The sequence below is a fragment of the Heptranchias perlo genome, chromosome 6, assembly GCF_035084215.1.
Source record: "Heptranchias perlo isolate sHepPer1 chromosome 6, sHepPer1.hap1, whole genome shotgun sequence".
NCBI classification, from domain to species: Eukaryota; Metazoa; Chordata; class Chondrichthyes; order Hexanchiformes; family Hexanchidae; genus Heptranchias; species Heptranchias perlo.
In genome coordinates, this window is record NC_090330.1 from 66,736,404 (window position 1) to 66,808,492 (window position 72,089).

The 72,089-nt window shown below is 49.3% G+C and overlaps 1 protein-coding gene across 1 annotated transcript; it reads left to right on the forward strand.

Moving 5' to 3' along the window:
- Positions 1 to 37,120: 37,120 nt before the first annotated feature.
- LOC137323197 (hornerin-like) lies at positions 37,121 to 48,463 on the forward strand. The gene is made up of 2 exons (XM_067986706.1): positions 37,121 to 37,240; positions 42,359 to 48,463. The coding sequence occupies exons 1-2, from the start codon at positions 37,121 to 37,123 to the stop codon at positions 48,461 to 48,463; spliced, it is 6,225 nt and encodes a 2,074-aa protein (XP_067842807.1).
- The last annotated feature ends 23,626 nt before the right edge of the window (positions 48,464 to 72,089 follow it).

Below are 72,089 nucleotides of genomic sequence, written 5' to 3' on the forward strand. Positions count from 1 at the left end.
ACTACATCTGGTTCCTCATTTCGGATTATTGCCTCCAGTTTCCCTGTTTTATTTCGGACGCTGTGTACATTGCTGTACAGAGAGTTTAAATAATCTTTAGAAGTTGTTCCTTTTACTTTTACACTTTTTACCTTATCATTTTGCTTATTTATCACTCCCGTTGTGTTTATTTCTGTTATTTTATTGTTTCCCAGACCTGGACTATTTATGGTTTCTATAACATTGGCCTGGACTTTACTCTGGTCCTTTTTTCTCACTCTTGTTTTATCTTTTTTACTGATATTTTTGCCTGAACATTCCTGCTCCCCTTTATCAGTTTAGAGTCTTATTAACCACCCTATTTATCCTTTTTGCTAGGGCCATCGTCCCACCTTGGTTCAGGTGCGGTCCATTCCAATGGTACAGATCCTTCCTGTCTCAGTACTGGTACCAGTGTCCCATGATATGGAACCCCTCTTTCCCACACTAATCCTTCAGCCACATGTTTACTTTCCTGACCTATTTACCCCTATGCCAATTCACACGTGGCTCAGGCAATAATCCTGAGATTGCTACCCTGGAGGTCCTGCTTTTCAATTTAGTTCCTAACTCCTGATACTCCTTTAGCAGGACCTCCTCCTTATTCCTTCCTATGTCGTTGGTACTGATGTGGATCACAACAACTGGACCCTCCCCCTCCCTTTCCAGATTCTTTTCCAGCCGTTTCGATATGTCCCTTACCCTGGCACCAGGTAGACAATACACCCTTCGGGACTCTCGATACTGACTGCAAAGAATCATATGTATCTAGCTAATTATTAAATCTCCTATAATTACCATCTTTCTACATTGCACCTCCTCCCCTTGGTCAGCCTCCTGCTCCAGGGTGCCTTGGACAGTATTCCGGCTGTCCTTCCCACAGTCTTTTTCTTTATCCTTACAAGTATCAACATCATGAACTCCCTACCAGTTGTGCTCCAATCCTAGCATTGGATCAGGTGATGTGAATCGCCTTTGAGCTCCTTGAGCCTGTTCCACCATTCAATTAGATCTTAACTCCATCTACCCACCTTGGTTCTGTAACCCTTAATATCCTTGCCTAAGAATTTCAATCTCAGTTTTGAAATTTTCAATTGACCTAGCCTCAAAAGCTTTTTGGGGGAGACAATTCCATATTTCCACTAGCCGTTGGGAGAAAAAGTACTTCCTGACTTCACCCCTGAATGGCCTAGCTCTAATTTTAAGGTCATACCCCCTTGTTCATTACTCCCCCACCAGAGGAAATAGTTTCTCTCTCTCTACCCTATCGAATCCTTTAATCATCTTAAACACCTCGATTAGATTACCCCTTAATCTTCTATACTTGTGCTCTCATACAAAGTATCAAAAAGACCAAAACAGAAAAAGAAAATGAAAGAGATCAATATTTGACCTGACTTTTGAAAATATTCAAATGGGTTTTGAACTGAAAATTGTGCACTCAGTATTCCACAGGCTGAACAGTATTTTTCCATTATGGAAATAACTGTGTGTCTCTTTTATCTAAATGCTTGCTTTCACAAATCAAAATTTTACTGGCATCTGCCACAATAAAAAAAATGACTGGAAATATCCTGTGGATCTGTCAAGAAAACAACACCTCTTTTCCTATAACTAGGACTTTGAAATAAAGCCCCAATTCTCCAGAAAGTCTCCAGGCAAAACATGTCATTCCTTACGAAAACAAGTACCATCTGTGTCAGTAGCTATTTAACTCACGGAAAATTGTTTCAGCCGTTCAAACTACCTTCAAAATTGTTTTCTACAGACAAAGGCACCAATAAATGTTCATATGTGGATATTAGGACAATTGGAGCTTTCAAGACTGAGATCGATAGATTTTTGTTAGGTAAGTGTATCAAAGGATAAGGAGCAAAGGCTGGTAAATGGAATGGAGGTGCATGATCTAATTGAATGGCAGAACAAGCCCGAGGGGTTGAATGGCCTGCTCCTGTTCCGAATGTTCCCATGCTTTTATGTTCCTATATTTTTCTGTATTTTATGAGAGATTGAGTGTAATTTTGCAGTATATTTAGAATGTTATTTGCTTCATTTTGCAATCAACAATTTTTTTTTATTCGTTCGTGGGATGTGGGCGTCGCTGGCGAGGCCAGCATTTATTGCCCATCCCTAATTGGCCTTAAGAAGGTGGTGGTGAGCTGCCTTCTTGAACCGTAGCAGTCAGTGTGGTGAAGGTTCTCCCACAGTGCTCTTAGGTGGGGAGTTAGGATTTAGGTAGGATTTTGAACCAGCGACGAAGGAACGGCGATATGTTTCCAAGTCGGGATGGTGTGTGACTTGGAGGGGAACGTGCAGGTGGTGTTGTTCCCATGTGCCTTCTGCCCGTGTCCTTCGAGATGGTAGAGGTCGCAGGTTTGGGAGGTGCTGTCGAAGAAGCCTTGGCGATTGGTGCAGTGCATCCTGTGGATGGTACACACTTCAGACACGGTGCGCCGGTGGTGAAGGGAGTGAATGTTTAGGGTGGTGGATGGGGTGCCAATCAAGCGGGCTGCTTTGTCCTGGATGGTGTTGAGCTTCTTGAGTGTTGTTGGAGCTGCACTCATCCAGGCAAGTGGAGAGTATTCCATCACACTCCTGACTTGTTCCTTGTAAATGGTGTAAAGGCTTTAGGGAGTCAGGAGGTGAGTCACTCGCCGCAGAATACCCAGCCTCCGACCTGCTCTTGTAGCCACAGTATTTATGTGGCTGGTCCAGTTAAGTTTCTGGTCAATGGTGACCCCCAGGATGTTGATGGTGGAGGATTCGGCGATGGTAATGCCGTTGAATGTCAAGGGGAGGTGGTTAGACTCTCTCTTGTTGGAGATGGTCATTGCCTGACACTTGTCTGGTGCGAATGTTACTTGCCACTTATCAGCCCAAGCCTGGGTGTTGTCCAGGTCTTGCTGCATGCGGGCTCGGACTGCTTCATTATCTGAGGGGTTGCGAATGGAACTGAACAATGTGCAATCGTCAGCGAACATCCCCATTTCTGATGTTATGATGGAGGGAAGGTCACTGATGAAGCAGCTGAAGATGGTTGGGCCGAGGACACTGCCCTGAGGAACTCCTGCAGCAGTGTCCTGGGGCTGAGATGATTGGCCTCCAACCACCACTACCATCTTCCTTTGTGCTCGGTATGACTCCAGCCACTGGAGAGTTTTCCCCCTGATTCCCATTGACTTCAATTTTACTAGGGCTCCTTGGTGCCACACTTGGTCAAATGCTGCCTTGATGTCAAGGGCAGTCACTCTCACTTCACTGGAATTCAACTCTTTTGTCCATGTTTGAATCAAGGCTGTAATGAGGTCTGGAGCCGAGTGGTCCTGGCGGAATCCAAACTGAGCATCGGGCAGGTTTTTCGTCAGTAATTGCCGCTTGATAGCATTGTCGACAACACCTTCCATCACTTTGCTGATGATTGAGAGTGGACTGATGGGGCGGTAATTAGCTGGATTGGATTTGTCCTGTTTTTTGTCGACAGGACATACCTGGGCAATTTTCCACATTGTCGGGTAGATGCCAGTGTTGTAGCTGTACTGGAACAGTTTGGCTAGAGGTGCGGCTAGCTCTGGAGCTCAAGTCTTCAGCACTGCAGCCAGGATGTTGTCGGGGCCCATATCCTTTGTTGTATCCAGTGCACTCAGCCGTTTCTTGATATCATGTGGAGTGAATCGAATTTGCTGAAGACTGGCTTCAGCGATGGTGGGGATATCGGGAGGAGGCCGAGATGGATCATCTACTCGGCACTTCTGGCTGAAGATGGTTGCAAACGCTTCAGCCTTGTCTTTTGCACTCACATGCTGGACTCTGCCATCATTGAGGATGAGGATGTTTGCAGAGCCTCCTCCTCCCGTTAGTTGTTTAATTGTCCACCACCATTCACGACTGGATGTGGGAGGATTGCAGAGCTTCGATCTGATCCGTTGGTTGTGGAATCGCTTAGCTCTGTCTATAGCATGTTGCTTCCGCTGTTTAGCATGCATGTAGTCCTGAGTTGTCGCTTCACCAGGTTGGCACCTCATTTTTAGGTACGCCTGGTGCTGCTCCTGGCATGCTCTTCTACACTCCTCATTGAACCAGGGTTGATCCCCTGGCTTGTTGGTAATGGTAGAGTGAGGAATATGCCGGGCCATGAGGTTACAGATTGTGCTGGGATACAAATCTGCTGCTGCTGCTGATGGCCCACAGCGCCTCATGGATGCTCAGTTTTGAGCTGCTAGATCTGTTCTGAATCTATCCCATTTAGCACGGTGGTAGCGCCACACAACACGTTGGATGGTGTCCTCAGTGTGAAGATGAGACTTCGTCTCCACAAGGGCTGTGCGGTGGTTATTCCTACCAATACTGTCATGGACAGATGCATCTGCAACAGGTAGATTGGTGAGGACAAGGTCAAGTAGGTTTTTCCCTCGTGTTGGTTCACTCACCACCTGCAGCTGGCAGCTATGTCCTTCAGGACATGCACCCCAATGGTTCAGAACTCAATGCTCCTCTTTGGACTGCTATGGAATTTCACTACTATATTTCCTTTGTTGTCATGTAAGCAAATGACATGTCCGAGCTTTAAAACATCAGCCACATATTTTAGTGGAATGCACAGGACTGGAAAAGACTTACACTCCACTGTCCAAATTATGTTGTGGGATTCATGTAGTGTATTATAATGTCGAAGCAGCCCTATTTTGCTGCACAGTCAAGTGCCCAAAAAAAAATCAATGGCCCTGAATTTAACTCCCCCCGTCTGGCAGAAACTGGGTAGTGGGGCAATTAAAACGAGGGCAGTCACTTACCCGCTCTGATCCCACTACCTTCCTGCCGTGATCCGATCTCAACCTCTCTTATGACATCATCGGACCCGATCTGCATATTTCGGGAAGAGGCCCAGGCAGGTAAGTAATTCCATTTAATTTTAGGTTTCCTTGTGAGCCAGGAGGACCATTGCTCCTCCCGTCTCACAAGGAAGCCTTGGGCCTCCCTTGCCCCATGCTTCCACCCCCTGCCCCGATTGAGTCCAGATTCTCCCTCACCACTTACCTGGGTCCCAGGCTGTGGCTGCCTGCCGCTGAATTCCTGCTTCCGCCCCCCAGCCAGGTAATGAATCTGGCCGGGTTCATGCAGGTCAGTGAGAGAATTTATGGTAATGAGGCCTGGCTGTTAAGATCGTCCCGGCCTCATTTAACATTACAATATTTATATTTAACAGTATAATATAAACAATATAATGCTTGGATTTCATTTGAGAATTATTGCAAGGAGGTTTTTTTTGCAATGGCTTTTCAAAAACAAAGTGCATTTGAGCAAACATTGAGTGGAAATATCCTAATGTTTTAACGTTGCTTTAGTGGTCAGGTGAAAATTGTTTTTGTGCATTATTACCTCTGTCATATTTAGTATTGCGAATTAGTCACAGATGTTAAGCATTGCTGCTCAAGCAGAAAATTAGCAATTGAACTAATAATTAAGGGCCAGAACAGACTAAACTAAGCCCAGTTAATGTTTTTGCATAATTTTGAGACATTTGCATGTATAATTAAGGACTATTTGAAATCAGGTTTAGTTTCTCCCCTCTGCAAGAGAAATGCTTAGTTACAAATCTGCCATTATATACTGCATATGAAAGTGCTGTGATTAATTGCAGCAAGACCTGGACAACATCTAGGCTTGGGCTGATAAGTGGCAAGTAACATTTGCACCAGACAAGTGCCAGGCAATGACCATCTCCAACAAGAGAGAGTCTAACCACCTCCCCTTGACATTCAACAGCATTTCCATCGCCGAATCCTCCACCATCAACATCCTGGGGGTCACCATTGACCAGAAATTTAACTGGACCAGCCATATAAATACTGTGGCTACAAGAGCAGGTCAGAGGCTGGGTATTCTGCAGCAAGTGACTCACCTCCTGACTCCCCAAAGTCTTTCCACCATCTACAAGGCACAAGTCAGGAGTGTGATGGAATACTCTCCACTTGCCTGGATGAGTGCAGCTCCAACAACACTCAAGAAGCTCGACACCATCCAGGACAAAGCAGCCCGCTTGATTGGCATCCCATCCACCACCCTAAACATTCACTCCCTTCACCGCTGGCGCACAGTGGCTGCAGTGTGTACCATCCACAGGATGCACTGCAGCAACTCGCTAAGGCTTCTTCGACAGCACCTCCCAAACCTGCGACCTCTACCACCTCGAAGGACAAGGGCAGTAGGCACATGGGAATAACACCACCTGCACGTTCCCCTCCAAGTCAGACACCATCCCGACTTGGAAATATATCGCCGTTCCTTCATCGTCGCTGGGTCAAAATCCTGGAACTCCCTACCTAACAGCACTGTGGGAGAACCTTCACCACACGGACTGCAGCGGTTCAAGAAGGCGGCTCACCACCACCTTCTCAAGGGCAATTCGGGATGGGCAATAAATGCCGGCCTTGCCAGCGATGCCCACATCCCATGAACGAATTTTTAAAAAAGGACAACTAATTAAACCCAATCGAGAACATCAAAAATTAAGGTGGCAGAGATGAATACTTCGGCAGGTGGAAGTTGAATTTCTCAGCTGGAGCTACAGGCCCTGAAAATCGTTGTTCGTGCTGCAGTAATGTTGGTGCGGCAGGGCTTTTGCCGCTGGTGAATTGCCCAGCTGACCTGTCAGAATTGGTGGGGTAGCTCATGGGAGGGGATTTAATAGCCTCCAGCAACATAAGGCTACAGATTCCTGGAGGCACAGCAGGTAAGTGGGCTGTGTTGTCTCCTTCAGCTTTTGACAGAATGTTCGAATGTGCAGTAATTTCTTACCAAAGGATTCCTTTGCGATTTCTTAAGACTTAAACCATGGCTTCAACTTCACGCACTGGTGGTTCACAAGGAAAGAAAGAACTTGCATTTATATAGAGCCTTTCACACCCTCAGGACATCCCAAAGTGCTTTACAGCCAATGAAGTACTTCTGAAGTGCAGTCACTTTTTGAAAAGGAGTGGAGGCAGAAAGCAACATCTGATAAAAAGAGGGGGACCCCCCCCCCCCGCCACCAGCAGTTTAAAAGGAGCGGGGGCAGAGAGTGGGACCCCCCCCCCAACTGCCCCCAGCACCAGCAGTTTAAAAGGAGCGGAGGCAGAGAGCGGGACCCCCACCCCGCCCCCATCACCAGCAGTTTAAAAGGAGCGGGGACATAGAGTGGGACCCCCCCCCCACCCCGCCCCCAGCACCAGCAGTTTAAAAGGAGCGGAGGCAGAGAGCGGGACCCCCACCCCGCCCCCATCACCAGCAGTTTAAAAGGAGCGGGGACATAGAGTGGGACCCCCCCCACCCCGCCCCCAGCACCAGCAGTTTAAAAGGAGCGCAGGCAGAGAGCGGGACCCCCACCCCCCACCCCCAGCACCAGCAGTTTAAAAGGAGCGGGGACAGAGAGTGGGACCCCCCCCACCCCACCCCCAGCACCAGCACTTTAAAAGGAGCGGAGGCAGAGAGCGGGACCCCCCCCCCCCCTGCCCCCATCACCAGCAGTTTAAAAGGAGCGGAGGCAGAGAGCGGGACCCCCACCCCGCCCCCAGCACCAGCAGTTTAAAAGGAGCGGGGACAGAGAGTGGGACCCCCACCCCGCCCCCAGCACCAGCAGTTTAAAAGGAGCGAAGGCAGATAGGGATATGTCCAAAATCAAAGGTAATGACAATGAAATGGCAGAAATATTGAATAATTGTTTCGCCTCAGTATTTACTAGGGAGACTAAAAAGGTGGGCATGACATTAGAAGAGGAGATCAAAAACGATATAAAGACATTTAAGTTAGAAAGGGAGAGATAATTGATAAACTTATCAAATTTGGAGAGGATAAAACCCCTGGCCCGAATGGATTGCATCCACACATATTAAAAGTAGTTAGGGAAGAGATAGCAGAGGTACTATTACATATATATAAAAATTCATTAGAAAAGGGAATAGAGGACTGGCGGACAGCTAATGTGATTCTTATATTTGAAAAGGGAGAAAGAACAAGAGCAGGGACATATCAATTCGTTAGCTTGACATTGTCACATTTTTACATTGAGTCTACAGCACAGAAACCGGCCATTGAGCCCAACTGGTCTACGCCGGCGTTTATACTCCAGACAAGTCTCCTCCCTCCTTACTTCATCTATCCCAATCAGCATACCCTTCTATTCCTTTCCCCTTCATGTAGCTTCCCCTTAAATGCATTTATGCTATTTGCCTCAACTACTTCTTGTGGTAGTGTGTTCACATTCTTACCACTCTTTGGGTAAAGAAGTTTCTTGTGAATTCCCTATTGGATTTATTAGTGACTATCTTATATTGATGACCTCTAGTTTTAGACTTCTCCACAAGCGGAAACATTTTCTCTACATCTACCCTATCCAACCCTTTCATTATCTTAATGACCCCTATCAGGTCACCCCTCAGCCTTCTCTTTCCTGATAAGTATATCCTCTCAGTTCTGGTATCATCTTTGTAAATCTTTTCTGCTCCTTCTCCGATGCCTCTATATCCTTTCTATAATATGGAGACCAGAACTGTGCACAGTACTCCAAGGTTGGTCCAACCAAGGTTCTATACAAGTTTAACGTAACTTCTCTGCTTTTCAATTCTATCCCTCTAGAAATGAACCTCAGTGCTTGGTTTGCCTTTTTATGGCCTTATTAACCTACTTTACGGATTTGTCTATCTGTACCCCAAGATCCCTATGCTCCTCTACCCTATTTAGTCTCTCATTATCCAAGCAGTATGTGGCCTCTTTATTCTTCTACCAAAATGCACCACTTCACAACACTTATCTATATTGAAATTCATTTGCCAATTACACGCCCATTCTGCAAGTTTATTAATGCCTTCTTTCATTTTGACACAATCTTCCTTTGTATTAACTATACTCCCCAATTTGATGTTGTCCATAAATTTTGAAATAGTACTTCCAACTCCTAAGTCCAAATCATTGATGTATGTTGTGAACAACAGTGATCCCAGTACCAATCCCTGTGGAACACCACTTTGCATCTTTTGCCAGTCTAAGTAGTTACCTTTAATCCCTACTCTCTGTTTTCTGTTTTGTAGTCAGCTTGGTGTACATTCTGCTACCTGTCCCCTGACTCCACATGCTCTGTCCTTAATTGTGAGACTACTTTGCGGTACCGTATCAAAAGCCTTTTGAAAATCCAAATATTTTATATCTACTACATTACCCCTGTCTACTCTTTCTGTTACTACTTCAAAGAATTCAACAATAAGCTTGGTCAAGCATGACTTTCCCTTCTGAAATCCCTGCTGACTATTCTTTATCATATTTTTGCTTTCTAGATGTTTTTCTATTATCTCTTTGAATAAAGATTCCATTATCTTTCCGACCACCGCCCGAATGGGGGTGGTAATCGTGAGGGGGACACGATCGGGAGAAGAGGGGAGGCAACCTTTTCGTTTTGACTCAAAGGCAGCACCATGACAGTGCTATTCTGTTCTGTCATGTTGCTGGATTCCCTAGAGTTCATGTGCAATAGATGCCACCCACATTAAACTGCGTTGTTCATAGAATCATAGAAAGGTTACAGCATGGAAGGAGGCCATTCGGATCAGCGACTCCCCACCGGCTCTATGCAAGAGCAATCCAGCTAGTCCCACTCCCCTGCCCTATCCCTGTAGCCTTGCAAATTTTTTCCTTTCAAGTACTTATCCAGTTCCCTTTTGAAGGCCATGATTGAATCTGCCTCCACCACCCCCTCGGGCAGTGCATTCCAGATCATAACTATTCGCTGCGTAAAAAAGTTTTTCCTCATGTCACCTTTGGTACTTTTGCCAATAACCTTAAATCCATGTCCTCTGGTTCTTGACCCTTCCACCAATGGGAACAGTTTCTCTCTATCTACTCTGCCTAGACCCTTCATGATTTTGAATACCTCTATAAAATCTCCTTACAACCATCTCTGTTCCAAGGAGAACAACTCCAGCTTCTCCAGTCTATTCATGTAACCAAAGTGCCTCATCCCTGAAATCATTCAGGTAAATCTCTTCTGTACCCTCTCTAAGGTCTTCACATCTTTCCTAAAGTGTGGTGCCCAGAACTGGACACAATACTCCAGCTGAAGCCGAATCAGTGTTTTATAAAAGTTCGTCATGACTTCCATACTTTTGTACTCTATGCCTCTATTTATAAAGCCCAGGATCCCGTATGCTTTTTTAACCGCTTTCTCAACCTGCCATGCCACCTTCAAAGATTTGTGCAAGTATACCCCCAGATCTCTCTGTTCCCGTACTCCTTTTAGAGTTGTGCCCTCGAGTTTATATTTCCTCTCCTCATTCTTCCTACCGAAATGTATCACTTCGCATTTTTCTGCGTTAAATTTCATCGGCCATGTGTCCACCCATGCCACCAACCTGACTATATCCTCTTGAAGTCTATCACTATCTTCCTCACTATTTACTACCCTTCCAAGTTTTGTGTCATCTGCAAATTTTGAAATTATGCCCTGTACACCCAAGTCCAAGTCATTAATACATATCACGAAAAGCAGTGGTCCCAGCACCGACCCCTGAGGAACACCACTGTACACCTCCCTCCAGTCTGAAAAACAACCATTCACCTCTACTCTCTGTTTCCTGTTACTTAGCCAATTCCGTATCCAGGTTGCTACTGCCCCCTTTGTGCCATGGGCCGCAATCTTGATGATAAGTCTACCATGCGGCACTTTATCAAATGCCTTTTGAAAGTCCATATACACCACATGAACTATCCTCTCTGTTTCTTCATCAAAAAACTCTATCAGGTTAATTAAACACGATTTGTCTTTAACAAATCCGTGCTGGCTTTCCCTAATCAATCCACACTCATCTAAGTGACTGTTAATTCTGTCCCGGATTATCATTTCTAAAAGCTTCCCCACCACTGAGGTTAAACTGATTGGCCTATCGTTGCTGGGTTTATCCTGACACCCTTTTTTGAACAAAGGTGTAAAATTTGCTATTCTCCAGTCCTCTGGCACTACCCCCTTATCTACAGATGTTTGGAAGATTATGGCCAGTACCTCTACAATTTCCACCCTTACTTCCCTCAGCAACCTAGGATGCATTCCATCCAGACCGGGTGACTTATCTACTTTAAGGACTTTCAAGTACCTCTTCTTTATCAATTTTTAGCCCATCCAGTATCTCAACTATATCTTCCTTTACTGAGACTCTGGCAGCATCTTCATCCTTGGTAAAGACAGATGCAAAGTACTCATTTAGTAGCTCGGCCATCCCCTCTGCCTCCATGAGTAGGTCTCCTTTATGGTCCCTAATTGACCCCTCCTCTTACTACCCGTTTACTATTTACATGCCTGTAGAATACTTTTGGATTCCCTTTTATATTGGCGGCCAGTCTATTCTCATACTCTCTCTTTGCCCCTTTTATTTGCTTTTTCACTTCCCCTCTGCACTTTCTATATTCTGCCTGGTTCTCACTTGTGTTATCAACCCGACATCTGTCATAAGCCCCTTTTTTCTGTTTCATCTTACTCACTATCTCTTTTGTCATCCAGGGAGTTCTAGCTTTAGTTGCCCTACCTTTCTGCCTCATGGGAATGAGCCAAGACTGTACCCGAACCATCTCCTCCTTAAAGGCTGTCCATTGTTCAATTACAGTTTTGCCTGCCAATTTTTGATTCCAATTTACCCGGGCCAGATCTGTTCTCATCCCATTGAAATTGTCCCCCCTCCAATTGAGTATTTTTACTGTGGAGGCATTGAATTTCCATTCAGTTACAATGAATCCTGCAAGCCAATGCCAAATTTGAAGGGAGTTGTCATGAAACATTCATCTTGAGGAACTCCAGCCTCCCAGACAGTGAAATATAGGGATGGCTTCTGGGAGACACCTTTTTGGATTTACCTTTTTGGTGGCGGCCTCCAGCGGTCCCTTTAAGGACTGCGGGTTAGGTTGAATGTAGACCATGTTTTCCTGAAAGTAGCTGGCCCAGCGCCCTATTTGTATATGCAAAGGACCTAACGCCTGTTTCAGGCCTGGGCCCTGGACACCTCTTTTTCTGCCTTTACCAATATGGCGAGTGGCACACCTTTGGCATGGAATGAGCATGCACGCCCACCATAATGGATGCTTAGGCACCTGTAAAACAGGCACAGCACCATTGAATTTCTAGGCCAATTTATTCAGACAAGTTTAAAAAAAAAGTCAGGATGACAGATAGTTAAAATGCTGATGAGTTAGCTTTGATCTTGTTTCCCCAAAGGTTGAAAATAAACAATTTGTTAGTCTATCTTGGCAATTGAAAAATACCTCACCTCCATTGGAAGGTCTTTGGAGATATGAGATAGAGGAGGCTGGGACATAAACTGGCAGAGAGGGTTTTTAAAACAAGATGGTACGCAGGCAGTGAGGTTTTTTAAGAGAATAAATATCTTGCCAAAAATAAGTGATCAGTAACGTTGGAGGAACAGTTACAAATCACCTTGTTTAAGTTATATTGGAAGCACAGACTGCATCCCCGGAGGACCTGAGAGAGAGGCTTGAGAAAGCCCTGCATTCCAACCTCCAGGTGCTTGAGTCTAGGTTACAGGTGACACTCTCTTGGAGCTTTCAGGATCTGATCAAACTATCATTTGCCACCCAATACCAGTGGCATGGTTGGAACTGAACAACAAGATGCTGCTGTTTTTCAGGACAGCAGCACGTGTCAGGTCTCCGGCTAGTCCCTCAAAGGCCTACTCAAAGAGCATAGACGGGGCAGGGCTGGCCTACACAGGTAGCCGCACAAGAAATATAGCCTACAGTGGATCCTTCCCAGGACTCAGCTGTCATGGAACAAGGGCCACCTCAGTCCCAAGAGCATCCTATGCCCAGGCACCAGCCCTCCCTCTTGCAACACTAGCCCTCAGGTGGCACTTCGCTGCAGCACCAGGATAGGTCTTAGAAAAGTGCATCTAGGCACTTAGTGGATGCACAATGATAAGAAATTGGCTCAATCACTGTTACTTGTTAAATAAATATGATGTTTCACTTTGAATTGACTTTGTTTTTCGATGAGATCATGGGGGGAATTTTAACCCCAAGGATAGGTGGGTTGGGGTCGGCTGGGAAGGTTAAAATTGTAAAATTCTCAAACCCGATGCCAACCCGCCTTTTTAACGGGAGGCGTTTTTGACTGCGTGGATCTTACCAGCTTGCCAGAGGCGGGTCGATCATTAACACATACGGGTGGATGATTATCACATGCTATTGAGGCGCTATTGAAGAGATTTCAACAGGGATTTGAACTTAATGTCTCCAGCATGGGTTTCCCGGGGCTCGGGAAACTCACCAGTGAGGCGAGATTGAACGGCACTTCAAGGGGGTGTTTAAAGTTCTGATTGCCCGATATGAATAAAAGCTCAGTGCTTACAGCTGCATTCTCAGTTCCCTCTGACGTTTTGCAGAGAGTTCTTGTGATCGTCGACGTATTTCAGAAGTTTGGAGGCTTTCAAACAGACTACATCAGGATGTTTTCGATAGGACATTGGACGAGGAAGACAATCACCATCCACGGCAGTAACGTCCTGCTGTGGTGGGATCTGCAGGTGCACAAGAGAGAGGTACACAACACAAATCTTGAGAGCAGAGTGGAGAACAGCAGAGAGGAGAGCAACAGAGGGGCCGAGGTCACAGGAGACAACACCCACGCGAGAGGGTCTACAGACAGAGGCTCAGTTTCCTTGACGTATGTGAAGAGCAGTGCTTCTGCAGGCTCAGATTGACACGGCAGGTGGTTGCCGACATCTGCAGCCTTCTTCAAGAAGAGCTGCTCCCTGCTGGACCTGTTGGCCATGCGTTGTCTGTCGACTAATGTGAACTTCTCCCGTGATGACAATAGTCAGAATGAACGGGCAGTCGGTTTTGCCTCTCAGGCTGGCTTCCCACAGGTCCAAGGTGCCATCAATTGCACACACGTGGTAATCCGAGGACCACCACATGAACCAAGAGTTTTATCAACTGCAAAGGATTTCACTCCATCAATGCACAGCTGCTGTGCAATCACAAGAAGAGGTTCACGCAGGGGTGCGCTAGATTCCCTGGAAGCTGTCATGATGTCTTTATACTGTGACAGTGCAACATTCCATTATTCCTACCAGGAAACAGATTTAAGGGCTGGCTCTTAGGAGACAAGGGATACTCCCTTCAAACTTGGTTCATGGTACCTGTGAGGAACCCCAACAATAAGGTGCAAGAGCAATACAACCAGAGCCACACAACCACTAGCTGTGTCATCGGCATGTTGAAGATGCGCTTCAAATGTCTGGATAGGTCTGGAGGCGCCCTTCAGTACTCGCCGGTGAGGCTGCCCAGAATCATAGTGGTGTGCTACGTCCTGCACAAATAGCACAGCAGAGACGATTAGAGGTGGTGGACGACCAAGTTGCTCATCAATCATCTTCTGATGACGGGAACAATGAAGAAGAAGAATAAGAGGAGGACAAGGAAGAGGAGCAATATGAAGGTGGGGCACCCATCGCCAAACCAGCAGTGTACATTACTGCCCAGGATGTCAGAGATGCCCTAATAGCTCGAAAGTTCATCTAGTGACTGACATTGGAAAAAACACCACCAGCTGCAGCACCCCTCCCCCTGCCCTTTGCACAAAACAGTCCTTCAACCACATATACACCCATTGCACAACCCCCAATAGGTCCCATCATGTTTTAACATTCATGATGAAGCAACTGAAAGGGCGAGTTGGCACTCAGGATGTAATAATGGGAAGATGTGGAAGTGGTGGAAATCATTAAATTTTATGTGTCGTTATAAAAAGGAAACTTAACAACATAATATTTTGTCAAAAACCCATGTGCATACACTTGGTGAATTACAACAGCTTTCTCTTACATTTTCTGGCTTCTACATGATGCATTGCCTGTGGCTTCAGCAGAGGTAGAGGCAGGTTGCCCAGATCCCTGCCCTGACTGCTGAGGATGCTCTTGGTCTATGATCTCTGGGTTTTGGAGGCACATGGGGAGATGAGGCAACATGTTGGGTACTGGCTGAGGCGGGGGGGGGCAATGGGTGAGAAGTGCGAGCACTTTGAGTGGTGTTCCCACTTCCATGTCCCCTTTTTCACCATCATCAGTCTCCTGAACCAGCACTACATCGCACCTACCACTCTGCTGGGGAGCAACTCAGTGCAGATCAGCGACATGTTGTAAGGCCACGGATAAAGTATCTGTCATTCTGTTTAAGGTGACAGACATCTCCTACACGGCTGTGGTTATGGTCTGCATAGACTCATTTGAGAGCTGTGCTTGAAGCTCCATGGAGGCGGCCAATCTCCCTATGACAGACATTCTTGAAATTACCTGCGACTCTAATCCACTACTGTTGGAGCTGGACTCCTTTTTTCTCTCTGCTATTGTAGAGAGTGTGCGTGGCATGTTTGCCTGTACCTCGCAAAATTGTAGCTGTACCTCTATCATTCTCCTTCTCAACGATGGCCCCCGGGGTTCAGCATCTATGTCCAGCTGGGCAGAGCTTGGAGAGGGAATGTGCCCCCCGACGTGGACTCTCCACAGCTGTCCCTGCCACCACTTTATACTCGTGCTCACTTGTGAATTGTGAATCACTAGGTGAAAACCCAACTAACTGTTCAACTGGACCCACCGAAGTGATAGTATTTCCACTGGTGCATGGCTGTACGTCCTGTGACAGTCCATCCTCAGAAGGAATGAGGTCCTCTGAGGAATCTTCATCAGGAATGTCCACAGACTGTTGCTCTACGCGTGAAGGCCCTGGAAGACAAAGGAAACAACTATGAATTAGTCCTGGCAAAGTAACAATCTTGACAATCATCATACTCAGGCTTCTCATTGTTCAGTCATTGATGAAATAGAGTCAGCATTTGTATCAGTGATACCTTCAATTCTATCACCAGGCATCTGCAAATTCCCAGTCTCTCCATCTCTGGTTGACAGGGACGTAGATGTGCCACTCATCCCCATGGCATCCTCCTCTGCATCTGTGAGCTGCACAATTTGTGGCTGACCATCTCCAGTCCTCTCCCTCTCCCTTGCATTTTGCATGCTCTTCTCCTACAACGGGCAAAAGAACAGATCTGCGAGTGACTGAAGGTCATGTATTCACCCGATGGATGCAATGCATTCGATGAGGGTGACTATCAAACAGATGTATCACACTGCATAAGGGTTGAGGGTGAGTGGCAACGGTGGATGGGTAAATGGGGAGGTGAGGAAGTGCATCGAAAGAGATGGATGGGTGCTGTTAAAACTTAAGTGGGTGTGAGGAGTGATTTGATGGAGAGGGTTTGGCAAGTCAGAGTTGGGGAGGGGGGGTGCGGGGGGTTGTACACTACAGGATGTAGGTAAATCAGCAACTGTACTCACTTTTCCTGACCTAGTTAGGTCATTAAATCGCTTTCTGCACTCCATCCAAGACTGGGACACAATGTTTCTGCTGCTCACCTCCTCAGCCACCACCAACCACACCTTCTTGGTGAGAGCAGCAGGTTTGTTTCTCCCATTGCTGGCGAAAACTATCTCCCTCCTGCTCCTGACTGAACCGAGCAGTAAGTCAAGGGAAGTATCGTTAAATCTGGGTGCTGGCCCTGCTCATCCTGAATCCATGTTGACTAACTCACCATCTCCTTCCAAAACCTCCTGACTCTTCCAACTTCCATTTGGCCCTTTAAATAGTCGATTTGAGATCACCCACTGTCGTAACTTGGAAACGCAAAACCTGGAAGGAAAAAGTTAATTCGCCAATCAAGATAAAATTTTCTTCTGGGGTTTCGCGCACGCAATTCCACCCCCCCACTTTCGCACCCCACTGGGAACCTGCCTTTGAGCTAACATCGGGGCCCATGAATCTCACAGGGTCTGGTAGGGGTGATGTGCCAGTTCCGTTGATGGTGGCCAGATAGCCAGATGTTTAAATATGGAATAATTGAATTTGGCTGGAAAGCCAGGGAGATGTTATGGTGAAATATTGCTATGAGATCCACTTTAATATGAAAAGAGTGTTCTAGTGATCTTCCTTCAAATATACTTGGCAGCTGACATGGAAAAGTCCTCTGAATACTGATCTGCTGGGATCTTGAGTTCTATATTCCACGGCATTCCCAGATTAGGGGCCGACCTCCTTCTGCCATTCCATGTCCAGTCCTTTCTGAATTATGAAGCACACCAAATAACCATAATGTGAAAGACACTATGGGGAGTATGTAGCACTGTCCCTCCAGATTAATCAATGCAGCAAAACTTTGCCTTCAGAACCCCTATAGTCCTCTCAATGACCATTCTGCTGGATGAATGGGTCTCGTTGCAGTGATGTTCCACTGGTGAGTTTGGAAGTTGAAGAGGGGTTACGTGCGATGGGAGCAAGGGGTGCACCTTGTCTCCCAGAAGCCATCCCTACATTTCACTATCTGGGAGGCTGGAGTTCTGAGACCCTCCCAAACCTGTGACCTCCACCGCCTAGAAGGACAAGGGCAGCAGGTGCATGGGAACACTATCACCTCCAAGGTTCCCTCCAAGTCACAAACCATCCAAACTTGGACATATATCTCTATTCCTTCATCGTCATTTTATCAAAATCCTGCAACTCACTATCTAACGACTCTGTGGGAGTCCCTTCATCGCACGGACTGCAGCAGTTCAAGAGGAAGGCCCACCACCACCTTCTCCAGGGCAACTAGGCATACGAAATAAATGTGGCCTTGCCAGCGGTGCCCACATCCTGAAAATGAATTTTAAAAATGTAAATTGAATGGAACCCCTTCTCATTCATAAAATCGATAGCACTGATGGAAAGAGTCCACATGGCCACATATAGTTCCAGCGATGAAGCCTCTTGGGAGCCATTGACTGAGTCAGTCAATTCCTTCTGCACCCTATTGATGGTTCTCCTGGGATCAGGCACAGCAATGGCAAGCTGCATCACCTCCACCTACACATAGGCTCAGTGTGCCTTTGTTGTATAACCTACTAACCCAAATATTTGTTGCTGGATAATTGGGACTTCATTGGCATCTACAGATACAATACGGCCAGAAAAATATGCTTTACTGATGTCATTTTTCCTGTCTTTCTACTCTCAGTCACAGCTGCTTCTATTACAATGATTGGGTCCACAACTGGTAGGGAACTCATGGTGTTAATAATATTACTGGGACGTTAAGCACTCTATGTACAAATGTTATCAATTATAGAATGAGTCAGGGGCTCCTGTGATGGATTAGTGGTTAAATGCATCATCCTGGGGTGACACTGAGCCATAGAGACCAGGATGGTCTAAGGTTCAGTGTCTATTCTACACTGAGTTTGTTGATCTTAGATGTGGTAGCAACTAGAGTGCTACAATGATAAGGCACTTCATACATTCCTAACAGCTAGGGTTGCCAACCCTCCAGAAGTGTCCAGGAGTCTCCAGGACACTGCTTCTAGCAACCCAGGAGAAAAATCATAGGGGCACTAAACAAAATTGTGTTTTGTTTTCGTTTTCTTTGAACATTTTCATTTATTAGTTATAAAAATATTGGAGATGGGGAAAAAAGGTTATTTCACTAACAGTCAAGATTAATCCAATTGGGTAACAAAGAGTCTGTTCCCTTCCCAATTGGCGTGGGAAGGCAGTGCGCCTGGAGGATGGACCAATGGCGGGAGTGTGGGGGCGGGACGGTTTGCGGCGCGAGGTCATGTGATGATGCACCCAAGGAGAGTTGGCAATCCTACTAACAGCCCCCACGTGATTAGTGTGTTTTTTTGAGTGGTACAGGAGCTGTCTCTCAGGGGGCTTGAGCCCTAAATTATTTGCCTTATTTAGAGGCCTTGCTGGCAACAACATCAGAAGCAGAAGAATTAGCTCTTACCGTGGTCTGTGATGTGAAGGGATCACCTGTGGGCTTAATAGCTTAGAAGAAAAAGTACATTGTCAAATTTTGAAACAGGTGATACTGTATTGTGAACAGCAGCTGGTGAAGGTCATGGAGATGTTTTGCAGACCAATAACTTGCACATTAATTTTCCCTTCCTTACTGAGGATAATTGCCCAGCCCCTCTCCCCCCAAAAAACATGACAGGCAAGATCAGCAATTTGAAAAGTGGGGAAATTATGTACAGAAAAGCCTAATTCTGATATTCTCCACCACTGCTTAAAATTGGGCATTTTCAAAAGCTTCGTCCTAGTGGATATGAGCACTCACGGAAAATTGTATAGCCCTACCATGAAGATTACACGCCATTTTTGCACTCAAATTACAAATCATTTGGAAAATTAAGCCCCATGTGCCTCTGGTTAGCATTTGTATTTCTGTGGAATCTATCTCTAAAATGCTGCTGTTATTGAAAAATCCTTTACTGAGATCTTGAGCAGCATTTTGCATCATCAAAATGTGGCAGGATTGGTCATTTTAATTTTATTCAGTAATAAAACTGGAACACAAATGCATCTGGTAATTTTCATTTATGCTGTTCATGAATATTGAACTTTCTCACTTCGAAGACATCAGATGATAGAGAACGCTAAATGAAGTTCATTGTTAATGGGCAGTTTTACTCAGCTCCATAGTGAACATACAGGTATAAGTGTCAAAACTATGTGTTCGGTCATTACCACAGTTTTTGTCTTCAATATTTCCAGGCTCAGTTTTTTTAATACCTTTCTTACAGAAAAGCTAGTCTCATCACCTGAACTAATGTTAAGAGTGGAACACAAATATTCCACAACTGGTAGGGAGCTCATGGTGTTATAACATAGGAAAATAGGAACAGAAGTAGGCCATTCAGCCCCTCGAGCCTGTTTTGCCATTCAAAACTGAGATTGATAGATTTTTGTTAGGTAAGGGTATTAATTGATAGGGAACAAAAGGCAGGTAAATGGAATTGAGATACAGTTCAGCCACAATCTCATTGAGTTGCGGAACAGGCTGAAAGGCCTACTCCTGTTCCTATGTTATTAATATTACTCAGACGTTAAGTGCTGTATGTATAAATGTTATCAATTATAGAACGAATCAAGGACTCCTGTGATGTATTAGTGGTTACGTGCATCATCCTGGGGTGACACTGAGTGATAGAGACCAGGAAGATTTGAAGTTCAGTGTTTAATCTATGCTGAATTTGTTGGTCTCAGCCGTTGTAGTAACTAGGGTGCTACAATTGACCTCAGTGCCCCTAGGCTAAGGAGGGAGAAAAAAATCAAACTAGGTTCCTGAACTTGATCTTGTGTGTGTAAAATAGACTGTGGACGCTGAAGGGTAGATTATCCTCTCATGTTGAGCCAGCAAATCAGCATTCCTGGGCAGGCAAGGTGAGGAGAAATTGGGCAGGGAGCTGTTCTTCCAGCTCCCCACCTCTCAACATCACTGTACACATAATATACATCTGATCAAATAAAAACAGGCATCTTAGAATAAGACACAAAAGGTGTATTTCCCATTATTTGTGACTTAGTAACACTGGGCGTAAGGAATGTCTGTGCATTCCTGGCATCCAATATTACTAAGCACTATGGGAGGTGGGGAGTAAGGGTTAAATATCAAAGAGGTTCTTTCATTGAGGCAATCGATCACAGACTGATCAATTCCAAGAGCAAAAACAAGAAGTTCGACACCATCCAGGACAAAGAAGCCCGCTTGATTGGAACCCCACCCACCACCCTAAACATTCACTCCCTTCACCATCGGCGCACCGTGGCTGCAGAGTGTACCATCTACAAGATGCAATGCAGCAACTCACCAAGGCTTCTTCGACAGCACCTCCTAAACCCACGACCTCTACCACCTAGAAGGACAGGGGCAGCAGGCATATGGGAACAACACTACCTGCATGTTCCCCTCCAAGTCACACACCATCCCGACTTGGAAATATATCGCCGTTCCTTCATCATCGCTGGGTCAAAATCCTGGAACTCTCTACCTAAGAGCACTGTGGAAGTACCTTCATCACACGGACTGCAGCGGTTCAAGAAGGCGGCTCACCACCACCTTCTTAAGGGCAATTAGGGATGAGCAATAAATGCTGGCCTTGCCAGCGACGCCCACACCCCATGAACGAATAAAAAAAAAATCTAAAAACGTCAGCTTTCAAGAATACCCTTATCTTCAGGTGGCATTCCCAGCCCTGTTCTGCTGTGGCACATTGCTGCAGTAATTCCCCTTCCCACTCATGGCATTGCCAATGGCCCCATGCCTGCCCTAAATGGCTCTGGCCACAGGAAATGGGCCAGAGCAAGGGGCATAGGCAAGGGCAGCTGGAAGTGCCAAAGATCTGCTGTCATTGTGGCATTGCCCCTCACTGTTCAGACTCATACATGTAAAATGGCCACCAGGAATAGGCCTCCCAGTGCCCATTCAATCAAAGCTTTCCTTCTTCTAACCCTATCTTTCCCTTGTTGGTTGCGTTTCTACCCATTTTCTATATTCTTTTAAAATGTATTTTTCAATCTTCATTCTTTCATCTATTTCTTTCTTTTAGTCTGTCATTTTCAGCTTTTCCTCTGATTTTCTGGTTGCTTCAACCTTATGCATCAGGGTTAAATACATCTACTGCAAATTTACTTCTTATTAAATTTAAAATATTTACAGGATGCTGTTAGAAAGACTGTCTCCTGTGCATTTGGTTTAACATAATCTTTAGTTCCTGTGCATGATACAAAATTAAACAAATAAATGACCTCTCAGTTTAGTACAAAGTTCTGCCCTTGAACATTTTCTCTCTCCACTTGACGAATGCCTTCCTAAATAATCAAGTATCTTCCAGTTTAAGTAAAACTCTAAGTTATTATTAATATAATTATTATATTACTTCCTACATCACAACAGTGACTTTCTTTCTCTCTCTCTTTCTTTCTCTCTCTGACAATAGTGATAACTTAATAGCATTGTGAGAGGCTGTACTTAGAACGTCCCAGAAGTAGGTGATAGTGATTCTTCAACCTTGAACAAAACTGCCTTTCATTAGCCTCATTCTCATTCTCCCTCCTGATGTTCACCAGGACCCACAGTGACTTGGCCGAGCAAGAAGTACTTGTTTCCCAGCATGAACAGATCCACTGGGCAACATTCACTGAAAGCAATTCAAACCTGCCAAAAATAGCAAAGACCTTGCTAAAGAAGTTGGCCAATGTCTACTGGCCCACATTCCATTCTGGTCGACTGATCCAGAAGTTGATCTATTAGAAACATGCAGCACTAAACATTACAGCTTCACGTCTGTCAGAATGTAATCCAGCTCATCCGTTGAAATAGATGTTAAAAAATGTCAACCACAGCCTGCCCTACCACTGTGTAGATCATATAGTGAGGCCCCACTAGAAAGAATTCTTCAATGGCACATTTTTTTTCAACAAAACCACAGCTGCCATTAATGAAATACAGGGTGAGAATTATATCGAAGTGAGTTACTCTGTTGTTGCCCCTTTAAAAAAAATTGCATTCACCATAGCATTTAGAGGGAGCTACACGCAGGTTTCCTGGGTTTGCTTATTTGCATTCCCATTGGTGTAGTCACTGGTGTAAAACTGGTGTAAAACGGGTGTAAGCAGCTGAATAATGTGGAAACTTCTATGCAGCCTTTAAAAAGACAGTTCAGCTCGCAGTCTTCAGCAGCAGACTTGGGGAGAAACCCCCCCCCGCCCAACCCAACTCCCCGAGGAATGTCCAGGCGGATATATTTACTAACAGGTTTTTAATGGTTGGCTGTATTTTTTTCATGTACGTTTATAATTATTATGCTAACTTTGAAAGCAGACCCGTCTGCTCCATTTGACAACTACACAAGCCGGAGTGTAGGGTGAAAGTTGGGCACAGTCATCTAGAAGCTAACACGTTGGGGTAGATCTTCACCTTGGGCTCCATTTTCCGGCGTGCAATCCTCCCCACCAGATTTTCCTCTCTACGCTCCGCCGCAGGCGATGCTTAACACCCAAAAATCAATCCCATCAAATCTCTCTCAGAGAAATAGCACCTCTGATCAAAAGGCCGCCAAGAGGTAAAAATGCATTTCTTATATGTAATGGAAATAGTGAGATTGTGAATGGAATTTTTGCAGAGTGTAATCCACACCCTTAACACTCCTACGAGGGTGCTTGCAACCCCATTTAATAATGCTATATTCCATTGGGTCCCACACAGGCACGAAGACGCTCCATTCTGAGCCAGTTTTTAGGATTCTAAAGGGACCATGTAATGTCGACCATGGCAAGTTGTTTCACCTTGTCCAGAACAGTAAAACTGGAGGACACGGCCTGCACTTGAAGAGGGGTAAATTCAAAATTAATCTGGGGAAACATTATTCCAGTAAATGAGTGATCAATCAATGGAACAGGCTCCTTAGGAAGACGGTGCAAGCAGTTAGTATTTGGGTCTGACATGGTCGTTTCGTTAATCAAAGTAATTATTTATTTAATGAGTCAAAAAGAGCACATAGCAAGCATGAAGCAACTCAATCAACACATGGATTACTCTATCCAGTGATACAAGTGGTGGTTTGCAATGTACTTTATTTAATGATTTAAAAAGTACATAAGCAAGCATGAAGCAAAGTGAGCAAGTAGCACATACAACCTTTATAAAGCATCAAGGCAGCCATCTAGGTCTAGAAGTAGGGTGTGAATTGCTGCAGTAACAGGTGCATCGTTGAGGGATGTGTTGCAGGATGCATTGAATGATGTGTCGAGTGATGTGTCGAGGTTCTTCTCAACAAAGTTTGTCTTCTCATCAAAGTTCAGAAACAAAGTCCTTTTGCCAAAGTTTAGAAGCAAATTCTTTTTGTCAGAGTTTAGAATCAAAGTATCGAAGTGCTCAGTGTTGGAGGAGCTCATTGCAGAAGTTGTGCAACTGTTACTCCTGTAATGTTGACTGTCGAAGCTTCTATGAAGCTTATATGGTTTTTAACTGACAGGGTGCGCTCCAAGTTACGAGAAGGCCCAGATTGGCCACTCACCCATCATAGCATTAAGATGGATGGTCGGTTGGCCCACTCAAGAATCGTGTGACTCCATTATATTTTCTTCTCCATTTGAAGCCAGGTGTCTTATCAGTTCTTTGACCCTTGCCTTTGTTGTGAGCATCGAGAAGCTTCTCAGAGCTTCTGAAAGCTTCTGTCTTTCATGCTTATCAGTTGTTATTGAAAACCGCAGCTTGTTGATGTTTCTGTACTTTGCTGCTTTCGCAGTTTTAAACTGATGTCCAAATGTCCAGTTTAAACTGTCTGCACTTTGCTGTCATTGCAGTTATACTTTCCAAATGTCTAAAGGTAATATGAAAGGGTGAGTTAACCCTTGCTTTCACATGTACTGTACATGTACTTTCCAAGTGAATGTCCAAATCCTCAAAGGGACTAATTAACCCTTTACTTTGAAATGACCAACAGGTCAAAAGAGTAAAACTGACCCAATGACCAAAATCCTTACATATTAATTCATTCAAATGCAAATTGGATAGGTTTCTTTCAGAAAATAATATTTTGGGATATAGTATATGAGCAATTTGAGACATGACATGTGGTAAGTGTTGCAAGCTTGGGAGGAACAGGTGAATTTGGATCTATGGTTCCCAAAGCTCTCCACCACTGGGGTTTTCCCCGTGCCATGTTTGGGTCTATTGTAGACTAATTGATAGAGATTGATTGCTATGATCAGTCAACAACTCCATTATCATTGAATCATGGGACGATCAGGATGGTAGAAGGTGAACTAGATGGACCGTGGTCGTTTTTTGTTGAGCAATTCCTATGTTCTGAAGCAGAGGGAGTATCAGCTCACTCCTAATTTTACATTTCCAAAAAGAGGTGTGGATTATCACAAGCAAACAAATGAAAAGTAAGAAAGAACTTACATTCATTTGGCGCCTTTCATGACTTCAGGATGTCCCAAAGTGCTTTACAGCCAATGAAATGCTTTTTGAAATGTAGTTACTGTTGTAATGTAGGGAATGAGCATAGGCCGGCATACTCTTCAAAGCTGCTCTTGGCCCAAAGGAATGTTCTCCTCCCTAGTACAAGAGTCCAATATTATGATTTCATTCCATTTTCCTAGTTCTTCCTAATCTGTCAGCACTTTATTACAGGGCTGGATGTCTGTCCTGACCTCCACTCCTGCGGAGCTGCAGCTATCAGCTGTTATGAATGCTGCTTGTGTACGTTGGAAGTCAAGCTCTCAGCATCGGCAGGCACAGAAATCCACAGTTTATCTAATTTCCTTTGGCTAGAGCCCTAATGGCCAGCTCTGGAAAATTCCTCCCTATAATTTTAAGAAGCAGGCTCAAGGACAAGGCCACTATACAGATTGAACCCCGGAGTAGTCCCTTCACAGGAAGCCTATGTGAATTGCATTTGAAAAGCACCAGCAAATTAAGACGTGTTCATGTGTTTGTGCATTAAAAGCAAGGTGTATATCCTTCTAATGGTGGAAACTACTTTGCTTGTGTTTCAATATTATTGTCTGGAAATTCAATTGGGCCCAAAAACGGGGGCAGGGCAGGCTCAACACATGCCTGTTCGCATAGCCCCAGAGACTACGTGAAATTTGTGATTGGACCACATTAAAATGTCTCAGACGTCCAGCCAATGCTACCTGTGCTATTCAAAGGCTGCACGCCTGTTTGGGGAGGGGGCAGCACCCTTTAAAGGGGAGGTAAAATGACATCTCTGTAACTGTGACCGTGGTACACTACCCCTCCTCATACTTCTCGACCTGCCTGCGACCTTTGACATGGTTGACTACACCATTGTCCTCTCCTCCGTTGTCCAGCTGAGTGGGACTGCCCTCACTTGCTTCCATTCTTACCTATCTAGTGATAGCCAGAGAATCTCCTGCAATGGCTTCTCTTCCCACCCCCACACCTTTACCTTTGGAGTCTCCCAAGGATCTATCCTTGACCCTCTCCTATTTCTCATCTATGTGCTGCCCTTTGGCGACATCATCCGAAGACACGACGTTGGCGGTGAGTCCGTGTGGTGACGGTTCTCCCACAGTGCTGTTAGGAAGGGAGTTCCAGGATTTTGACCCAGCGACGATGAAGGAACGGCGATATATTTCCAAGTCGGGATGGTGTGTGACTTGGAGGGGAACATGCAGGTGGCGTTGTTCCCATGTACCTGCTGCTCTTGTCCTTTTAGGTGGTAGAGGTCGCGGGTTTGTGAGGTGCTGTCAAAGAAGCCTTGGCGAGTTGCTTTTTTTAAAATTCATTCATGGGATGTGGGCGTCGCTGGTGAGGCCGGCATTAATTGCCCATCCCTAATTGCCCTTGAGAAGGAGGTGGTGAGCCGCCTTCTTGAACCGCTGCAGTCCATGTGGTGAAGGTTCTCCCACAGTGCTGTTAGGAAGGGAGTGCATCCTGTAGATGGTACACACTGTAGCCACGGTGCGCCGGTGGTGAAGGGAGTGAATTTTTAGGGTGGTGGATGGGGTGCCAATCAAGAGGGCTGCTTTGTCCTGGATGGTGTAGAGCTTCTTGAGTGTTATTGGAGCTGCACTCATCCAGACAATTGAAGAGTATTCCATCACGCTCCTGACTTGTGCCTTGTAGATGGTGGAAAGGCTTTGGGGAGTCCCGAGGTGAGTCACTCGTCGCAGAATACCCAGCCTCTGACCTGCTCTTGTAGCCACAGTATTTATGTGGTTGGTCCAGTTAAGTTTCTGGTCAATGGTGACCCCCAGGATGTTGATGGTGGGGGATTTGGCGATAGTAATGCTGTTGAATGTCAAGGGGAGGTGGTTAGACTCTCTCTTGTTGGAGATGGTCATTGCCTGGCACTTGTCTGGCGTGAATGTTACTTGTCACTTATCAGCCCAAGCCTGGATGTTGTCCAGGTCTTGCTGCATGCGGGCACGGACTGCTTCATTATTTGAGGGGTTGTGAATGGAACTGAACACTGTGCAATCATCAGCGAACATCTCAATTTCTTACCTTATGATGGAGGGAAGGTCATTGATAAAGCAGCTGAAGATGGTTGGGCCTAGGACACTGCCCTGAGGAACTCCTGCAGCAATGTTCTGGGGCTGAAATGATTGGCCTCCAACAACCACTACCATCTTCCTTTGTGAAAGGTATGTCTCCAGCCACTGGAGAGTTTTTCCCCTGATTCCCATTGACTTCAATTTTACTAGGGCTCCTTGGTGCCACACTCGGTCAATTGCTGCCTTGATGTCAAGGGCAGTAACTCTCACCTCACCTCTAGAATTCAGCTCTTTTGTCCATGTTTGGACCAACACTATAATGAGGTCTGGAGCCGAGTAGTCCTGGCGGAACCCAAACTGAGCATTGGTGAGCAGGTTGTTGGTGAGTAAGTGTTGCTTGATAGCACTGTCGACGACACCTTCCATCACTTTGCTGATGATTGAGAGTAGACTGATTGGGAGGTAATTGGCCGGATTGGATTTGTCCTGCTTTTAGTGGGCAGGACATACCTGGGCAATTTTCGACATTGTCGGGTAGATGCCAGTGTTGTAGCTGTACTGGAACAGCTTGGCTAGAGGCGCAGCTAGCTCTGGAGTACAAGTCTTCAGCACTACAGCCGGGATGTTGTCGGGGCCCATAGCCTTTGTTGTATCCAGTGCACTCTGCCGTTTCCTGATATCACGTGGAGTGAATCGAATTGGCTAAAGACTGGCTTCTGTAATGGTGGGGATATCGGGAGTAGGCCGAGATGGATCATCCGCTCGGCACTTCTGGTGGAAGGTAATTGCAAAATATGCCATTGTCTTCGGTCCCCACGATAAAAGCCATTCCCTAGCCATCGAGTCCATCCCTTTCCCTGGCCACTGTCTCAGGCTGAATCAGACTGTTCGCAACTTCTGCATCCTATTTGACCGTAATGCTGAGCTTCCGATCCCATATCCTCTCCATCACAAGGACCCCCTATTCCACCTCTGTAATATGTCCATCACTGCCTCAGCCCATCTGCTGCTGAAACCCTCATCCATGCTTTTGTTACCTCCAGACTCGACCATTCCAAAGCTCTTCTGGCTGGCCTCTCAACTTCCACCCTCCATTAAGTACAGCTTATCCAAAACTTTGCTGCCCGTATCCTAACTCGCACCAAGTCCCTCTCACCGATCACCCCTATGCTCGTTGACCTACATTGGCTCCCAGTCCAGCAATGCCTCAATTTTGAAATTCTCATCCTCACATTTAAATCCCTTCCTATCTCTGTAACCTCCTCCAGCCCTACAACCCTCCGAGAACTCTGCATTCCTTCAACTCTGGCCTCTTGTGCATCACCCAGTCCCTTTGCCCCACGATTGATGACCGTGCCTTCAGCTGTCTAGGCGCTAAGATCTGGAATTCCCTCCCCAAACCTCTCTGCCACTCCACCTCCCTCCTCTTTTAAGACACTCCTTAAAATATTCCCCTTTGACCAAGCTTTTGGTCACCTGTCCTAATGTCTTCTTCTTTGGCTCGGTGTCAGTTTTTGTCTGATTACGTTCCTGTGAACAGCCTTGGGACAATTTACTACATTAAAGGCACTATATAAATGCAAGTTGTTGTTACTGAGGTGCACTCTGGCTGCAAACAACAGGGAAACTTCAGAAATTGAAATTAATGACTGGAAGAGGTCCAATCAGGTTCTCTAATACCACGTTAGAGGTGGACAGGAGGAGGGAGATCCTGCTTCCCCCCAGGGTCAGAAAGCCCTCCAGGAAACTCTTCCGCCACCAGTTGCAAGAGGTGGTTGAGGAAGTCAATGCCAGGAGCTTAGCTCCCAGAACATGGCTGCAAAGCCGAAAGAAGTTCGGTGACCTCAGCAGAGTTATCAAAGTAATAATGCTGCTCTCTTACTCTCTGCTCACACCTCCGCCACTTCCATCCTCACTTCTCACAATACCTCCCCTATGATCACTGCACAACACGTCACTCCACCTCTTTCTCCTCATACTCACCACTATTGCAACCCTCACTTCTTCACATCTCACATCTTACACAACGCATACTGGCAATTCTTTCATGACAGGCACATTTTCTAAATACCTCACAAGGCTGTCACTAACACACTCCCTTCTTTCTTGCAGGAGAAGGCCATGCACAACTTGCACCAGGAGGCTGCCACCGAAGGAGGCTGAGTCCACCTCCATATCCTTCCCCCAAGTGGAAGAAAGCCTGCTGCCCATCACGGGCAGGGGGCAAGTCACGGCCAATACTGGAGGAGATGTTGCACAGGAGTTCTTAACACCTTATCCTCTTTGTCCCTAATTACTTCTATCTCACCCTACACACTCTGCATGACAAACTGCAGCTGCTTTCACCAGCCTCTTCTTTCCCTGCTCTCCTTTCACACTAAAAGCTAACCCTTGTCTCTCTCTTTCATTTCAGGTGCTGAAAATATGGACATACATCTGCCACTTCAGAAAGAGGAGGCCAGCCTTCCTGAATATGCACAGTCACTCGATCTGACACTAGCAAGTACCAGCTCAGAGATTGACACCATGCATACTTTAGAAGCTAGGATAGAGGACGGGTCTTCACATGGTGAATTATCGGGCACAAGTGGGCAGGAGCTAGGGCAGGGGGATAGGTTGCCACAGGTGCCAGCTCATCAGAGGGCGAGATCACATACTAGCCTTGCTGCAGAGGACTCAGATGCCGATGTCAAGGTCCCAGGCTACCGAAGAAGGCTGATGGACATACATCAGAAAATGTTAGGTCCACTGGGCAGCCTGTAAGCAAGCTTGCGCACAATGGCTCAGAGCATAGAGGAGTCCAACTCCAACTTGTGTCAAGGCTTCACGCAGAACATGAAGACCATTCTATCCAACATGGCACAATCCCAGGAGAGTGGCCTTGGCTCCATGAGAGGGGAACCTGCTGTCCTCTCTCAGGATGACAGCATGCCTCCTCCCTCACCACCCACTCAGCCAGTGCCCTTGTTAGTGCCACACAGCCAGCTGGGACAGACTGCTCCGGCCCATGCCAAGATGCTGCAGTCTGGAGCACTAGAATAAGTAAACAAGCACAATAGATAGGCACTAAGAGCGTGCACTAAAAGTAACTCTTAATTAGTTCTTTTAAATATTAGACACAGATGTAATTGAGTTGCTTGATAAATATGTTTTTTGTTCTGGATTTGGTGTTGGTGTTTATATTTGTAGTGAAGTGAGGGTAAGACCCATAAGGCTGGACTGAAGGAAGGCAATGGGATGGTGGTAGATACAACAGTGGTGATAAGGATTGTGGGACTGTATTGGGGATGGGCGGGATGGTTCAGGTGAAGCGCTCTTGGATGAACTGCTCTCTGAGCTCTGGTAGCTAGGGTCACTTGTGGTCGATGCTGCTCATGCTCTTCCTCCTCTGTGTGCTGCTCCTTTTCCTCCTGTTCCTCCTGCACTTCTTGCTGCCCAGATGGTGGTAGGGGTTGGTCCCTCAGTATAGTGAAGTTATGCAGCATGCAGCAGACAATAACAAATCTGGATACCCGCTCAAGGGTGTACTGCAAAGCTCCTCCCGAAAAGGGGCACCCCGACAGTCTGCTCAATTTCTGGTGGAGGCATGGGTGAGGAAAGGGGAATGGAGGGGAGGGGAGAGGGAGGGAGAGGAGGCAGAGGGCAGTGTATTAATGGGACCCATAGGTTACACCATGTCAGGAATGGACAGGCTTGATCGACCAGCTGGTGTTTACTTGTCTTTTTCGTGTGTTTATGTTGTGACAATGTAAGAGCAGTTGCTGTTCTTGTTGATTTGCCCACCTATTTTACATAGATTTTAAACTTTATTCCTTATTTTCTGGTTTATTTTTTCCGAGGGTGATTTTCATCTTTTTAAAGGTACATTTCTCCCACCCCTCTCCCGTGACATGCTGTGCCTCCCCATAATAGCAAGGCTCAGATCAGCTGTGTGGTCATTGTGAGTGCAAACCCCACATCACCAACTCATGACACAACACCTTGCTACTCTAAGCACCATGTGGCCCAAACTTTGTTCTTTACTTTAACTACACTGGAAGACCTGCCAAAATCAATACAAAACATTATTTTGCCTTTCTGGATTGGGTTTTCCACCCAATTCTTGATGTGAGTTAATTTGAAATGACTGCATGCACAGGAACTGCTTTGTGGAGAGTCCCTAACAAATGAGGGTAAAGCTAAAATGATTAGAAACGTAATAAAACTGTTATGTTAATACATCTTTAATTTATTGTTAATAAAATTATTCTGTCCATTCAATATATTCAGTATTTTTTCCCCAGTGACAGCTCTTGCAGCTCCATTGTGCAAGCTCGAGCATTAAAACCCACTAAAGCCTATTTATTTTTCTATTCCACAATGGAACTCGTCTCACAACACTCACTAGGGAGAAGGTAAGCACTGAATTTCTAAATATATAATAATACTGCAGAGCTCATTCTGCTGTGCACTTTAGAACCTGTTCCACCTTCACAAACAGTTCTCCAAACAGTTTTTTGTATTAGGCAGACTCTCCTTTATACCAAGACTCGGTAAACGTGTCTGTCCCCTTTCATTATTCAATGGTCAATTTAGAACCTCAAGTTTGATCATGAGAAAAACAAACCGCAAGGTAATTTGTATCGGAAATCCATTTTCAGTAAAAGTACAGCCTCTATCTGCAAATCTAAGTTGTGATAAATTTGAGATTGAAGGTAATCTGATTAGGAAAGATTTCTAAACCTCATGACAACAAGCGTCACAACAAAAATGGCAGATGCGGAGTGTTTATGCACATTTATATTTTGTCTCCATGCTCCACAATTTTCAAGATCTTTATCTGTTAGAATTTATAGACCAATGAGAAAATTATGCAAAATGTTATTGCCTTCTAAAACAGTCAAATGGAAGTTGATATTATTACAACCTCAACAACAGATAAACTGTGAAAATTATGCAGGGCCATTCAAAAGATAGAAATACTTAAGGTTGTAGACACATCTAATAGATAATAAACAGATTTACCCTGTATTATGAAATGGAAGGGCGATAATTTTTCGACCACTTGGCAGGGAACCTTGCTCACTATGATAACACTCCTGATCTAAACATAAATGAACACAGGAGTGTATAACATACAGCCCATAGGCAAAATTTGTCCCAGCAGACATTTTAGGACAGGCCCCAGCAGACATTTTAGGACAAGGCATGCACGAATTTGAGAAATGTAAGGTTGGCCTTTTGAAACTGATTCTCCAAATCAACTTTTTATTTTTGCTGTTTCAGCACTTACATGTTGTGGAAAAGTGCTTCCTTATAATTATATTGGAAATGATCCTCCTATTTTTGAGACTAGCAGAGTAACTGAAGATACAAAAGGGATGATTTAAGTAGGTGCCCACCCATCTAATGTTGGTAATATGTGCGCTTAGACCCTGAAGATCAGTCGCAGTCTCGTCCACCGTTCCGTGCCAGAGGTGCATGCAACGACATTTTGGGTTGGGCCCCCCTCTTTGGCGTCCAGCGCACCTGCCTGAAATCGCCGGGCACCTATTTAATATATGCAAATGAAGGTCCAGTGACTGTTTCAGGACCCAAGTGCTATTTTCAACAACCTTAATGAGGTATTCACAGTCCTACAATTGGCCCACAAATCATGGGTGGGAACAGTGGGTTGGGAGCCATTTCTAGTGCTCGTTCAAGGCATCAGCTGCTGCTCTCAGGCTGGTTTGTTCACTTTGTTTCTGTGCCATTGTGGCTGTTTAGGCTGTTCTAGCTGATGTTATCTGGCGGAGCCTACATCAAATTTTGACCAGGGAGTTCTGCCAAAACTTCTGCTTGGCATTATGGGTTTGGTGACTGGGATACCATTGTCTGCTGTTCCTCCTCTTCCAGCCACAAGAGTACAGAGACCTGCAGCTGAAGAGGCAAGAGGCAAAACAAGGGAAACTTGCAAGAGGCCTGACCCCACTAGAGTGCATAGAACATAAACTTCATACCTGCAGTCCGGTGAGGAGCAGTGTATGAAAAGTCTCCAGTGTACCATGGAAACCATCACAGAACTATATCACCTGCTGCAGCCCAGCACCAGCTCATGCTTGTCCTTGCGTGAGGCTTTGAAAGTGACTGTGGGCCTGCTTTTGTGGCCTTGAGGTCATTCCAAGCTGTAGCAGATGACATTAGCAGCATTAGTTAATCAGCTGTGCATACCTCTATCAAGCAAGTGACAGATGTGCTGTTTGCCAGAACCAACAACATTCGTATGGACAGGGCTCTGGGCTTTGCCAGGATTCCAGGCTTCCGCTAGGTGCAGGGCATAATTGACTGCACCTACCTGGCCTTGTGAGGTCTAACAACAGGCCCACATAGCCATGTGTGGTCTAACACCAGACTCACACAGCCTCACGTGGTCTAACAGCAGACTATGCGGGGATGCTAACTGGTATCATCAGCCATGTCTGCAGGGAATACCCTTTGTCTCGAAGTAGCCTCGCGTGCTTCTACACCAGATTCACATAGCCTTGCGTGGTCTAACAACAGATCCTGTAGAATACGTGAGCAGGAAGGGCTTCCATTCACTGTGCATTCAGCTGATGTGTGACGACAGGCAGCACAGCAAGCAGATTTGTGCCAACTCTCCTGGCAGTTACCACGACGCCTTCATCCTTTGACCAGTCCACCTGGCTACTCAGCGACAAAGGGTATTCCCTGCAGACATGGCTCATGACACCAATTAGGATCCCTGCTGGTGCTCCTACGTAGTGTGACCTTGGTGGCGTCAGTATGGGAGGTGGAAGGCTGCTGAGCTTCCGATGAGGGCATTTGAGACGGCCATGGTCGGTGACCTCGAGAAGCTCGAACCTGAGAGGTTGCAGCACCTAGGCTGCTGCCGGGACAATCTGGCTCGGGTAGCCTTTGCAGAGGGGTTGGCAGTGGGGTAGGATTGCTGTTCCCATGAGAGATGACAGCATACACTTCTCCCATGTCACCACAGCAACTTGCATGGGGCTGCAACTTAGCACTCACGCTGATCTGCAAGTGAGCATGGAGGACTGTGATGGTACTGGAGACCCCATCCATGCTTTCATGCAAACTCTGGAGCGCTGTGGAGGTGTTGGAGCCCAGATGCTGAATGGTAGCAGTCTGAGCTTTGGTCGAAGCTGTCAGAGCTGGCATTACAAGCTCCATTACTGAGGCCTCCACTACAGCATTCATATAGTTAACCACATGCTCCCTGGTTGACAGCATTCGATGCCACGCACTATTACCCCACACAAGTTGGAAGTGGACATCTCCACGCTGTCTGACATGGTGCGGAGGCTTTCTGGCTGGCTATTCAACACCACATAATTCCTGGTGCACAACTATTATTCGTCTTTTAAAGGCTGGGTCCTATTGCAGGCAATTGGGACTAGCTTAGTGGTATAAACTGGGCGACATGGACATGTTGGGCCGAAGGGCCTGTTTCCATGTTGTAAACTTCTATGATTCTAAGTCCTCATCTGTGCTCTCTATAGCAGAGCTAGCACACGAGCTCACCCTCCAGAGAAGTGTGTCCTGTGCCATCCTTTCCCCCTGCTCTCGCTTATGCTCACTTGTGGGTGGTGAATTACCCAGTGCAGACCCCTGAAACTCATTGCCTGCAACATAGATCATAGTATCATAGCGGGTACAGCACAGGAGGAGGCCATTTGGCCCATCGTGCCTGTGCTAGCTCTTTAAAAGTATTTATCCAATTCCCTTTTGAAAGTGATTATTGAATCTGCTTCCACCACCCTTTCAGGCAGCACATTCCAGATCATAACAACTCGCTGCCTAGAAGAATGTTTCCTCATGTTGCCTCTGGCTCTTTTGCTGATAGCCTTAAATCTGTGTCCTCTGGTTACCGACCCTTCTACCACTGGAAACAATTTCTCCGTATTCACTCTGTCAAAACCGTTCATGATTTTGAACACCTCTCTCAAATCTCCACTTAACCTTCTCTGTTCTAAGGAGAACACCCCCAGCTTCTCCAGTCTCTCCACATAACTGAAGTCCTTCATCCCTGGTACCATTCTAATAAATCTCTTCTGCACACTCTCTAAGGCCCAAAGTGTGGTGCCCAGAATTGAACACAATACTCCGGCTGAGGCTAACCAGTCTTTTATAAATGTTTAGCATAACTTCCTTGCTATTGTACTCTCGGGGCTCAATTTTAAAACAGAGGCAGGAAGAGGGCGGGGGGGGGGGGGTCAATTTGAGATTGGGAAACCCATTAGTACGGGTTTCCCAAACGTCCTTACGATTTTGACGAATCAGTTGGACGCGAGACCATCAGGGAGAGGACATCTTCAGGTGAGTCTGCAGGTAAGTCTTTGTTTGTATGGATGGGGTGGGGGGGGGCACGGGTGGGCAAGGGGCTCGGGTGGACATAGGTGGGCACCGGGTCGCGAGTCATGGGGGATGGGATCGGGGGTCATCGGCGGGGTGGGGGGGTACGTGATCGTCGAGGGGGAGGATCGGGGTCAGAGTTGGAGGGTCGGGGTCGGAAGATTGGGGTCGGAGATTTGGGGTCGGAGGAGGGGGGGTGCGGGGCGGTGCAGATAGGCTTATCGGGACTGGGGGAAGCACTCCTGCTCCTCTGGACCCACAAGCTGTGCCTTTCTAGGCACTTACATGTTAGTCTCAGGCCTTCTTGCCTCCTTTCACGAGCTGTAAAACAGAAGGCCCAGGAATCCCGGTTCCCCGGTGTTGAAATCAGGAATTAGTGAAAAATGGAGGCCTGAAGCCTCCTTAAAAGGTAATAAGGCCCGACCCGCCTCCTGGGAGCAGGTTGGCCACCCTCCCGCCCACCTGAAAACCAGAAATGGGCGGGTTGGAGGCGGGTCTGAAATGGTGGCAATTTTCAATGACCCCCAGTCTCTAACCCATCCATTTTCTATTTTTAAAATCGAGCCCTAAGACTCTATTAATAAAGCCAAGATTCCATATAATTTTTTAACAACCTTCTCAACTTGTCATGCCACCTTCAAAGATTTGTGTATGTGCACCCCCAGGTCTCTCTGTTCCTGCACCCCCTTTAAAATTGCCTCTCCTTATTCTTCCTACCAAAATGCATCACTTCACACTTCTCTGCATTAAATTTTATCTGCCATGTGTCCGCCCATTTCACCAGTCTGCTTATGACCCCCTGAAGTCTGTTACTATCCTCCACATTGTTACTACATTTCTGAGTTTCATGTCATCTGCAAACTTTGTAATTATACCCTGTATACCCAAGTCCAAGTCATTAATATATATTTTGAAAGTCCATATACACAACATCAACTGCACTACCCTCATCAACCATCTCCGTTACCTCATCAAAGAATTCAATCAAGTTAGTCAAACATGATTTTCCTTTAACAAATCCATGTTGATTTTCATTTATTAGCCCATACTTTTCAAAGTGCCAATTAATTTTGTCGCGGATTATTGTCTCTAAAATTGTCAGTAACCGAGGATGCATCCCATCTGGACCAGGTGGCTTTTCTACTTTGAGTACTGTCAATTCAAGTACCTCCTCTTTATCTATTTTTATCCTATCCACTATCGGTACTACTTCCTCCTTTACTGCTACAATGGCAGCATCCTCTTCTCTAGCGAAGACGGATGCAAAAGATTAATTTAATGCCTCAGCCATGTCCTCAACCTCCACAAGGAGATCTCCTTTTTTGTCCTTAAGTGGTCCCACCCTTCCTTTGACTACCCTTTTACTCTGTGGAAAAGGTGGAATTCCAGTTTCTGAGTTGGTGTTTGCAAGAATCAGAATGAATGATGGTGCTTCTTAAGTAGGGCTGCCCTCTTCTCCCTCGACTGCAGATGCTCCCAGGACTTGCGAAGGGACTGGATAGAGGAGAGATAGACAAGAGTCAGTACTTAATGGCAGTGAAAAGCAGCAACAGATGAGTGGCCACTTTATGGGCCACCAGGTTGTGATGTAGTGTGTGCAAGGGAGAGAATTTAGTACCAAGAGAAAAGGAGAGGTAGATAGCCAAGCAACCTTTGGGTTGCTTTGTCCAGTCTCGCCAGCTTCTGCACTGCGTACTCTCCCTCTGCCTTCTGCATCGATGGACGCCTCCTTCATTGGCGTAAGCTCCTGTATAGGTGGTGGCTCAACCCTGTACCATGAGATCTCCCTCCTGTTATGCGGCAAGAAGAGTGGAAGGATGTTTGTGTGAGGCCTGTCAAAGGGGTGTGTAGATATCCGTGGCAGCTTAGCATAACTCAAATGGTGAGAGAAAGTAGCAGCAGGCGTGGGGACGAGGCGCCGGTAAATGAAGGCGGGAGCAGGCGTGGGGACGAGGCGCCGGTAACTGAGGGCGGGAGCAGGCGTGGGGACGAGGCGCCGGTAACCGAGGGCGGGAGCAGGCGTGGGGACGAGGCGCCGGTAACCGAGGGCGGGAGCAGGCGTGCGGACGAGGCGCCGGTAACCGAGGGCGGGAGCAGGCGTGCGGACGAGGCGCCGGTAACCGAGGGCGGGAGCAGGCGTGCGGACGAGGCGCCGGTAACCGAGGGCGGGAGCAGGCGTGCGGACGAGGCGCCGGTAACCGAGGGCGGGAGCAGGCGTGCGGACGAGGCGCCGGTAACCGAGGGCGGGAGCAGGCGTGCGGACGAGGCGCCGGTAACCGAGGGCGGGAGCAGGCGTGCGGACGAGGCGCCGGTAACCGAGGGCGGGAGCAGGCGTGCGGACGAGGCGCCGGTAACCGAGGGCGGGAGCAGGCGTGCGGACGAGGCGCCGGTAACCGAGGGCGGGAGCAGGCGTGCGGACGAGGCGCCGGTAACCGAGGGCGGGAGCAGGCGTGCGGACGAGGCGCCGGTAACCGAGGGCGGGAGCAGGCGTGCGGACGAGGCGCCGGTAACCGAGGGCGGGAGCAGGCGTGCGGACGAGGCGCCGGTAACCGAGGGCGGGAGCAGGCGTGCGGACGAGGCGCCGGTAACCGAGGGCGGGAGCAGGCGTGCGGACGAGGCGCCGGTAACCGAGGGCGGGAGCAGGCGTGCGGACGAGGCGCCGGTAACCGAGGGCGGGAGCAGGCGTGCGGACGAGGCGCCGGTAACCGAGGGCGGGAGCAGGCGTGCGGACGAGGCGCCGGTAACCGAGGGCGGGAGCAGGCGTGCGGACGAGGCGCCGGTAACCGAGGGCGGGAGCAGGCGTGCGGACGAGGCGCCGGTAACCGAGGGCGGGAGCAGGCGTGCGGACGAGGCGCCGGTAACCGAGGGCGGGAGCAGGCGTGCGGACGAGGCGCCGGTAACCGAGGGCGGGAGCAGGCGTGCGGACGAGGCGCCGGTAACCGAGGGCGGGAGCAGGCGTGCGGACGAGGCGCCGGTAACCGAGGGCGGGAGCAGGCGTGCGGACGAGGCGCCGGTAACCGAGGGCGGGAGCAGGCGTGCGGACGAGGCGCCGGTAACCGAGGGCGGGAGCAGGCGTGCGGACGAGGCGCCGGTAACCGAGGGCGGGAGCAGGCGTGCGGACGAGGCGCCGGTAACCGAGGGCGGGAGCAGGCGTGCGGACGAGGCGCCGGTAACCGAGGGCGGGAGCAGGCGTGCGGACGAGGCGCCGGTAACCGAGGGCGGGAGCAGGCGTGCGGACGAGGCGCCGGTAACCGAGGGCGGGAGCAGGCGTGCGGACGAGGCGCCGGTAACCGAGGGCGGGAGCAGGCGTGCGGACGAGGCGCCGGTAACCGAGGGCGGGAGCAGGCGTGCGGACGAGGCGCCGGTAACCGAGGGCGGGAGCAGGCGTGCGGACGAGGCGCCGGTAACCGAGGGCGGGAGCAGGCGTGCGGACGAGGCGCCGGTAACCGAGGGCGGGAGCAGGCGTGCGGACGAGGCGCCGGTAACCGAGGGCGGGAGCAGGCGTGCGGACGAGGCGCCGGTAACCGAGGGCGGGAGCAGGCGTGCGGACGAGGCGCCGGTAACCGAGGGCGGGAGCAGGCGTGCGGACGAGGCGCCGGTAACCGAGGGCGGGAGCAGGCGTGCGGACGAGGCGCCGGTAACCGAGGGCGGGAGCAGGCGTGCGGACGAGGCGCCGGTAACCGAGGGCGGGAGCAGGCGTGCGGACGAGGCGCCGGTAACCGAGGGCGGGAGCAGGCGTGCGGACGAGGCGCCGGTAACCGAGGGCGGGAGCAGGCGTGCGGACGAGGCGCCGGTAACCGAGGGCGGGAGCAGGCGTGCGGACGAGGCGCCGGTAACCGAGGGCGGGAGCAGGCGTGCGGACGAGGCGCCGGTAACCGAGGGCGGGAGCAGGCGTGCGGACGAGGCGCCGGTAACCGAGGGCGGGAGCAGGCGTGCGGACGAGGCGCCGGTAACCGAGGGCGGGAGCAGGCGTGCGGACGAGGCGCCGGTAACCGAGGGCGGGAGCAGGCGTGCGGACGAGGCGCCGGTAACCGAGGGCGGGAGCAGGCGTGCGGACGAGGCGCCGGTAACCGAGGGCGGGAGCAGGCGTGCGGACGAGGCGCCGGTAACCGAGGGCGGGAGCAGGCGTGCGGACGAGGCGCCGGTAACCGAGGGCGGGAGCAGGCGTGCGGACGAGGCGCCGGTAACCGAGGGCGGGAGCAGGCGTGCGGACGAGGCGCCGGTAACCGAGGGCGGGAGCAGGCGTGCGGACGAGGCGCCGGTAACCGAGGGCGGGAGCAGGCGTGCGGACGAGGCGCCGGTAACCGAGGGCGGGAGCAGGCGTGCGGACGAGGCGCCGGTAACCGAGGGCGGGAGCAGGCGTGCGGACGAGGCGCCGGTAACCGAGGGCGGGAGCAGGCGTGCGGACGAGGCGCCGGTAACCGAGGGCGGGAGCAGGCGTGCGGACGAGGCGCCGGTAACCGAGGGCGGGAGCAGGCGTGCGGACGAGGCGCCGGTAACCGAGGGCGGGAGCAGGCGTGCGGACGAGGCGCCGGTAACCGAGGGCGGGAGCAGGCGTGCGGACGAGGCGCCGGTAACCGAGGGCGGGAGCAGGCGTGCGGACGAGGCGCCGGTAACCGAGGGCGGGAGCAGGCGTGCGGACGAGGCGCCGGTAACCGAGGGCGGGAGCAGGCGTGCGGACGAGGCGCCGGTAACCGAGGGCGGGAGCAGGCGTGCGGACGAGGCGCCGGTCACCGAGGGCGGGAGCAGGCGTGCGGACGAGGCGCCGGTCACCGAGGGCGGGAGCAGGCGTGCGGACGAGGCGCCGGTAACCGAGGGCGGGAGCAGGCGTGCGGACGAGGCGCCGGTAACCGAGGGCGGGAGCAGGCGTGCGGACGAGGCGCCGGTAACCGAGGGCGGGAGCAGGCGTGCGGACGAGGCGCCGGTAACCGAGGGCGGGAGCAGGCGTGCGGACGAGGCGCCGGTAACCGAGGGCGGGAGCAGGCGTGCGGACGAGGCGCCGGTAACCGAGGGCGGGAGCAGGCGTGCGGACGAGGCGCCGGTAACCGAGGGCGGGAGCAGGCGTGCGGACGAGGCGCCGGTAACCGAGGGCGGGAGCAGGCGTGCGGACGAGGCGCCGGTAACCGAGGGCGGGAGCAGGCGTGCGGACGAGGCGCCGGTAACCGAGGGCGGGAGCAGGCGTGCGGACGAGGCGCCGGTAACCGAGGGCGGGAGCAGGCGTGCGGACGAGGCGCCGGTAACCGAGGGCGGGAGCAGGCGTGCGGACGAGGCGCCGGTAACCGAGGGCGGGAGCAGGCGTGCGGACGAGGCGCCGGTAACCGAGGGCGGGAGCAGGCGTGCGGACGAGGCGCCGGTAACCGAGGGCGGGAGCAGGCGTGCGGACGAGGCGCCGGTAACCGAGGGCGGGAGCAGGCGTGCGGACGAGGCGCCGGTAACCGAGGGCGGGAGCAGGCGTGCGGACGAGGCGCCGGTAACCGAGGGCGGGAGCAGGCGTGCGGACGAGGCGCCGGTAACCGAGGGCGGGAGCAGGCGTAGGGGCGACGCGCCGGTAACCGAGGGCGGGAGCAGGCGTAGGGGCGACGCGCCGGTAACCGAGGGCGGGAGCAGGCGTGCGGACGAGGCGCCGGTAACCGAGGGCGGGAGCAGGCGTGCGGACGAGGCGCCGGTAACCGAGGGCGGGAGCAGGCGTGCGGACGAGGCGCCGGTAACCGAGGGCGGGAGCAGGCGTGCGGACGAGGCGCCGGTAACCGAGGGCGGGAGCAGGCGTGCGGACGAGGCGCCGGTAACCGAGGGCGGGAGCAGGCGTGCGGACGAGGCGCCGGTAACCGAGGGCGGGAGCAGGCGTGCGGACGAGGCGCCAGTAACCGAGGGCGGGAGCAGGCGTGCGGACGAGGCGCCAGTAACCGAGGGCGGGAGCAGGCGTGCGGACGAGGCGCCAGTAACCGAGGGCGGGAGCAGGCGTGCGGACGAGGCGCCAGTAACCGAGGGCGGGAGCAGGCGTGCGGACGAGGCGCCAGTAACCGAGGGCGGGAGCAGGCGTGCGGACGAGGCGCCAGTAACCGAGGGCGGGAGCAGGCGTGCGGACGAGGCGCCAGTAACCGAGGGCGGGAGCAGGCGTGCGGACGAGGCGCCAGTAACCGAGGGCGGGAGCAGGCGTGCGGACGAGGCGCCAGTAACCGAGGGCGGGAGCAGGCGTGCGGACGAGGCGCCAGTAACCGAGGGCGGGAGCAGGCGTGCGGACGAGGCGCCAGTAACCGAGGGCGGGAGCAGGCGTGCGGACGAGGCGCCAGTAACCGAGGGCGGGAGCAGGCGTGCGGACGAGGCGCCAGTAACCGAGGGCGGGAGCAGGCGTGCGGACGAGGCGCCAGTAACCGAGGGCGGGAGCAGGCGTGCGGACGAGGCGCCAGTAACCGAGGGCGGGAGCAGGCGTGCGGACGAGGCGCCAGTAACCGAGGGCGGGAGCAGGCGTGCGGACGAGGCGCCAGTAACCGAGGGCGGGAGCAGGCGTGCGGACGAGGCGCCAGTAACCGAGGGCGGGAGCAGGCGTGCGGACGAGGCGCCAGTAACCGAGGGCGGGAGCAGGCGTGCGGACGAGGCGCCAGTAACCGAGGGCGGGAGCAGGCGTGCGGACGAGGCGCCAGTAACCGAGGGCGGGAGCAGGCGTGCGGACGAGGCGCCAGTAACCGAGGGCGGGAGCAGGCGTGCGGACGAGGCGCCAGTAACCGAGGGCGGGAGCAGGCGTGCGGACGAGGCGCCAGTAACCGAGGGCGGGAGCAGGCGTGCGGACGAGGCGCCAGTAACCGAGGGCGGGAGCAGGCGTGCGGACGAGGCGCCAGTAACCGAGGGCGGGAGCAGGCGTGCGGACGAGGCGCCAGTAACCGAGGGCGGGAGCAGGCGTGCGGACGAGGCGCCAGTAACCGAGGGCGGGAGCAGGCGTGCGGACGAGGCGCCAGTAACCGAGGGCGGGAGCAGGCGTGCGGACGAGGCGCCAGTAACCGAGGGCGGGAGCAGGCGTGCGGACGAGGCGCCAGTAACCGAGGGCGGGAGCAGGCGTGCGGACGAGGCGCCAGTAACCGAGGGCGGGAGCAGGCGTGCGGACGAGGCGCCAGTAACCGAGGGCGGGAGCAGGCGTGCGGACGAGGCGCCAGTAACCGAGGGCGGGAGCAGGCGTGCGGACGAGGCGCCAGTAACCGAGGGCTGGAGCAGGCATGGGAGCGAGGTGCCAGGACCTGAGGGCGGGAGCAGGCGTGCGTACGAGGCACCTGTAACTGAGGGCGGGAGCAGGCGTGGGGACGAGGCGCCAGTAAATGAAGGCGGGAGCAGGCGTGGGGACGAGGCGCCAGTAACTGAGAGCGGGAGCAGGCGTGGGGACGAGGCGCCAGTAACTGAGGGCGGGAGCAGGAGTGGAGGCGAGGCGCCAGTGACTGAGGGCGGGAGCAGGCGTGGGGACGAGGCGCCAGTGACTGAGGGCGGGAGCAGGCGAGTGGACGAGGCGCCAGGAACTGAGGGCGGGAGCAGGATTGGAGGCGAGGCGCCAGTAACTGAGGGTGGGAGCAGGAGTGGAGGCGAGGCGCCAGTAACTGAGGGCGAGAGCAGGCGTGCGGACGAGACGCCAGTAACTGAGGGCGGGAGCAGGCGAGTGGACGAGGCGCCAGTAACTGAGGGCGGGAGCAGGAGTGGAGGCGAGGCGCCAGTAACTGAGGGTGGGAGCAGGAGTGGAGGCGAGGCGCCAGTAACTGAGGGCGGGAGCAGGAGTGGAGGCGAGGCGCCAGTGACTGAGGGCGGGAGCAGGAGTGGAGGCGAGGCGCCAGTGACCGAGGGCGGGAGCAGGCGTGGGGACGAGGCGCCAGTGACCGAGGGCGGGAGCAGGCGTGGAGACGAGGAGGCAGTAACCGAGGGCGGGAGCAGGCGTGGGGACGAGGCACCAGTAACCGAGGGCGGGAGCAGGCGTGGAGACGAGGAGGCAGTAACCGAGGGCGGGAGCAGGCGTGGAGACGAGGCACCAGTAACCGAGGGCGGGAGCAGGCGTGGGGACGAGGCACCAGTGACCGAGGGCGGGAGCAGGCGTGGAGACGAGGAGGCAGTAACCGAGGGCGGGAGCAGGCGTGCGGACGAGGCACCAGTAACCGAGGGCGGGAGCAGGCGTGCGGACGAGGCGCCAATAACCGAGGGCGGGAGCAGGCGTGCGGACGAGGCACCAGTAACTGAGGGCGGGAGCAGGAATGGAGGCAAGGTGCCAGTAACTGAGGGCGGGAGCAGGCGTGGTGACGAGGCGCCAGTAAATGAGGGCGGGAGCAGGCGTGGTGACGAGGCACCAGTAACTGAGGGCGGGAGCAGGAGTGGAGGCGAGGCGCCAGTAAATGAGGGCGGGAGCAGGAATGGAGGCGAGGCGCCAGTAACTGAGGGTGGGAGCAGGAGTGGAGGCGAGGCGCCAGTAACTGAGGGCGAGAGCAGGCGTGCGGACGAGACGCCAGTAACTGAGGGCGGGAGCAGGCGAGTGGACGAGGCGCCAGTAACTGAGGGCGGGAGCAGGAGTGGAGGCGAGGCGCCAGTAACTGAGGGTGGGAGCAGGAGTGGAGGCGAGGCGCCAGTAACTGAGGGCGGGAGCAGGAGTGGAGGCGAGGCGCCAGTGACTGAGGGCGGGAGCAGGAGTGGAGGCGAGGCGCCAGTGACCGAGGGCGGGAGCAGGCGTGGGGACGAGGCGCCAGTGACCGAGGGCGGGAGCAGGCGTGGAGACGAGGAGGCAGTAACCGAGGGCGGGAGCAGGCGTGGGGACGAGGCACCAGTAACCGAGGGCGGGAGCAGGCGTGGAGACGAGGAGGCAGTAACCGAGGGCGGGAGCAGGCGTGGAGACGAGGCACCAGTAACCGAGGGCGGGAGCAGGCGTGGGGACGAGGCACCAGTGACCGAGGGCGGGAGCAGGCGTGGAGACGAGGAGGCAGTAACCGAGGGCGGGAGCAGGCGTGCGGACGAGGCGCCAATAACCGAGGGCGGGAGCAGGCGTGCGGACGAGGCACCAGTAACTGAGGGCGGGAGCAGGAATGGAGGCAAGGTGCCAGTAACTGAGGGCGGGAGCAGGCGTGGTGACGAGGCGCCAGTAAATGAGGGCGGGAGCAGGCGTGGTGACGAGGCACCAGTAACTGAGGGCGGGAGCAGGAGTGGAGGCGAGGCGCCAGTAAATGAGGGCGGGAGCAGGAATGGAGGCGAGGCGCCAGTGACTGAGGGCGGGAGCAGGCGTGGGGACGAGGCGCCAGTGACTGAGGGCGGGAGCAGGCGTGCGGACGAGGAGGCAGTGACCGAGGGCGGGAGCAGGCGTGGGGACGAGGAGGCAGTGACCGAGGGCGGGAGCAGGCGTGGGGACGAGGCACCAGTAACCGAGGGCGGGAGCAGGCGTGGAGACGAGGAGGCAGTGACCGAGGGCGGGAGCAGGCGTGGGGACGAGGCACCAGTAACCGAGGGCGGGAGCAGGCGTGGAGACGAGGAGGCAGTAACCGAGGGCGGGAGCAGGCGTGCGGACGAGGCACCAGTAACCGAGGGCGGGAGCAGGCGTGCGGACGAGGCGCCAATAACCGAGGGCGGGAGCAGGCGTGCGGACGAGGCACCAGTAACTGAGGGCGGGAGCAGGAATGGAGGCAAGGTGCCAGTAACTGAGGGCGGGAGCAGGCGTGGTGACGAGGCGCCAGTAAATGAGGGCGGGAGCAGGCGTGGTGACGAGGCACCAGTAACTGAGGGCGGGAGCAGGAGTGGAGGCGAGGCGCCAGTAAATGAGGGCGGGAGCAGGAATGGAGGCGAGGCGCCAGTAACTGAGGGTGGGAGCAGGAGTGGAGGCGAGGCGCCAGTAACTGAGGGCGAGAGCAGGCGTGCGGACGAGACGCCAGTAACTGAGGGCGGGAGCAGGCGAGTGGACGAGGCGCCAGTAACTGAGGGCGGGAGCAGGAGTGGAGGCGAGGCGCCAGTAACTGAGGGTGGGAGCAGGAGTGGAGGCGAGGCGCCAGTGACTGAGGGCGGGAGCAGGAGTGGAGGCGAGGCGCCAGTGACTGAGGGCGGGAGCAGGAGTGGAGGCGAGGCGCCAGTGACCGAGGGCGGGAGCAGGCGTGGAGACGAGGAGGCAGTAACCGAGGGCGGGAGCAGGCGTGGGGACGAGGCACCAGTAACCGAGGGCGGGAGCAGGCGTGGAGACGAGGAGGCAGTAACCGAGGGCGGGAGCAGGCGTGGAGACGAGGCACCAGTAACCGAGGGCGGGAGCAGGCGTGGGGATGAGGCACCAGTGACCGAGGGCGGGAGCAGGCGTGGAGACGAGGAGGCAGTAACCGAGGGCGGGAGCAGGCGTGGAGACGAGGCGCCAATAACCGAGGGCGGGAGCAGGCGTGCGGACGAGGCACCAGTAACTGAGGGCGGGAGCAGGAATGGAGGCAAGGTGCCAGTAACTGAGGGCGGGAGCAGGCGTGGTGACGAGGCGCCAGTAAATGAGGGCGGGAGCAGGCGTGGTGACGAGGCACCAGTAACTGAGGGCGGGAGCAGGAGTGGAGGCGAGGCGCCAGTAAATGAGGGCGGGAGCAGGAATGGAGGCGAGGCGCCAGTGACTGAGGGCGGGAGCAGGCGTGGGGACGAGGCGCCAGTGACTGAGGGCGGGAGCAGGCGTGCGGACGAGGAGGCAGTGACCGAGGGCGGGAGCAGGCGTGGGGACGAGGAGGCAGTGACCGAGGGCGGGAGCAGGCGTGGGGACGAGGCACCAGTAACCGAGGGCGGGAGCAGGCGTGGAGACGAGGAGGCAGTGACCGAGGGCGGGAGCAGGCGTGGGGACGAGGCACCAGTAACCGAGGGCGGGAGCAGGCGTGGAGACGAGGAGGCAGTAACCGAGGGCGGGAGCAGGCATGGAGACGAGGCACCAGTAACCGAGGGCGGGAGCAGGCATGGAGACGAGGCACCAGTAACCGAGGGCGGGAGCAGGCGTGGAGACGAGGAGGCAGTAACCGAGGGCGGGAGCAGGCGTGCGGACGAGGCACCAGTAACCGAGGGCGGGAGCAGGTGTGCGGACGAGGCGCCAATAACCGAGGGCGGGAGCAGGCGTGCGTACGAGGCACCAGTAACTGAGGGCGGGAGCAGGAATGGAGGCGAGGTGCCAGTAACTGAGGGCGGGAGCAGGCGTGGTGACGAGGCGCCAGTAAATGAGGGCGGGAGCAGGCGTGGTGACGAGGCGCCAGTAACTGAGGGCGGGAGCAGGAGTGGAGGCGAGGCGCCAGTAAATGAGGGCGGGAGCAGGAATGGAGGCGAGGCGCCAGTGACTGAGGGCGGGAGCAGGCGTGGGGACGAGGCGCCAGTGACTGAGGGCGGGAGCAGGCGTGCGGACGAGACGCCAGTAACTGAGGGCGGGAGCAGGCGTCCGGACGAGGCGCCAATAACTGAGGGCGGGAGCAGGCGTCCGGACGAGGCGCCAATAACTGAGGGCGGGAGCAGGCGAGTGGACGAGGCGCCAGTAAATGAGGGCGGGAGCAGGAATGGAGGCGAGGCGCCAGTGACTGAGGGCGGGAGCAGGCGTGGGGACGAGGCGCCAGTGACTGAGGGCGGGAGCAGGCGTGCGGACGAGGAGGCAGTGACCGAGGGCGGGAGCAGGCGTGGGGACGAGGAGGCAGTGACCGAGGGCGGGAGCAGGCGTGGGGACGAGGAGGCAGTGACCGAGGGCGGGAGCAGGCGTGGAGACGAGGAGGCAGTGACCGAGGGCGGGAGCAGGCGTGGGGACGAGGCACCAGTAACCGAGGGCGGGAGCAGGCGTGGAGACGAGGAGGCAGTAACCGAGGGCGGGAGCAGGCATGGAGACGAGGCACCAGTAACCGAGGGCGGGAGCAGGCATGGAGACGAGGCACCAGTAACCGAGGGCGGGAGCAGGCGTGGAGACGAGGAGGCAGTAACCGAGGGCGGGAGCAGGCGTGCGGACGAGGCACCAGTAACCGAGGGCGGGAGCAGGCGTGCGGACGAGGCGCCAATAACCGAGGGCGGGAGCAGGCGTGCGTACGAGGCACCAGTAACTGAGGGCGGGAGCAGGAATGGAGGCGAGGTGCCAGTAACTGAGGGCGGGAGCAGGCGTGGTGACGAGGCGCCAGTAAATGAGGGCGGGAGCAGGCGTGGTGACGAGGCGCCAGTAACTGAGGGCGGGAGCAGGAGTGGAGGCGAGGCGCCAGTAAATGAGGGCGGGAGCAGGAATGGAGGCGAGGCGCCAGTGACTGAGGGCGGGAGCAGGCGTGGGGACGAGGCGCCAGTGACTGAGGGCGGGAGCAGGCGTGCGGACGAGACGCCAGTAACTGAGGGCGGGAGCAGGCGTCCGGACGAGGCGCCAATAACTGAGGGCGGGAGCAGGCGTCCGGACGAGGCGCCAATAACTGAGGGCGGGAGCAGGCGAGTGGACGAGGCGCCAGTAACTGAGGGTGGGAGCAGGAGTGGAGGCGAGGCGCCAGTAACTGAGGGCGGGAGCAGGCGAGTGGACGAGACGCCAGTAACTGAGGGCGGGAGCAGGCGAGTGGACGAGACGCCAGTAACTGAGGGCAGGAGCAGGCGAGTGGACGAGGCGCCAGGAACTGAGGGCAGGAGCAGGCGAGTGGACGAGGCGCCAGGAACTGAGGGCGGGAGCAGGAGTGGAGGCGAGGCGCCAGGAACTGAGGGCGGGAGCAGGAGTGGAGGCGAGGCGCCAGTGACTGAGGGCGGGAGCAGGAGTGGAGGCGAGGCGCCAGTGACTGAGGGCGGGAGCAGGAGTGGAGGCGAGGCGCCAGTGACTGAGGGCGGGAGCAGGAGTGGAGGCGAGGAGGCAGTAACCGAGGGCGGGAGCAGGCGTGGGGACGAGACACCAGTAACTGAGGGCGGGAGCAGGCGTGGGGACGAGGAGGCAGTAACCGAGGGCGGGAGCAGGCGTGGGGACGAGGAGGCAGTAACCGAGGGCGGGAGCAGGCGTGGGGACGAGGAGGCAGTAACCGAGGGCGGGAGCAGGCGTGGGGACGAGGAGGCAGTAACCGAGGGCGGGAGCAGGCGTGGGGACGAGGAGGCAGTAACCGAGGGCGGGAGCAGGCGTGGGGACGAGGAGGCAGTAACCGAGGGCGGGAGCAGGCGTGGGGACGAGGAGGCAGTAACCGAGGGCGGGAGCAGGCGTGCGGACGAGGCGCCAGTAACCGAGGGCGGGAGCAGATGTGAGGACGAGACACCTGTAATTGAAGGCAGGAACACCTCAAAATAGCACGTGCCTCACTTCAGCAGTTTCATCACTTTGCATTCGTTTTTGGTCGCTACTTGAAAATCGCCCCCAAGGAGACAATGGCCTCAAAATTGGTCCACACAGTGCATGTTTTCCAGGCGCGACTCAGATTACTAGGCCCCAATTTCGCAGGCAGGAAGTATGCGCAAATTGCCGGCCAGAAGTACGTCACCTGCCGTATTGGGTAAGGACAAAAAATGTGTTGTTTACTCATGCCTGAAAGAGGTGTTAGCCCTTTGCATAGTCTCCCCCTGACCCCACATTAAAGGAACCAGCTGCCACCGCTCTTCACCCCCCCCCCAATCGCTGCCGTACCTGGCCCTGACCCCCAATCCCCGACCTGACCCCCAGCCCCGACTCCGGACCCTCTTACCTGAAGGCCGCTGCGACGCTAGTTTCCCAGAATCGGGGGTTCCTCCCCCGAGCGCTGCCTCCAGCAGCACAGGAGATTCAGCGATTTAAATTTCTGTTTTTCAACAAGGCTGTTGGAGAAGCCTCTGGTTTGGTGGTGTCACCCACAGAGCCATGACCTCGTGGAGCACAGTCGGGAGGGGGCTGAAGAGTCGGCAATCGGGAAGTCATGGCAATCGGGGGCTCCTAAATGGGGGGATCTGAAATGGAGGAGTTCCTCGGTTTCTCCTCTTTGCCGGTTCAAAAATGGCCTTCTGATTCTTGGGACTTGTTGCACAACAGATGCTGGCTTGAAACCACGAGCAAAAATAATCACCGACAGGGGACCCAACATTTATAAGGTAAATGCAATAGCATTTGTAGAAGTCATGTGATCCAATATCATGTGATCAAATGTCGTGATTGAATGTCATGTGATCAGGCACCACATGGTCAGATGTCATGTGGTCAGAATGTCACATGATCAAACCTCCAGGAATTCCTCCAACCAGAATTGGCAACCCTAACCGAGCGTTCCCCCACCTGCCCAAATTTCTGGGCCAATGAAAGCGGGGAAAGCGACACGGAATGGATTTTAAAAAACAGAGAAAGGAGGAAGAGAAAGGAAGAGGAAACATGGAGAAAAAGAAACACAGAGGAGATGCGGAGTAAGAAACGGAGAGAGAGAAAAAGAGGCATTTGAAAACTGAAGAAGTGTAGCACCATGGACAGGGTTATGCCCCTGATTATCTACATGCCAGATTTCCAAATTAAAAGAAAAATACTGCAATCCGAAATCAATACATAAAATGCTGAAAATACACAACAGATCTATCAGCATCTGTGAAGAGCAAAGACAGGTTAATGTTCCAGGTCAGAGTTCCCCATAGGAAGCAATAAAAAAAACATGGAAAAATTGTCTTGAAAGTCATTGCAGCTTCCTTTCATTTCCCCACCTGAATATAGTTGATTCAGGTACACTAGAAAATGGTTAATTGCAGCTCCTAAGATCAGTACAGTTGCTCACCAGTTTGTTAATGATTAATTTGATAACCCTGGTGACAGTGGGGACATCCTGTCACTGTAACTGTAGTGGTCTGTATCCAAAATTCTTGATGAATTAGTTGCTGCATTCAGTTCCCTTGCTTTCCAGTGCAGAGTCTGTATCTGAATTCCCTGGTGTTCTGCTCGAGAGAGGGAAACAAGGAATTTAGATTCAGACTCTGCTTTACCAGGTAATTGAAAATGCAACCACATCCCCGTTATCTATCACTAGGGAATCTCAACTATCACGAAGGAACTTAGATGATCTTCAAAACATAATAAACCACAAGAGGTCTATGGTAGTAAGATGGTTGTGTTACTGGACTGGTAATCCAGAAGCCTGGTCTAATATTCCAGAGAATGTGCATTCAAATCTCACAAAGTTGGACAATTTGAATTCAATTCAAAATAAATCTGGAAATAAAAAGCTGGTGCAGATTGCACCAGTTACACCACCTTCTCTCTCCTGGACAGCTGCCTATATCGGGGAAATGGCACTGGCCATTTGCCATCAATATAGGTGTCAATTACAATGGCACTGCTTAAAACGTATTAAGCAAGCTGGTTATTTTGTGCAGTTCAGTACTTACCGACTTTTTAAAAGCCGATTATTTTATAGCTGCGTCCAATCAAAATCTTACTTTGCAACATAAACAAGGAAGATGTCAGAACCACAGAGACATAAATAGAACCAAGACATTGGAGCAGAGGTTGATCTGATCTCATGTTAAACGTGAAGCTGATTGAAGCTGCCTGAAGTCTCCATTGCCTCGCGTAGTCATTAACAGTGCGAACAGCTGATGGAGACTTCAGGCAGCTTCAATCAGCTGTTCGCATCGTTAACAACTACAGGAGGCAATTGGAAAGTGCAGCCTTCAGCCATCCCCCGTGGCCTGTAGAACTCCTGCGACTGTTGTGAACCCTTCTTGCCGGCTTGTTGAGTCTGTAAAGTACTCTTTTAAAAATGTTTGATTACACCGGCTACCACGTATAGCAGGCCAATCGCGTGACCACTAAAAGCAGTGGTGACTGTATCAGTAAAAGTGACCATAAAGCTGCCAGATTGTCGTAAAAACCCAACTGGTTCATTAATGTTCTTTAGAGAAGGAAACCTGCTTCCTTACCCGATCTGGCCTATATGTGACTCCAGTTTCACACCAACATGGTTGACTCTTAACTGCCCGCTGAAGTGGCCAAGCAAGCCATTCAGTTGTATCAGGGCAATTAGAGATGGGCAGTAAATGCTGGCCTGCCAGCGATACCCACATCCTGAGAACATAAGAACATAAGAAATAGGAGCAGGAGTAGGCCATTCGGCCCCTCGAGCCTGCTCCGCCATCCAATAAGATCGCGGCTGATCTTCTAGCTCAACTCCACTTTCCCGCCATATCCCCATATCCCTTGATTCCCTTAGTGTCCAAAAATCTATCGATCTCAGCATCAATGACTGAGGATCCTCAGCCCTCTGGGGTAAATATACTAAAGATTCACAACCCTCTAAGTGAAGAAGTTTTTCCTCATCTCGGTCCTAAATGGCCAACTCCTTCTCGCCCACTCACTTAACCTGTCTATATCTCTTTGCAGCCTCTTTGTATCCTCCTCACAGCTTACTTTCCCACCTAACTTTGTATCATCAGCAAACTTGGATACTTACACTCGGTCCCCTCATCTAAGTCATTAATATAGATTGTAAACAGCTGAGGCCCAAGTATTGATCCTTGCGGCACCCCACTAGTTACAACCTGCCAATCCAAAAATGAACCGTTTATTCCTACTCTCTGTTTTCTGTCCCATTAACCAATCCTCAATCCATGCTAATATATTACCCCCAATGCCATGAGCCCTAATCTTGTGTAACAACCCCTTGTGTGGCACCTTATCGAATGCCTTTTGAAAATCCAAATATACTATTATATTTCTTCACTCAGAGGGTTGTGAATCTTTGGAATGCTTTACCGCAGAGGGCTGTGGATGCTTAATCGTTGAGTATATTCAAGACAAAGGGCTCCCCCCACTTATCTACCCTGCTAGATACACACTGAAAAAAACTGTAATAAATTTATCAAACATGATTTCCCTTTCATAAAACCACGTTGACTCTGCCTAATCATAATGATTTTTTAAGTGCCCTGTTACAACATCCTTAATAATAGATTCTAGCATTTCCCCTACTACTGATGCCAGGCCTATAGTTCCCTGTTTTCTCTCTCCCTCCTGTCTTTAATAGTAGGGTTACATTTTCTACCTTCCAATCCACAGGGACCGTTCTAGAATCTAAGGAATTCTGGAAGATCAAAACCAATGCATCCATTATCTCTGCAGCCACCTCTTTTAAAATCCTAAGATGTAGGCCATCAGGTCCAGGGGATTTGTTGGCTTTTAGTCCCATTAATTTCTCCACTAATATTAATTACTAATATTACTAATATTAATTACTTTAAGTTCCTCACTCTCATTAGACTCTTGGTTCTCCACTATATATGTTTTTTGTGTCTTCTACTGTGAAGACAGATACAAAATATTTGTTTAATGTCTCTGCTATTTCCTTATTCCCCATTATAATTTCTCCTGTCCCTGCCTCTAAGGGACCCGTGTTTACTTTTGCTAATCTCTTCCTTTTTGCATACTTGTAGAAGCTCTTACAATCTGTCTTTATATTTGTTGCTAGTTTACTCTCATTCTCAATTTTCTTCATCTTTATCAATTTCTTGGTCATCCTTTGCTGATTTCTAAAACTCTCCCAATTCTCAGGCTAACTATTCTTTTTGGCAACATTGTAAGCCTCTTCTTTTAATTTAATAGCATCTTTAACTTCTCTAGTTCACCAAGGTTAGATCACTTTTTCCCATGGAGTTTTTATTCCTCAAGGGAATGTATATTCGTTGATAATTATGAATTATTTCTTTAAAGGTTGGCCATTACTTATCTACCATCATATCTGTTGATCTAATTTCCCAATTTGCCTTGGTCAAGTCGCCCCTCATACCTATGCAATTGGCTTTGTTTAAATTTAAGACCCTAGTTTCGGAATTAACTACATCACTCTCAAACTCAATATGAAATTCTATCATATTATGATCACTCTGCCCCAGAGGATTCTTAACTGTAAGATTACTAATTAATGAATAAGTAATAAAAATAAGCACCTAACTCCTAAAGTCAGCCATTTCCAGTTGTCACTGACAACATCCCATTAACTCTTGCGGTGATTTGTTAACATTTTAACAATGGCATACATCTGAAATTTCCCTCTGCACATCCATGGTGCTATTTTTTTTAAGTGGCCAGAAACAAAGAGGCAGAAATTGGTTAGCATATGGCGTTGGACTTTTGGGCGTGGGAGGCTGGCCCTCTAAATTGGACCTCTGTGCCCCCGTATTCTACCTGGAAAATGGGCAGAACATGAGATAGTTTTACCCCCAAAGAATCCAAAATAAAGTCAAATTCAGATGTTTCTGAAGGTTTGCAGTTGGTGAACTAGTCCAGTTCAGATTTGAAACTGATGCTTTGCACTCCTCTACAGTTTATCCTTTGTGAAAGGCTCCAGCTTTAAAGGAATTAAAAATGATATTTTGGGGCAGAATTGTATTCTAGTATGGTTCAACCTAACCCCCCATACTTTTCAGGGTCCAGATCTCAGGCTCGATTCCATGCTTATTCCTAATCAGATATCACAGATTCCTCAGTCTACTCCAATGCTGCCAACCAGTGGAGAAGATGTCCTCTGTGTGTCACGTGCAACAAAATCATAAGCCCGTATATAAATAATTACCTGACATTCCCATCAGAGGCAAGAGTGCTACCAACTGAGCTAAGGTTAATACTTCAAGAGAATCCTGTGGAGATTCAGGGCAAATGGATTTGCAATACCACTACACATGGGGTAGGGAGGAAATCTTGCCCAACGTTCTGAGCTTACTCAATCTCCATACTGTATCAATGCTCTTTGCTTGCTTTTCTTAGTTCACTCTATCTCACCCTCCAGCATTCTCCCTATATCTAAACTTTTTGGCTGTGATAATTGATATCCCTAAACATGTTCAGGTACCAGGCTAACTTTGATGCACTTGACTTGGCTTCGCATGTTTTATTAGCCCTCCCTTACTGAGTTGTTTCTCAAATCACCGAATAAATTGGAAACTTCTAGTGTGCGGTTCAGCTACCTTGAAGTTCAGATAATATGTTTTATGGTTCTAATTGCAATTGGAGCGGTAGGTGTTTTATCATTGTCACGAATGGCTGCCTGTATTGCAGCAGTGCACAGACCATAGTTAGAGACAAAACATGGAGCCATTGTTTCTTCATGGTGCCAATTATACAAGGAAAATGGTAGGTATTAGTTTTAAAATGGGCCACAAAGAGTTGATAAAATTTCTAATGCAACGTTGTGTAACATTGGATTCATTCAAACACAAAACTCACAGCACATCCTTGTTACTTAAGGATCTCATGGATACAACAGGCAGCACAAGTATCCTGAAAATGAATTTGACTTCTACAACAGATATAGATATCGACAATTAATTCAGTATCTGGATAGGCTTTGCTACAGTTTAAAGGAGAAAAAGCACTACAAATTCCTAGGTAATAAAGAAAGAAAGACTTGGATTTATATAGTGCCTTTCAGGACCTCAGAACATCCCAAAGCACTTTACAGCCAATGAACTACTATTGAAGTGTAGTCACTGATGTATTGTAGGAAACACAGCAGCCAATTTGCACACAGCAAGGTCCCACAAACAGCAATGTGATAATGACCAGATAATCTGTTTTTTAGTGATGTTGGTTGAGGGATAAATATTGGCCAGGACACTGGGGAGTGCTTCCCCACTCTTCTTCGAAATAGTGCCATGGGATCTTTTACATCCACTTGAGAGGGCAGGCAGGACTTCGGTTTAACATCTCATCCAAAATACGACAGTGCAGCACTTTCTCAGCACTGCATTCGATCGTCAGCCTAGATGTTGTGCTCAAGTCTCTGGAGTGTCTTGAACCCAAAGCCTTCGTACACAGAGACAAGAGTGTGACCACTGAGCATGGCTGACACAATACTGCAAAGAGTTACATAGAGTCTACAGCACAGAAAAAGGCCGTTCAGCCCAACTTGCCTATGCCGGCATTTATGCTCCACACAAGCCTCCTCCTATCCCTCTTCATCTAACCCTATCAGGATGTCCTTCTATTCCTTTCTCCTTCATGTGCTTATCTAACTTCCCCTTAAATGCATGTATGCTATTTGCTTCAACTACTCCTTGTGATAGCACGTTCCACAATCTTACCACTCTTTGGGTAAAGAAGTTTCTCCTGAATTCCCTATTGGATTTATTAGTGACTATCTTATATTGACGACCTCTAGTTTTGGACAACCCCCACAAGTGGAAACAATTTTTCTATGTCTACCCTATCAAACCCTTTCATTATCTTAAAGACCTCTATCAGGTTACCTCTCAGTCTTCTCTTTTCTAGAGAAAAGAGATCCAGCCTGTTCAGCCTTTTCTGATAAATATATCCTCTCAGTTCTGGTATCATCCTTGTGAATATTTTTTGCATTTTCTCCAATGCTTCTATATCCTTTGTATAATATGGAGACCAGAACTGTGCACAGTACTCCAAGTGTGGTCTAACCAAGCTTCTATACAAGATTAACATAACTTCTCTGCTTTTCAGTTCTATCCCTCTAGACATGAACCCCAGTGCTTGGTTTGCCTTTTTATGGTCTTAGTAATCTGCATCACTTCTTTTAGTGATTAGTGATCTCCTCCCTTTCTATCTTAAATGTCTTTATATCTTTTTTGATATCTTCTTCTAATGTCATACTCACCTTGTTAGCCTCCATTGTAAATACTGAGGCAAAGTAACTATTCAATATTTCTGCCCGAGATCCGTTTACTCCTCTACCCCATTTAGATTCTTATTTTCCAAGCAGTATGTGGCCTCCTTATTCTTCCTACCAAAATGCACCACCTCACACATAACTATATTGAAATTATTTGTCAATTACACACCCATTCTGCAAGTCTATTAATGTCTTCCTGTATTTTGCTGCATTCTTTTGTATTAACTATACCCCCCAATTTGGTGTATGGTTTGGTTTAGTCCCAAATTTTGAAATTGCACTTCCGATTCCCATGTCCAAATCATTAATGTAAATTGTGAACAACAGTGGTCCCAGCACCGATCCCTGTGGAACACCACTTCCCACCTTTTGCCAGTCTGAGTAGCTACCCTTAACCCCCACTCTCTGTTTTCTGTTTTGTAGCCAGCTTGCTATCTATTCTGCTACTTGTCCCCTGACTCCATGTGCTCTGACCTTGGTCATGAATCTAATATGTGGTAACTTATTGAAGGCCTTTTGAAAATCCAAATATATTACATCTACTACATTACCCTTGTCTACCCTTCCTGTTACTTCTTCAAAGAATTAATAAGGTTGGTCAAGCATAACTTCCCCTTTTGAAATCTGTGCTGACTACTTTTTATTATATTTTCGGTTTCTAGATGTTTCTCTATTACATCTTTGAGTATGGATTCCATTATCTTTCCTACCACCAACATTAAGCTAACTGGTCAATAGTTCCCTGGACTTGTTCTATCTCCCTTTTTAAATATAGGGATAACATTAGCTGTCCGTCAGTCCTCTGGCACTATTCCCTGTTCTAATGATTTTTTTAAATATATGTAATAGTGCCTCTGTTATCTCTTCCCTAACTTTTAATATGCATGGTCCATACTCTAAGTTTGATTAGTTTATAAATTATCTCCCCCCTTTCTATCTTAAATGTCTTTATATCTTTTTTGATCTCCTCTTCTAATGTCATGCCCACCTTGTTTGTCTCCCTGGTAAATACTGAGGCATCGTAATTATTCAATATTTCTGCCATTTCGCTATCATTATCTGTGAGTTTATCTTGTACACTCCTTAGTGGCCCTATTCCTATCCTGATTTTTCTTTTGTTATTCATGTGTCTTGAGGAATAATTTTCTATTTCTTTTCATATTCCTCAATAATTTAATTTCATAGTTCCTCTTTGCTTTCCTCTTTGTTTTTTTGACCTCTTTGCTAAGCTCTTCGTATTCCCTTTTGTTATCATCTCCTTTTTTTTCTATGTACTTAGTGTATCTTTTTAAAATTTTAATATTACCCTTATCTGTTTATTCATCCATGATGTTTCATTATTGGTTATTTTTTTCTTGATTTTTAGCAGAATATATTTCTCCTGAAGTCCATTGATCATCATTTTAAATATTTCCCACTGCTGTTCTATCTTTTCGTCTGTCAACATATTTTTCCAGTTTACCTTCCCTAATTCCATTCTCATCCTCATAAAATTAGTTTTTCCCCCCAATCTATTACTTTGGTCTTTGTCTTACTTATATCTTTCCTAATAATTTTTTTAAAACCTTATGTTATGATCGCTATTGCCTAGATGTCCCCCTATGCTTACTCCTCTTATCTGCTCTGGTTCATTTCCCATTATTAGATCCAATAGTGATTCCTACCTTGTTGGGCTTCTTACGTACGAGATAAGAAAGGAGTCCTGAACACACTGTAAAAACTCCATTCCCTTTTCCACTTTCTCTACCTCTTCTTGATGGTTTATTTGGGGGTAGTTGAAATTTCCCATGATTGTTATTCAATGTCTTTTACTCATTTCATAGATTTGCCTACATATTTCTTCCTCCACTTCCCTTCCACTATTAGGTGGTCCATAGAATATACCTATCAATGTGATTGATTCCTTCTTATCCTTTGTCTCAATCCATATGGATTCTGTTTCTATTTAATGTTAGTTATGTCCTTTCTTTCTACTGCCATTGTTATCTCTAATTAGTATAGTTACCCCACCGTCCCTTCTTTCTTCCCTATCCTTTCCAAATACATTATATCATGCAATAATTACCTGCCAGTCCTGTTCTTTATTAAGCCATGTTTCCATTATCCCTACTACATCTGGCATTTTGCTACGAATTATTGCCTCCAGTTCCCCTGTTTTGTTTCAGATACTGTGCACATTGCTGTACAGGCAATTTAATTTGTTTTTATTAATTGTTGCACTCACTTTATTTTTAACAGTCATTTTATACTGGTGTTCTATAACTGCATCTGTTCCCTGACCAATTATGTTAACTTTATTCTTTACCTTGGTCTGACCTTTACTCTCATCTCCTATTTCTTTTATCTTTAGACTTATGCTTTTTTCACCAGATCCCTCCCCGGCTTACTAGTTTAAAGTCCTATCCACGGCTCTATTTATCCTTTCTGCTAGGAAACTGGCCCCATTCTGGTTCAGGTCGGTCCCAGTATTGGTGCTGGTGTCTCATGAAATAGAACCCCTCCTTCCCACACCCGTCTTTCAGCCATGCATTCACCTTCCTGATCTTTCTATCCCTGTGCCAATTAGCACGTGGCTCGGGTAGTAATATTGGAATTACCACCTATAAGGTCCTGCTTTTTATTTTATTTCCTAACTTGTGATATTAACTTAGCAGCACCGCCTCTCTTTTCTTCCCTATGTCATTGTGTCTCAACTTGTGTTCATCTTTAAAGATCGTCCTTCATGCAGCTGCAAATGTGACCTGTACAGCATAAAGTCATAATTGTCCTTTAAAATTTGCAATGCAGAAAACATTCCGGATGCATTACCACACATAACACAAGCAACAAAGATGATGAGGATGGCAAATCCAGTGAGTTTGTCATTGATATTCCCTTCCATGATTTTCTGTGCCGTGACTTGTATTTCTAAAATGCAGTTGAAACTATCAATTGCTTTCCACATAGCTTGCACTGTCATGAACAGAATTCAATGTGCAAGGGGGAACATTGAGTCATGCTTAAAGGGAATGTTGGGCAGAGAATTAAGACAACAGTGTTGTAGCCGTGTCTCTGACCTGTGCTCTCTTTGAACGTGGCTCAACACTGGGAGCACTGAATTTGCCTGAGAATGTTAGATGTCAGTGGTTAATGACATAAAAATGAGTATTAATTTGTCCAAAACCTCTTTCTGCTGCTTTGTCATATTTGAAGCCGGTTATGTGAATTTAACACACGTGGTCAGAGAAAGAGTGAAAGAAAAGTGCCATCCTTTGGATGAGGTATTAAACCGAGGCCCTGGGGGAAATTTTAACCCCCAAGAACTGGTAGGCTGGGGCGGGTGGGTAGTTAAAATATTTGATTTTTGGAGCGCGACCGCAACCTGGCTCCAACTTGCCCACTTCTGGGTTTAACCGAGCCGCGTTTCGATATGTGTGAATAACCTACTCGCCGCAGTCGGGACCTTAATGAGTTCAGGGGAACGGGTATTTATAGCATCAATTACTGTCCTTGTGAGATGTTTAGTAGCTCTTTTTTAAATTGAATTTGACTTTACGTTAAATTTAACACCTCCAGCGCAGGTTTGCTGGGGCTCCTGAATCTCACCAGTGAAAAGGAGGCGAGAAGGCCCGGATCATGAGGTAATTGCCTTTATTGCACGACTTTGGGCCAGGTGGAGCAGGAATATTTCCTCCAGGCCCAATAAGCTTACCTGCCGCGATCGGACCCCCGTGATCGGCCAACCTCCTCCGATGTCCGAGACTGCCCCCCCCGATATCTGAAACCGTCCCCGCCCCGATATCTGAGAACCCCCCACCGATGGACGAGTTCTCACCTCCCCAGTGATGGTCGACTGCTTACCTCCCACCCCCCATCCTGCAATCGGCTCCCTCCCAGCCAGCCCTTAAAGATCCTGATTTCTCCCTGACCACCCCCCCCCACCCCCACCACCCCACCATACTAACCCCTTGTCAATCTGGCTGGCTGTCAGGCGTGAAACGCGGAAGTAAAATTTTTTCCTTCAATTAAGATGCGATCGCAGATTCCGACCTACCAACTTCACTTCTGGGATTCGCGTCCGATAAACTTCACCTCCTGTTCTCTTCCTGGCTCCAAATTAAAATCCAAGCCCCTGACTCCTCTCCCAGGTGGATGTAAAAGATTGCGCTGCACTCTTTCGAAGAGGAGCAGGGGAGTTCTCCCCGGTGTCCCTCAACCAAGGTCACTAAAACAGATTATTTGGTCACTATGACATTACTGTTTGTGGGATCTGGCTGTGTGCAAATTGGCTGCTGCGTTTCCTACATTACAACAGTGACTACACTTCAAAAATACTTCATTGGCTGTAAAGCACTTTGGGACGTCCTGAAGTCATGAAAGGCACTATATAAATTCACATTTTTTCTTTAACCTGAAATATTCCTTCAAATTAAACAGCAGAGGTAGGGAACACCGTTCAAACTATTAAAAGGTAATTTTAGGATTGATATCAGGAAATTATTCTTCTCAATATATGGAGTAAACTTCCAGATAGAGTAATGGAGGCAAAAACCATGGAATCGTTTAAGAAACAATTAGATGCTACAGTGTGGGGAGGAGCATTAAGATCTTGCCGGATGGATCAACTAAGATGGGCCAAGTGGCCTTCCTAATCCGTAATTATCTTGTGATCTTATGACCCATGCTCCCAGCAAACATGGCTCCATACTGGGGGCACAGGATCATTGGAATTTACCCTCATATGTCAGAAGCTAACTACACCTGTGGAGACTGCAACTAGATTCAACCACATGTGTTGGAACAAAAACAACATCTTGCATTTGTATAGGGCCTTTAACGTAGGGAAATGTTCTAAGGCACTTCACAGGAGCGTAATCAGCAAAAGTTGATACCAACCTAAAGAAGGAGATGTTAGGACAGGTGCCTAAAAGCTTGGCCAAAGTATTCAGGAGGCTCTTAAAGGAGGAGAGAGAGATGGAGGGATTTGAGCTTGATGATGAGAATTTTAAAATCAAGGCATTGTTGGACCAGGAGCCAATGTAGGTTAGCAAACATTGGGTTAATGGGTGAGCGGGACTTGGTGAGGGTTAGGATACAGGCAGCAGAGTTTTAGATGAGCTCAAGTTCCTGGAGAGTGGAAAATGGGAGCCCAGCCAGGAGAGAATTGGAATAGTCGAGTCTGGAGGTAACAAAAGCATGAATGAGGGTTTCAGCAGCAGATAAGCTGAGGCAGGGGCAGAGACGGACGGTGGAAGTCATGAATATTTTGCAAGATGTTTTACAGGACCATAGATCTTAGTTGTTGCAGCATGTCATCTCTCTAGTTCCTGGGACACACAATCTTCTGAGCCTCCTTGCTGCATTGGTGTCTTTACATTCCAAACTTCAGGGAATCAGCTGAAGGTCATCTTCAGGAGAAGTGTCCTGTAGGATTACAACTGATGTGCTCCTCCATTCTAAGTCCTCCACAGAGGACTGCTCCCAAAACTCCTCATAGTGAAATCTGTAAATATGTAAAAGTATACATAGTATTGTTGCCATCTGATCTTTCATATTAGCTGCCTGAAAATGTTTGTCATGTAATTATATACATCGCTCATATTTGCAATATAATGTGGCAGAGATTGATAGCGTAGTCATTTAGTACCTCAAGAAAATTGTTACTTCATGCAAAGATTTATTGTCGATATTATTATTTAAAGCTTAAAATGTTATGTAGTGAATAAATACAACTTAATGTAACTTGTAATCAGTTAAAAAAGAACTAAATCAGGTGTTTTTATTTACAATGAAAGATTTCAACATTGCTTGCATTAAGATGTTTTATGTCAACCACATCCCTGTCTTGAGCTTCTATTTAGTGGCCATGGTTTTTGTCTTCTTCACATTTCAGGTAAATGTTGCTTATTGTCAAATTTTAATTGGGAGCTGGACAAGTTCCTGGAGGAGGCTGGTAGCGCTGCCTACATAAAGCAGGTGGGATGTTGAGTGATGTGTCTTACGGTCACCGTTATCCCCTATCCCCTAGAATTAATTTTTGATTGCCGTTAGGAGAGGAATTTCCCAGAACTCTATTTTCCCTGAATTGGCCTAGGGTTTTTTTGATCTATGTTCATGTTTCTCGTCGGAGAGGACATGGCTGCTGGTGGGGTGAGAACATTGAGGATCATGTTGCTTAGTCACTACACAGAACCTGATCTCTTGCATGCGACCTGTGATCTTAAGCTTCAGGGTTCTGCAGGAGGCTGAAGCAGGTGAAGCCTCCTGAATTCATGGAACTTGCAGCCCTATTATATCAATAGGACCCCGATTGCATTTTAACCCAGAGCTGAGTGAGGAAGCAGTCAGGAAGGATGAAGATACCCACTAACATAAGTGAAAAACTTTCCTTTGTATGCCGGGGGTGCAGGAGTGATCCTCCAGGCCCTACAAGGGTATGTCACGGCTTCCCCTGCCCCAGGCTCACTCCTTCCCAGCCTGCGAGACCCTCCCGTAAATTGATAGCCTGAGACTTATCTGCTTGCCGGTGAGCTTTCCTTTAGTGCCGGCTGGCGGCTTCAGGCAAAACACACTCACTGCCCATATTTGAGGCCTGGCTCATTTTAATCCGAAGGTTTCATCTACTGGTCAGCTGCCTGGTCGAAACAGATGGGAAACGGCAGGTGGCTGGAGGGGGCAGAGAAAGTCTGGTGGATAAGAACATTGAGAATCATGTTGCTCAGTTGCTACACAGAATCCGATCCCTTCCCAGCCACCTGTGATCTTAAGCTGTAGGAGGACGATGGCAACGTACTCACATTTTATGGTGAGTTGTGTTGTGTACTATGCCACTTAGGATGAGTTCCATTTGCATGGAATTACATAGGATTATTTAGCATCCATCCAGCAAGACCTCAGCTGTCTAATGACCAACTATTGACAATCCTTTTGGGGGAGGGGAAAGATAAGCAGGGTCTCTTTGGGGTTTCTTTGCCTCCAAGAAGTCACACCTGGTGACTGAAGATTGGAACCAATTCGTTCCTTTGTGGCAAACTCGATAACCCACTACCCAAGCAGGTTCATCCTACTCCAGGACACATTTGATGATTGACCAGTCAACATGACTCTTTGATGTGACTTTGAGGGGTAAAGCAGTCATTGGGAGATAAGATTCTTCTCATTTGGCTTCAATCAGATCATAGTATCATAGTAGGTACAGCACAGGAGGAGGCTGTTTGGCCCATCGTGCCTGTGCCAGCTCTTTGAAAGAGCTATCTAATTAGTCCTATTCCCCTGCTCCTTCCCCATAGCCCTGTAATTTTTTTCACTTCAATTGTATATCCAATTTCCTTTTGAAAGTTACTATTGAATCTGCTTCCACCACTCTTTCAGTCAGTGCATTCCAGCTCATTACAACTCACCGCCTAAAAAAATGTTTCCTCATGTTGCCTCTGGCTCTTTTGCTGATCGCCTTAAATCTGTATCCATTGATTACCGACCTTTCTGCCACTGGAAACAGTTTCTCCTTATTTATTCTGTCAAAACCGTTCATGATTTTGAACATCTCTATCAAATCTCCACTTAACCTTCTCTGTTCTAAGGAGAACAATCCCAGCTTCTCCAGTCTCTCCACATAATTGAAGTCCCTCATCATGGGCACCATTCTAGTAAATCTCTTCTGCACCCTCTCTAAGGCCTTGACATCCCTCCTAAAGTGTGGTGCCCAGAAATGAACACAATACTCCAGCTGAGGCCTAACCAGTCTTTTTATAAAAGTTTAGCATAACTTCTTTGCTTTTGTATTCCATTCCTGTAATAATAAATTGTAAACAATTTTACAACACCAAGTTATAGTCCAGCAATTTTATTTTAAATTCACAAGCTTTCGGAGGCTTCCTCCTTCCTCAGGTAAATTGCTGGACTATAACTTGGTGTTGTAAAATTGTTTACAATTGTCAGCCCCAGTCCATCACCGGCATCTCCACATCATGTAATAATAAAGCCAAGGATCCCATATGATTTTTTAACAACTTTATCAACTTGTCCTGTCATCTTCAAAGATTTGTGTATGTAACCCCAGGTCTCTGTGTTCCCGCACCCCCTTTAAAATTGTACCATTTTGTTTATATTGTCTCTCCTCATTCTTCCTACCAAAATGTATCACTTCAAACTTCTCTGCATTAAATTTCATCTGCCATGTGTCTGCCCATTTCATCAGTCTGTCTATGTTCTCCTGAAGTCTGTTATTATCCTCCACATTGTTTACTACGTTTCCGAGTTTCATGTATTTTGCAAACTTTGAAATTATACCCTGTATACCCAAGTCCAGGTCATTAATATATGTCAAAACGAGCAGTGGCCCTAATACTAACCCCTGGGGAACACCACTGTATACTTCCCTCCAGTCTGAAAAACAACCGTTCACCACTAATCTCTGCTTTCTGTCCTTTGCCAATTTTGTATCCAAGCTGCCACTGTCCCTTTAATCCCATGGGCTTTAATAATCGTTTATTAGCCCATAGTGTTCCAAGTGCCAATTTATTTTGTCCTGGATTATTGTCTCTAAAATTATCAGTAACCTAGGATGCATCTCATCTTGACCGGGATGCATCCTTTTCTACTTTGAATACTGCCAATCTCTTAAGTACCTCCTCTTTATCTTTTTTTATCCTATCCAATATCGCTACTACCTCCTCCTTTACTACTATAATGGCAGAATCCTCTTCTTTAGTGAAGATGGATGCGAAGTATTCATTTACTGCCTCAGTCATGCCCTCTGCCTCCAAAAGAAGATAATTTTTGCCCCTAATCGGTCCCACCCTTCCTTTGACTACCCTTTTACTATTTATTTGTTTATAAAGGGCTTTTGGGTTCCCTTTTATGCCAGACACTAATCTATTCTTATACTCTATCTTTGCCCCTCTTATTCCCTTTTTTAGATCACCTCTGTACTTTCTGTATTCAGCCTGGTTCTCTACTGTATTATGAACCTTATGTTCATCATAAGACTCATTTTTTTCTGCGTCATTTTAATCTCTATATCTTTAGTCATCCAGGGAGCTCTAGCTTTGGATACCCTTCCTTTCCTCCTTGTAGGGGTGTATCTACTCTGTACCCAAACCAACTCCTCCTTGAAGGCCTCCCATTGTACAATTACTGTTTTGCCTGCCAATTTTTGATTCCAATCCATCTGGGCAAGATCCCTGTTTAACTCACTGAAATTAGCCCTCCTCCAGTTAAGCATTTTCACATTTGATTGTTCCTTGTCCTTTTCCATAACTATTCTAAACCTAATAATATATGATCATTGTCCCCAATGCTCCCCCACTGAAACAGGCTCCACCTGCCCCACTTCATTCTCCACAACTGGATCCAGCACTGTTTCCTTCCTGGTTGGGCTGGAAACACACTGGGGGTTAAATTGGTTAACCACCGAAAACCAGTGCTTGGATCATGGTGCGTGATTAACCCGTGCCCGCTGGTTGCGATGCAGGCAGCACATAACATTTGTGCACGCGCCATCAGGGGGCCCTAATATCGGGTGCGGCTATCACTACTTAAAGGCAGCCTGCACCTCTTAAAGGGGAAGTGCACTGTGGCTGCAGGAAGAGCTGGAATTTGTTTCGCAACTAACTCTGTGCTGCAGGATAGTGAGAAATGGCTGTGCCTGCAAGGGAGCATGCACCAAGGTTCTCGGACGATGCACTGAAGGCCTTGGTGGAAGAGGTGGATGGATGGAGGGGCATCCTTTATCAGCAGGCAGGCAGGATGCCCCCCAGACATGTGCTGAAGAGGCAGTGGGAGGAATTCGCACTCTCACACATTACCACTCTTGCAAGCTGCTCACCCACAACTCAGAGGTCACACACACTGGCAGCTATTCAACCATGACAGCCACACCACCCAATCACCTTGCAGAACACTCACTAACACACTTCCTTCTTTCTTGCAGGAGAAGGTGGCACACAACAGTGGGCAGCAGGAAAGAACTGGGGGAGGACGCCAAACGCCCTCACCCCCATGGAGGAGACAGTGCTGTCCATCATTGTACGGGCCATCGCTGCAGTCGTGGCCACTGATGATGCTGGAGGTATCAATAATGAGGGTCTCTGCATATCTAATTCTCCTTATCGCTTTCCACTTCTCCCTCATCCCACAATCTTTTATGACTCACGTGCTGCAGATGGTGTGACCACACATGTCTTACTTTCTCTTCTCCCTGCACCACAACTCAACCCGTGTCCCTTTGTCATTTCAGATACCCAAGAACTGGAACCTGCACAGTCAGAGGAGGCAGAGGAAGAGGAAGAAGACAGTGATGATGAAGACACACCGTCACTCGGTTTTACACTCGCAGACACCAGCTCAGAGACTGACACTGCGTGTAGTTTAGAGGCTTGGATAGAGGAGGGATCTGCACATGGTGAGCCACCTGACCCAAGTGCGCAGGAGCCAGGCGGGAGGAAAGGATACCAAAGGTGCCAGCTCACCGGAGGGAGAGGTCGCACACTAGTTCTGCTGAAGAGGAGTCAGATGGTAACTTCAATGGGCCAGGCTACAAAAGAAGGCTAAAGGGTGTTCACTACCAAATGCTTGGTGCACTGAAAAGCCTGCCAGAAAGCCTGCACACAATGTCAAGGGGCATGGAGGAGTCCAGCTGTAACTTGGCACAGAGCTTAGAACCCAACCTTTCTCACATGGAACGGGTGGTGGCTTCCATCAGCATACCTGAGGAACCTACGATGATACTGCGTCTGTGACCGATGTCACAGCTTCCATTACAGCACAAACACCTGCCATTCAAGGTCAGACAGCTGCATTTAGAATTCAGACTGCTGCCTTGGAAGGTCAGACTGCTGCTATCGTGGCTTTGGGTTCCACTGTGGAACAGAGCTTCCAGAGCATCACAGCAGGCCAGCAATCTGTTCTCCAGCAGATCACCAGGGTTGCTGAGGCACTGCCCCGGGAGAGTGGTAGTGGCTCCTTAGAAGACGAACTTGCTGTCCTCTCAGGATGACAGCATTCCTGCTCCCACCCCTGCCACTCTGCCAGTGTCCTTGCTGTTGCTTATCATCCAGCCAGGCCAGACTGCTGCAGCCCAGGCCGAGATGGTACAGACTGAAGCTGAGCCCTCCTGGCCCAGAGATGCTCGAGGCCGTCCTCCAAGGCCATCTGCACTCTCCTCCATCGAAGGTCAGCAGCCTTCCACCACCCATGCTCCAACCACTAGGTATGCACCTCGTAGGAGCACTAGGAAACGTAAAGGCGCACAAACGACAGGCACTAAGGGAATGCACAAGGGTGAATAATATCAGATTGTTTGAATCATTTGATGTGGAACTTTATAAATGTAGTGATGAATTTGTATTTGGTGGTGGTTTTCATTTCTGCTACGAGCTGAGGGAGGAAGCAATGTGTAATCATAAAGAGGGAGATTTGATGGTCACGTGGGAGCGGAAAGGTGAGGTGTGGGACTGTTGGTGAATGGGGAGGTGTCGTTGAGTTTACTGGTATCGCTCATTGATCATCTGATCACGCAGAGCCCTGGAAGACAGGGCCTATCTACCTTTTTGTCTCCCTGCCTCTTCCTCCTCTTTCTCCTCCACTTTCTCCTTTGTCTCTTCCTCCTCCTCCTCTTCTGCCTCTTGCTCAGGTTCTCGCCGGATAGGCGGTGGCAAGGCTGTCCCCTCACAATGGCGAGGTTGTACAGCATGAAGCATACAAAGACAAATCTTGATACAATCTCCGTGTGACAGCATGGCTCTCGTACGCCTGATGTACACATGTGCGTGCGTTCCGGACCGGATTCATGAGCCACTTCCTAACCCTTGTCGCCCAGTAGCCAGCCTTTGACTTGCCTTGCTGGTTGAAATATTGCACGTTGGACTGCCGCAGAATGAAGGAACCTGGACTGCTGCCAGGGTAGTGGGCATTGACCTGCATGATGCGCTGCGTGAGGTCGCACACCAACTGCACATTGAGGGAGTGGAGTCCCTTTCTGTTCATGAATATGGCCAAGTTCAGATGTGGAGCGCACATGGCAATATACGTGCAGTCAATGACACCCTGCACCATGGGGAAGCCTGCAATGCGAGCAAACCCTCGTGCTCACTCATGCTGCTTGTCTCTGTTGAGAGGGAACGTGAGGAATCTGTTTCTGAGTGCGTACAGAAGCTCACTGACCTCCCTTATACAGCAGTGCACTGCAAACTGCAAGATGTTGCTTATTTCTCCAGCAGCAGCCTGAAAGGAGCCAGAACCATAAAAATTAAGTGCCACGGTTACCTTGACAGCCACGGGTAATGCTGTTCTTGCCCTGCTCTGACGTTGCAGTTGTGGCTGCAGCAGTTAACAAATCTCAGTCACGACCTTTTTCATGAACTGCAGCTGTCCGATGCACTGGTCGTCACTGAAGTTGAGGTAAGAGAATTGGTCCCTGAAGGCCCCCATTGGATACGGCCACCTGCTGAGTGCCCTGCGCCACCTCCTCCTCCTCCTCCTTCTAACCACTTGTCCTGCTCTGCGTGGCCTCTCTGCATGCTCCCAGTCATGTTCAATTTCCAGAGGAAGTCCTAGCAGGCCACCCATGTCTGGAAGCAACCTTGTTCAGCACAATATTTTAAATGTCACTAACAAAACTGCAAGACCACCCAGACCATATAGCAAGTATAGGAAACTTCCACAAACACCCACAATTGTACCAGCAGCCAGAATAACTAATCCAGCAACTAGCCTGTAACTCCTGCATATTCCCTTTAAATAGCCTGTTCAGTTGTGCATGGTTAAGACAATGTGTTGGCTGGAGCGGTGAGTTAGAAAATGCTGCTGGCTGCTTCAAATCAGCATTGCACACTGGTTTATATCATAATCTTTCTACTCCACATGCTGCCGGCGTTCATTAGGTGCACGTTTACCAAGATGGTGTCCTGCACACATCACGCCAGAGCTCTGTGCCTGCATCTTGGTCATTTTTGGGGCTTAGTTATCTGTGTAACGCTTACAAAACAGGTGCTACGCAGCCCAATTTAGCCCCCTCTGTTCCAGAAAGTTCTCTTGAAAACATTTCAGGAATTCCTCCCCCTCTTTGCCCTTTACACTATTACTATCCCAGTCTATATCAGGATAATTGAAGACCCCCAGAAGCACTACTCTATAGTTCTTGCATCTTTCTGTAATTTACCTGCAAATTTGCTCCTCTATCTCCTTCCCACTATTTGGTGGCCTATAGTATACACCCAATAGCATAATAGCTCCTCTATTGTTCCTTAGCTCTAACCAAATAGATTCTGTCTTTGACCCCTCAACTACATCATCCCTTTCCAGTGCTATAATAGTTTCTTTGATCAATACTGCTGCCCCCTCTCCTTTCTGTCCTTACCTATCTTTCCTGAATACCTTTTAGCCAGGAATATTAAGTACCCAATGCTCCCCTACTTTGAGCCAGGTCTCTGTTATTGCCACTATATCATAGTCCCATGTGGTGACTTGAGTCTGCACCTTGCCAACATTATTTACCACGTTACATGCATTTACACACATGCACTCCAATCTCATCTTAGACTGCCTCGCATTTGGCCCCTGTTTGATCCCTCCTATTTCTGAACTATCCTTTACTCTAGTGCACCTTGTTTCTCCTCTCCAATTTTTCATCCTGGTGTCCATCCCCCTGCCAAATTAGTTTAAACCCTCCTCTACAGCACTAGTTAGCCTCCCCATGAGAACATTGCTCCCAACTCTGTTAAGGTGCAACCCATCCATCTTGAACAGATCCCTCCTGCCCCAGAACTGGTCCCAATGCCTCAGGAATCTAAAGCCCTCCCTCCTGCACCATTGCTTCAGCCATGCATTAACCTGTCTTATCCTTCTATTCCTATACTCACTCGTGTGTGGCACTTGGAGTAATCCAAAGATTACCTCCTTTGAGGTCCTGCTTTTTAACTTCCTCCCTAGCTCCTGAAACTCTGACTGCAGGACCTTGACCCTTTTCCTTCCTATGTCATTGGTTCCCACGTGGACCATGACTTCTGGCTGTTCCCCTTCCCCCCTCAAAATGTTCTGCACCCTCTCAGTGATGTCCTTTACCCTGGCACCAGGGAGGCAACACACCATGGGGGACTCACGTTGACGGTTGAAGAAGCGCCTGTCTATCCTCCTGACTATAACAACTGCATTTCTTTTGCCCTCCTGTGCAGCTGAGTCTGCCATGGTGCCGTGGATTTGCTCCTGACTGCACTCCCCCGAGGTGTCAACACCCTAACTGATATTTAACACTGAATACCGGTTTGAAAGTGTCACACTCCCAGGGGACTCCTGCACTGCCTGCCTGTTCCTCCTAGTCTGTCTTGTCGTCACCCATTCCCTTTCCCTCTGCCTGAACTGCCTGTAGCTGTGGGGTGACCACCTCCTGAAATGTGCTATCCACGAAACTCTAAATTTCCCATATGCACTGTAGTGACACCAGCCGCCCCTCAAGCTCAGAAACTCTGAGCTGAAGCTCGAGCAGTTGGTGACATTTCCTGCACATGTGGTTCTCCAGGACACACAAAGTGTTTTGGAGTTCCCATGTGACACAGGATGCGCATGCGATGGGCCTCAGCTGTCCTACCATGTTAGCTAACAGTTATTTAAACTGTTTGTTTAGCATTAAGACACTTTACTGGCAATCTGACATAAAACACTAACCACTAAAAAACACAAACCAACCATTAAAAAACACTAACCAATGACTAAATACTTACTGACTTACCCTTGGTGCTCCTCCTTGCCTTGTTTTGATTCCTTGTGCTGCTCCCTTTATGCTCCGCTCAGTCATAGTCTATTGTTCTTTGGTTTAAATCACTTAGCGCCTCTTTCCCCCTCTATGTCCAATTCCCACACTCACCAAATTTCCAGTTGAATCACTCTGTTAGCAATTCACTCCATTAGAGGTTCACTCTCTGTCTTTCCCAACCTCTGTGCTCAAGCCTACAAGGTAATGCTCTAATGTATAAGGTAGACAAGCAGCAGAAACAAACCCCTGTCCTGGGCTGTGTGGTGAAACTCCAGCAATATTATTGTGAATTCTTGGGAGCCCCTAATCTGTGGCTTTCTTTCCAACCTGTACCTCAGTTTTCTGGGCATTGGTAAGCGGAGCAATTCCCTATGGGACCAGAGTACGCACCCACATCAAGGGGAGAGGAACTCTATTTAAATGATTTCTTAGTAGTTCAGCCTGGAGATGCTTAAGCATGGTGATGGGTTTCCATGCATGTCAGACACCTGCCTCGTGTGGTCTTCTTTAATACTGCGGCTCTTGTCTTCATTTATGGACTGATGTCGCATAAAAATAATTTGCCATAACCATTAATTTTCAAAAGCATGTTTTGCAATGACACACTCTCCAAATATTGCAGTCTTGTAATATTCTTGTATTGTAAATATAATAATTCAGGGAAAAAAATCAATTTTCTCTCACATTTTCATGTTTTTTAAACTAGATAGCCTATGGCGGAAATCTGAAATTATTGTGATGGTCACATTGACTCAACAGTTGTTGGATTCTGTCTCCTAATTATTGGCTAAATTGATGTATTTCAGTGCTGTGGAAAAGTGTTGCTGTCCAAATAACCACAGGGTGGATGATGGAAATCAATGGAGAATTAACCAAAATCCAGATTTACAACTAAAATACAATTTCATGTCTACTGGACAACAAGTGGCAAATGTGATGATATCTAAAAGATTGTAAGTGAGCCAGCTTAACGACTTAAAGGGGAAAAAAATGTTGAATATGCTGTTTTCCGTAGTCTGTGATCGACTGCAGTGGGGAAGCCCTGCTCTCTTAAATGTTATTTGCCCCCAAAGTCTTGTGACAATGGACACCTCCAGCATATGGACGACCTTTGCCCCCAGCATTGTTAAGGGCGCTGTTGTGGGAAAAATCACCACTCGGAGTCAGACTTAAAGATTCAACATGCAGTTTATTGGACAAAGCTTTGGGAGAACAGCTGGATACTCCGCAGTGCACGCAGTCACCTTTCTCAACTTTAAAATGGTTGTCATGCTTTTTTATACCTTTGAAATACAGATTTTCAGTAGCTTTTACATCATTAATCTTGATTACACACATTAACCAATTAAGCCCGCATGGCAACAACGGACTGCTTACACATTAACCAATTAAGTCCGAACAACTGTTATCGCCTTAAGACAGTATGCCTTTGTTTCACGCAGTCTGGTTCTATAGTTTTATCAGTTCGTTGTGAAATGCCTTTTGTATTCCCAGACTGTAAGCCAGTTTTGGAATGTACAAACTCAGCGCTTCTAACTGTCTTTCCCACAGTCACAGAATCCATTTTGTTTAGTAGTGTCCATTTTGTTAGTAGTCACGCGTTATGTTTA

Coding starts and splice junctions, on each gene's coding strand:
- LOC137323197 (XM_067986706.1), top strand. CDS start 37,121: ATGGTGAGAGAAAGTAGCAGCAGGCGTGGGGACGAGGCGCCGGTAAAT. Junction 37,241..42,358: donor GGCGTGGGGACGAGGCGCCG/GTAACCGAGGGC, acceptor CCAGTAACCGAG/GGCGGGAGCAGGCGTGCGGA.